We start from the raw sequence: 72,089 nt of genomic DNA, 5'->3' as shown, positions 1-72,089 counted from the left end.
AAGGAAGCATGACCCCCAAAATACTAAAAATCCCATATGAATGAGAAATCATATTATGCCTCTATTGTTCAGCTTCCTATACTGACACCTCCAAATAGAGTCAACGTAAACCCAATGTTTGCATTAAGAAGCTTTCCTATTCCCTTGATGGCTTCGGGATTCTAAGAAACACAACACTAAGTCTCTCACCACAGAAAGTTCTGGGTAAAATACTTCCATTTGTTCTCATTTGGATAGCATTCATTGTCCTGGAGGATATAGTGTGACAAAGTCTGTACTGTGACAAAGACTGTCTCCATGGAGGCCTGTCTGCGAATGCACACTGTACTCATTAAGTCTTTTATGTCTGGCTGGTAATGGTTTGTTGAATCTGTTCTGGCACAAGAACATCATATCTAAAACCTGATTTTTGTGTGTAGAATTTCTTGGCTGTGTGTCGGTACCCAGATGGCAATATTGCATTCTGTTTGTGTAATATCCATAGTGGAAATAATCTGTTTCTTTTATTATTCTCTGCTTCCTTTTGTTTGTATATTTCATATTCGGTTTAGTATATTTAGTATATTTCATATTTTGTTTAGTAAAAATAACAGCCACTTTATAAAATATTGAAATAATTCCTATAATTTTGGCTTTTAAGTATCCTCAATGACCAAACAAGTTTGTAGATTTCTACCAAGCTTGTATCCACTTAAACTTTGTGGTGATATATGTCAACTATAAAAATGAGTATTTTTTCCCATTGAATTTTGATTTTTGTCCCAAGAGCTTGGCTTGTAACCATGAAAGTATCATGTCTAGTTTTACATTCTCCAATGGGTGTAAATTGGTAGATGAGTATACTAAGTTGATAATCCCATGGGAGATATGATACACAAGCAAAAACATATCTCTTGGAGGCAACTATGATTATCATTCTTAAAATTGTGCAACTCTGAGCATTACCCTGTAAAGCTATGTTTTTAGTATGAATTTTCATTACAATGAGGATTTCTGTTCCGTTTCATTTCTTTAAATAATATATTTCTCAATGATAATTTTTCCATTAAATAATATCTAAGATTTCTGTTTCTCTTCATAAATCCCAAAAGAAAGTCCTCTGTTCTGACACACATGATCTTTTAAATTTGCTCATTTGTTGAAGAAGAACAGAGAGATAGAGACAGAGGTGGAAGGTGTAGAGAGAGATGAATACATATAGAGTACTAAGAAGCCTCTTAGTTTGTCATTAAACATAAAGAATATTTTAAGTTCTTTCCTTTATACAATTATTCAGTCTCAATTTACTTTTCTACAATAAATGATGACAAAATAACAGAAGTAATTTTTTTCCTGAAGCATAAATAATATGACAATATAATAAAATATAGGAGAGAAGAGGGTGTTTGAAAACAAAACATATAACTATTTTTGCTCTGTGCTATTGTGGAAGACTATCATATGCTAGATAATATGGAAACTCAAGTTAGACATGTTGCTTTGGATTATGGAAATTCCAAGATTGAGAGAGCACATCTAGAGAGGATAATCTGATTATAATACAGCATACAAGAAAGAATAGCATGGTAGGAGAAAGAATATGAGGAATGGAATATGGTTTAGCTTTACTTTGCCTATTAATGATATCCACATTAACTCACTCCCAAAGTAATGATATTCACAAGAGTAAAGTGTTAGTATTCAGGCATCTGTACTGTCCTATCTTTGGGGTTCTGACAGGATATGTCCTCAGCTGCAGCCACTAAGAGCACCATCTGTGTTATTATTTGCAGCATCTTTGGGCAATGAAACATGAACCACACAACTCAACAAACTCTCATGGAGTTTACTTGAAAAGGGAATGTTTTAGAATGAGGCTCAGCAGTTGGGGTGGTTGAAATTGGAGTCATGGAGCTTCTGCTGGGCCAGCTTTGTGTGGTCCCAGATCTGAGTGGTTTCTGCATACAGAGTCCTTATGCAGCCATTCACTGCACACACTACATAGCCATGCAACATAGGGCCCTTTGAGCTGTCAGAATATTGCCAGGATATCAACAACCTGTGCCTATTCACTATGTTCCCTTTTTAAAGGGCTGTCCCACCTCCCATCCTTCTCTCTTTCTTTCTTTCCCTCTCTCTGTCTATTCCCCCTCTCTCTCACTCTTTCCTCTTTCCTGCTGCTCCACTCAACAGATGCCAGTTTCCCCCTTCTCTTTCCCCTTTTTATTATCCCTTTCCATAATCAATAACCCCTCTGCTTGAACTCTGTTGCATGGCCTCTTTCTCTCCTGTGCTGCTTTTCTAAAATCTCAAAATAAGGGTCTGATAAATACACCTTCCTATTAAATACATAGTTTCTAGAATTTTTATTCTTGATGATTAACATTTAACACATTGACTCTGTGGATACTTTGTACAATATTAAGTAATGAAAATGCTAGACTTGTGGGTGAGTGAATTTATAGTACTATAGTAGTAGTCTTGAAAAAGTGAACTTTTCCTTGGTTCTCTTAAATTGAAAATTCTTTTTTTTCTTTTTTTATTAGTTAAAATTAGGAACAGGCTAGCTTCGCATGTCAATTCCTTCTCCCTCTCCCTCCCCTCCCCCAAGCCCCCACCAGTCCTCCACCCACTCCCCCCTCTGCTCCCCAGGAGGGTAAAGCCCTCCATAGGGGGTCCCCAGTGTCCACCACATCATCCTGGGAAGGGCCTGGGCACTCCCCCATGTGTCTGGGCCAAGAGAGCATCCCTTTATGTGGGATGGCCTCTCAAAGTCATCAGGGAAAAATACTGATCCACTACTAGGGGGCCCATAGAGTGCCTAGGCCTTCTCATTGACATCCATGTTCAGTGGTCTGGATCAGTCTCATGCTGGCATCCCAGACATCAGTTTGGGTCCATGTGGTCCCCCTTGTTCAGGTCAGCTGTTTCTGTGGGTTTCACCAACCTGTTCCTGACCCATTTGATCTTCATTCTTCCCTCTCTGCAACTGGATTCCAGAGTTCAATTCAGTGAATAGCTGTGGGTGTCTGCCTCTGCTTCCACCAGCCACTGGATGAGGGTTTCTCATATTGCCACTTAGCTCAGGAGATCCTTCCCCTTATAATCTATGAGCAAGAGTGTGCCTCTTTAAGGGAAGTATGCATCTTATTCACTATTTGTATGGCTTACATCACAGTGTTCACTGCTAATGTTAGAGGAAGGACTGTGAAGACAAAAACTGACCCAAAAGTGAACCATCTACTACTTTGCAGAATTCCAGAGAATTGTTAAAAGGCTATATCCTATTTAAAAAATATGGATAGTAAAGTCTTCAAAGAGCTTTGGGAGTCTCACAATGTGTAGATGAATTCTTGGAAATAGATGCTATCATTCAGATATCACTAAGAAAGTGGTAGGGGTGGTGTGAAAGATTTCATGAGGATCAATATGTAAGAGATGTGTGGTAGGAAAAGAAATCATTTCCTAAATTGTGACACAGACTTCAGAGAAATGCTAAACCACTATAATGGAGTCTCAAACAGACATGTTTGGGAAAATTAAAATGATGAACCATGCCAAATTCTAAGGAAAGAGTTAAATAAAAAGAGAAGCTATCAAAGAGAAGTCCAGTGGAAATGTTGAGAGTGTTTGTTCAGTGATGAAAAGGGCATCAATGCCAAAGTACATTCTGTGTTGGATTAGTTGGTTTAAGACCCAAGACACATGGGGGTGGGCCTAGGCCCTATCCCAAAGGATATGATAGACTCTGATGACACCCTATGGAAGGACTCACCATCCAGGGGGAGCAGAAAGGATATGTGATAGGTGGGGTTTTAGTTGGGGGAGTTTGTAGGGGAGGATGGGAGGTAGAAGGGAACTGGGATTGTCATGTAAAACAATCCTGTTTCTAATTCAAATAAAAAAAATCTGAAAAAAAGAGAGAAAGCGGAGAAATCAGACAACTACTTGACACGTGCAAACTCAGCAAACAATAAACAGTTGATTAACTCAACAGTATGGTATTTTGAATTTCTAATCAACCTTTAAAGTGAAATTAAACAACATAATAGTTCATATTATATAATGATGATTAATTTAAAATGCATTTAGGACAGAGATGTACATAAATACATCATAATTATTTCATAAGTTAATGTACTTATCTTACCAAAATGTTGGTAAACAATAATCTACGGCATGATGTTTTTATTTGCATTCAGTTAAATAAATTTGCATGTTTTTGAAACAATGCATGCTGGACTTACTTGTCTACTTAGGACAAAAATGGAATCATTTTTTTCTAGGTGAATATGGGAGTGTATTAGTATTGAGGCAAAAAATTACCTGTTAATTTTCATTTTAGTATATTATAAAATTGTCGTAAAACACAATTTAAATTCACTATTAAAGTATTTAATTTCAGTTCTTTCTTAAGGTAACAATATAACACTGCATCATAATAGAACAAGTTACAACAGCTGTCCTTATTTTTTGATTTATGTAATACAAGATCATAGATTCTTTGTTGTTGTATATCTTATTTGTTGATAAAATGCATTTTTCTTTTTTGTAGTTTTTAATTTTTATTTTTGAGATTGCAGTATAATTACATTATCATATCCCCTTTCTTCTTGTCCTCACTCCAAATCCTCTCATATAACCTTCCTTGCTCTCTTTTTATTTATGGCCTCTTAATTCATTAACTATTGTTACATCATATATGTGTATGTGTATAAATATGTCTTCTTAACTACCACATAGTCATTCTGTAGAATGTAACTTGTATACATGTTTTTCCAGGCCAGTGTTTGATACTGGGTAATTGATTAGTGTGCTTGTATCCTTCACCCTTCATCAAAAAGACTTCTCTTTGGGTTTATTTATTTATTTATTTATTTATTTATTTATTTATTTAATATATTTATTGTGTTGTTGGTTTTGTTTTCTTTTCAATACAGGGTTTCCCTGTGTAACAGCTCTGGCTGTCCCAGGTAGGAGAGATTATATGAACAATGGGGGGTGCAGTCAAGATCATTAAGGGAAAACCCACTGAGACAGCTAACCAGAGTTATCAGGAACTCAAGGACTCTAGACCAACTGCTAGGGTGTCTGCATGGAACCTGACTAGGCCCCTTTGCATGTTTGTGACAGTTGTATGGCTTGGTCTGTTTGAGGGGTCCCTGGGAGTGGAACCAGGACCTATCCCTGGTGCATGAGCTGGCTTTTGGAGACCATTCCCTAAGGTGGGTTGCCTTGCTTAACCTTGATGTAGTGGTGAAGTGCTTGGTTCTTCCTTAACTTAATATGTCAGGGTTTCTTGTCTCCCAAGGATAAGCCTTACACTTTCTGAGGAGTGTATGGGGTGGGTTGGGGAAGTGAGTAGCAGGAAGAAGGGAGGGTGGGGGAACAGTGATTGGTTTATAAAATAAATTAAGTAATTAAAATGTAAAAAAGAAATACAATCAAAGCATACACACAAAAAAATCTTTTCTTGGCCACAGATCTTCAACTGTTGACTCTGCTGATTTGAAAAACTGCAAACAATCAAAATTCAGAACAGTGAGTCCCAGTCCTAATGGACACATCTACAAAATAAATTCCACACTAGAGACTCAATGTGATGCTTTAAGAATTACTTAAAGTGAGAGTGAGGCCTCCCTGGGGAACAGAAATGGTATGGAATAGGTAGGGTGTTAGTGGAAGGCATGGGCGGAGGGTAGGGTGAGGGAACTGGGATTGACATGTAAAACAGTCTTGTTTCTAATTTAAATAAAAAATTAAAAAAGAGTTACTTAAAATATACTCAGGAAAAATTTTTTAGACTTTGGGAAGTTGTAGTTGTCTGAATTTGAAATATCAAACACAGGTTAATTCTTTGAAATTCTCTTTTTTGCCCATTTAGAAGGAGAAGAGTAGATGTGCAGGAGAGAGCTGTGGAAGAGTAAGTAGGAAGAATGGAAGGTGCCGAAACTGCAGTCAGGATGAAATATATGAGAGAAGAATAAATACAATAAAGAAAATAAAATTCAACACTAAGACACAAAAAGAAAGAGGGGATGAGTTTGTGCCAGTATGTCATTAGAGCTTGAGTTTTGAAGGTTTTAGAAGGCCTCGAGTTCCTTGTGCTTTGTTTGTTCTTGTTGCCTTGTACACACTGTTCACCATGGGATTCTGCTGCATCAAATTCACATATTCTACAATGCCCTCCACAAGGGTGGACTGAAATTATCTGAAACTGTCACAACAATTACTTCCTCTTTTTAAGTTGTTTCTGTTGTAATTTAAGAAAAGTGGCACTTGAAAGAAAGTCACACCATGCTCCCACGAGAGAGCTAGAAGAAAGAGAAGGGAGAGGAGGACATGAGAGAGCAGGAAGATTTAGTTAGGGGAAGAATAGAGGAGAGCAAGAAAAGAGATACAATAATAGAGGGAGCCATTATAGGTTTAAAGAGAATTCTGGCACTAGGGAAAGGTCCAGAGATCTACAAGTTTGACCCCAACTAAAAATCTAAGCAATAGGCGAGAGCTACCTTAAATGTCCTTCTCCAATAATGAGATTGATAACTAACTTATATGCCACCCTAGAGCCTTCATCCAGTAGCTGATAGAAGCAGAAGCAGACACCCACAGCTAAACACTGAGCTGAACTCTGGAATCCAGTTGCAGAGAGGGAGGAGTGATAAGCAAAGGGGTTAAGACCAGGCTGGAGAAACCCACAGAAACAGCTGACCTGAACAAGGGGTAGCTCATGGACCCCAGACTGATAGCTGGGAAACCAGCATAGGACTGTTCCAGACACCCTGAATAAGGATGTCAGTTTGAGGGTCTGGACAATATATGGGTCATCTAGTAGTGGATCAGTATTTATCCCTAGTACATGAATGGACTTTGGGAGTCCACTCCACATGGAGGGATACACTCTCTGCCTAGACACATGGGAGAGGGTCTAGGCCCTGCTCCAAATGATATGACAGACTTTGAAGATTCCACATGGAAGGCCTCACCCTTACTAGGGAGCAGAAATAAGTTAGGATGGGGTTTGGGGCTAGGGGTGGGGAGGGAGGGGGAACTGGGATTGGCATGTAAAAGAAGCTTGTTTCTAATAAAAAAAGAAAAAAATGAATTTTATTGGAGTTCATTGAACCATCAAAAACCTAGGAATCTAGATCTTAATAAATTAATTAAACTATAGCATCATTTATCTCTCTCCTAATTGCCATGATGTATAATATATTCATTTCTATTGTGTTATTTCCAGTAGTATTTTGTAGTTTATCATACACACATTTTTGTGGATTTAAATTAATTAGTTTTTGTGTTTTGGTTCTTTCTATAACATTGTAAATGATTCTCTGTGTATGTGTACACACATATGGCTAACATATAAACTATATCTATATCAAACCTAAATATGGGAATCATATGTGCAATAACATGAGTCTTTTCCTAATTGCACATGTGAGCATTTGAAATATGACGTATTTGTATTATTTTAAATTTAATGTTTTCTCCTGGCAATACCTGTAATGATAAGCAAAACTAGAACTGGAACTCAGGTGTAGTGTTTGCTTAGTATATGTGATTCCCTGGGTTCAAAGACCAGTAATATGGTAAAAAATAGAAGAGCAAATGAAAGATAATTCCATAGGAGGATATTATGGAAGGCAATTACAGCAGCTGCCTAAAAGAAACAAGCCAATACTTGAAACAAGGAGAGGTCTGAGAGCAGACCAAAAGCTCACATTCTGCTGTCAAAAAGAATTGCAAAGTTCATAGACAAAGCTGGGTATTCATTTTTAAGTTCCCACTGTGCGTAGATATTGAACTGAATTTTTGTATTAACCTACAGCATGGGCTTTGGTCTGTAACCATGTCTGATAAACACAACTTGACAACAGGGCCTGATCCTGACAGGTTCTGATTTATGGCAATTGTCTTTTCTATCTGATGAGCATCCATTTGCTCAGACCAGAACAGCACTTCAGAAAGCTGGGTCAGCAAAACCTTGAGCTATATCTTCTCACTCTTACATTCTTTCCACTGACTCATCATGAAAAAGAATGAATACAGTTGATATGTAGGTATTTGCAAGGAAGATGTCCACCTATTCTCACTTTATTTTCATTGATTATTCAGTGTTATATCCTTTAATAGAAACTATATAGTACATAGCTAGATTCGTGTTTCTCAAAATTCGATTATATGAAAATATCATTTGTCTAGTTTACCATAAAATTATAGTGTTATCATTTTGAATATATGCTTCATAAAATCGATGATAGTAAGGAATCCTGTTATTTACTAAGGAAAGGGTATAAAGTGGGTTAATAATTATAGTATAGATGCTGAATTCATTTAGTTTGTGTTAGTCACAAGAGCACAAGGAAATAAAAATTTGTGATTATTTAAATATAAGAAAATTAAATGTTTATAATTGAGGTGTTCCTTGTTATAAGAATGTTGCTTGGTGAAAATCAAATATGCATTGAGAGCATGGTCTAATCAATTATTTAGCATCTCTATAGGTCAAAATGCATTTTTCACAATTAAATTTGAGGATTAGAGGTGTCAGTCTATTTATGTGCTCTCACAATTTTCAGTTTGAAATTTAAAACCCAATGTGATGGTTATTTGAAATCCCTTGAAGGTGATTATGTCATCATAGAAAAATTCCCCTACAGAGAAGGCATATCTTTCTAAAAGAGACCCCAGAGATATTTTTCTGTATTTCCCTAAGTGAAAATACATCAGATGGCTGTGCATGAAGTGTCCACTTTTAGTGCCATTGACTGTATCAGTATTTGTTCTTAGACATCCCAGCATCTGAGACTCAGGGGAATACATTTGTGAAGTTTTATAGCCACCTAATTTATGATGGCTTATTGAAGAGCACATTGATGAGTTTGGAAGATTTTTCCTCCCTTAGATTTCATTCATTCTAAGGGAGAGATAGATAGATAGATAGATAGATAGATAGATAGATAGATAGATAGAGAAAGAGAGAGAGACAGAGAGACAGAGAGACAGAGAGAGAGTTGAGTGCCTCAGGGTATAACATTGAAGCACTGAAGTGTTGAGAGCAGAGTCCAGAGGGATTAATGGGCATGTCATAAACAAAATGTTTTACTGCAATGGATATAGAGTTATAAGAAGTAAAACAAAGTTATACATTTATGAAGCATGCAAATGACCATCAGACAGAGGAAAGTTTTTTATGGAACCATCAATTTTCTTCCTCTGGGCCCTGTTTAAAGCTTGTGATGGCAGGCACCTTTGATTTACATATAATACAGCATCTGCCATTTAAGGAATCCAGACTGCTTGTTGAGGAGCATCTCTTTCTGTGGGTCTGTACCCAGCCTTCAGTCAGTCATGAGTCATAAATACACTTCCTCTAAAATTATGTTGTAGAGTCTCAAGGCAATTGGTATTTACTACTGAAATGTTTCCCTTTTATGGATAGGCAACATACTTTACACGATCACTGCAATGTTTTAAAGATTTTGAACAACTTTGAACAAAATTATTAAAATGTTTATAAGGAGAATTCAAGGTCATTTTTTCCTTGGGTATTTTCATCATGGAGTTATCACCTGGTTTATTTCTCAGTTTTCCTCTCCAGTTTGCCATTTGTGCTATTTCTCATGTGATGCTTCAGAAATTTGCTTCTATTAATTTTCCAGAAAACAAAATACCAGGTAAAAGTTCACCAAAAAATATAGAAATCAAAATATTCCAATGTCAGTTTTCTTGATTCAATTTAATTGTCTCTATCATTGAACAAGTTAATTAGCAATTTGGTATGCAATGATGCAAGATCTTTTTGACTATACAATTTTGGGAGTTTTCTCTGTTTTATATTTGTTTTTATAATTTTAAAAACAATCTTGCTTTACACATCAATTCCAGTTCCCTCTCCCTTTCTCCCACTACCCTCAACATCTCCCCACCCCACCGAATCTACTTCTCAGAGTGGGCAAGGCCTTCTGTGGGGAATCATCAAAGTCTGTCTAAATGTTGGGATTTTAATTCCATATATACAAAATGCAATTTCTGTTGTTACCACACTATCTGGAGAATTTCCAAAGGAATATGATGATACCTTTTCTCATCTTCTTATATTTATGTTTATAAATCTAAATTTCTTTTGGTATATTATTGATGGCATTTAGGAATTTCATGCAATGGACAAAACTTATAATTAATTTCTTCCAAGTCTTCTAGTAGCCAAAAGAAATTCTTGCTGTAGATATCAAATTCATGGTACTTGCACTTGCTGTTCTATGCTTATTCATAAGAAAACTAGTTGAATCCATTTCCTCCAAATTTCCCTGGTATGAGTTTTTCTTTGGCCTGCAGGCAAGACATCAAATTCCTCATAGTGAAGATTCACTAAAAGTTTGACTACCAGTAAACTCTTGCTTTTACCTAAATTGTTTAAGATTTTAGAAAAAGTATATCTATCAATTTATGATACTTATTTAAGATAAAAACCAAAAAATTAAATAATCTTAACTATTGAAGGTCAACTTCCATACTCTCCTAGTTATGAATCATTTATTGTAAGAAAAATCACTTATATTTTGACTGTGTTTTTTATTAGGCATTTTCTTAGACACTTCATAGAAAATTACCCTGGGAAGCAGAAAGGATACATGATAGGTAGGGTTTCAGTTGGGGGGATTGGTAAGGGAGGAGGGGAGGGAGTGGGAACTGGGGGTGACATGTAAAAAAATCTTGTTTCTAATTAAAATAAAAAAGATGGAAAAAAAGAAAATTACAAGTATAATACTATCAATATCATTGTTAGTTGTAGACTGATTTTTTAAAATATATCATATGAAATATAATGTACATATTATATGAATATTATATAGATCTTAAGAAAAATTACTTAACATAAAATAGAGGATGATGCAAATAATCAATAAAATGTTATTTTGTTAAACAGACATGATAAATAATTTGAGAAAGCGCTGCCATTGTTTTTTACACCAGAACATATCTTGGCTTCAAAATAACAGAAATTCATTTGATGACATGCTAGTTTTCATCCCTGTAATACTTATATTTTAAAATATTAATTCACACAATCTGTAAGATTGTCCCTCTAACTTTCTCTCTCTATATATATACATATATGATATATATATATATATATATATATATATATCATAAATTAATAAGTCATGGCTAATTAAAATGGGAAGATACCAGCTATATCTTGAAAGAGATATTTTAGTGAGAATCAATTGACACTACTAAAGAAAGTTGGTATTAACATATTCATTAATGTGTCCATTCATCTGCTCATTTGAAGGCTTGCCTGTGTTTCTCAGGGCTGCTATTAATTCTATGCTTCATCAGCAGTGAGGGAACAGATGCAAACATGTTTTGTCCTTTATCCAAAGGGTTTTCTTAATGAGACAGAAGCTTGGAAAAATATAACAGTTAAAAGTTGTTCTACTTTTAAACTGTCTACAATTTATCAGTTGCTATAATGACTCCTAATAGGCTATTTTCTATACTCCTGAATATTGTGGGAAATTACCAATATGGAGTCAGGTAGAAATACAAGGGTATTTAATAGGGAAAAGCCTTACTTACAGAGCAACCTAGCCAACCGCTTTGGCAGCTGTCTCTGTAGCAAGCCCAAAAGTAAAACCGAAAGAGAAACGCAGTCCCCTGAAAGTCTGACTCTACCTCACCCTGACCATGCCCTTGCAAGCATGGTCAGGCATATCTGTAGCTATCCCCTAAGTAGGCGTGGCTACAGCTTCCCCTACAATTCCCCTTTTAGTCTAAAAGAGGATTAAAACTTAACAGTGTAAAGTATCCAAAATTAACAATCATAAAGGTAAAATATAAGAAGATACAGCAATCTGCTTATGTCATTCTAACTATCTATTTTAACTAAACACTAAAGTCATCTGAAAGAGGTGTCCAAGCCTGAACACCTCCTTCCAATCCCAACCATAAACAATAGGAAGCTATCCCTAACTAGGTATATACATTATCCTAAGTGACAACAATGGGGGAAGGGGGCATAGCATCCTCCAAATTACTTCCTGGGGAAATGGGATGACAATAGACTTGTGGGGTCCTGTAGGAAGAAAATGTTAGTATAGTGAAAGCCTTGAATGGATTGTATCCAGTCCCTGTTAGATGGAATTTGCTTGATTGAAGATCTCGCTTGAAATCCTCAATTTGATTGAAGTCAATACCCGAACCTCTGGCCGGAGTGTCAGTTGAAATAGAGCAAGTTGGATCCAGTGCAGTTGAGGAGGTGTGGCCCATTTTCTTTCCAGGGTGTCCAGGGATTGTTGTCAGGCAGGTCTTCATTGGCTGTGTGTGGGACTCAAACATAAACAGCAGAGAAATGTTTGCTTGTGATGTACACATACTGGGAAAGGCAACCATGGGAGAATAATGATTATGAGAGGGTGTATACCTTGAAAGAAAGATCCAAGAAAAGACAAAGACAGTCCCCAAATTCTTCTTTTATTCTTGATTACATCAATTGGCTTCTTAATACAATACAGAAATGCTAAAGTTTAGTTAAATCACTTGCTTGGATTTTAGAGGAGGAAAGCCAAATCCACCTCTAAATCTAGCATTTGGTTTAATTGAATAGGGAGAGAAATAGAGTTCTCTGAGAGACAGCTGTTCCTCAGAACGTTCCACATGGCACATTCCTTTTGATTGATGGTTATAGCTACCTTTTCTTCTTAAGTATCTACCCATGTAGTGTCCTTTGCCTTCTGGAGATGAGTTTTCCTGTGAAGATTTTCCTGTGAAGAAAAGCAAAACATTTTCTTTTCCTTTGGGAGGTTTCTATTTAGTTTTTTAAGACATACCTTAGTAGAATACCTGTCATTTCTCCTTGTCGAGAGAATTTTCCTTTTCCTCTGGAATCTTGATCAACTTTGATGGTATCCAAAGTTTTTCTTCTCCTGTAGAAAACAATGCAAAACCCCTACCCCAACGTAACACATGTCCTGTGCCACGGATCGCCTCTCGTGGAGACCACCGACCGAGGGAGAACAAGGGAGAAGGCTCAAGGAGAAATCAGGAATCGTCGAGGAAATGACAGACAGACACACTCAATATAGTTGAATATGATGCTGCAACTTTACTTCATCTCAAGCAGTGCTTATATACTGTTACAATCAGGGAACTTGGCAAGGGGGCTACATCACCAGATCATACAACAGAAAGAAAAAGAACAGCAAAATTGTTTATAGATGATCTATTCTCAGCTTCAGATTGTGGTCATTGCCCAAGGACATGATCTAAGAGTTCTCCAAAATCTGTCTCATAACACCAACCACGTCTCTACCCATTTCCTGATTTTCTGGCCCTAGATATCTTTAGATCCCAGGGTCTAAGTCTCCTGTAAAACAAGCCTCATAAAGTTCTTCTACAGCATGAAATCTATCAAATCCTTTCTATAAAGTCATCCAGTATTTTAATGCTGGCTTCATGTTTTCTAATACTTCTTTTCTCTCTTCTTTATCCCATATACACCAGGGCTTTCTAGATCTAGCTAATCTTTTTAAGAAAGGCAAGTCTTTCTAAAATTGTCTAAAATTTTTCCTCATGATTCACCCATCTATTCCCTAAACTGGCCACTTCAGCAAAGGCTTTAATAAACGGTGGGGCAGAGTTCAGCATGTCCTTAGATGTTCCTTTAACATCAGTGCAGTTTGCTGGCAAGATACAAGAAATACACAGAACAGAAAGACAAGGAAGAAGAGGCTGCAGTGGCACCAATGACAGCGGCTTCGAGTTGACTCATCGGGCATCATGATCACAGCTGATTGCTAGGGAACCGCCTGGGGCTCATCTCCAGGGAACGCAGACCCCAACCCAGCGGCCTTAACCCACCTTAGTGGCATCTTCTGCTACACAGGGGTGACTGCTGTGGGCGTAGCAGTCCTGGTTCCCATACAGAGGTTAGTACATCTTTGAAGTATAACAGCTGATTCAGTTCAGCAGTTTTCTCCTTAGTCCAGTGTCTTTCTGTAGCTGTTTGTCCTTTCTCTTTGGCATTAAGAAAGTTTAGTGTTAATAAAGCATTATGCAAACTTTGTTTGGGGGAGTTTAGTCTTCCAAGCTTGTTTGTTGAGCATGTCCTTAAGTGTTCTATTAGATCTCTCAACCACTGCTTGTCCGGTAGGATTGTGTGGTATACCGGTAACATGCTTTATGTTATAATATTTGAAAAATTGTTCCAATTTTGTAGAGATATATGCTGGAGCATTGTCAGTTTTTATTTGTACAGGTATACCCATAACTGCCATCACCTCTAGCAGGTGTGTAATAACAGAATCAGCTTTTTCAGAGTTAAGAGCAGTAGCCCATTGGAACCCTGAGAATGTGTCTATAGTATGATGCACATATTTAAAATTTCCAAACTCTGCAAAGTGAAAGACATCCATCTGCCAAATCTTGTTTCTCTGAATGCCCTTAGGATTACAACCTGGTGGCAATGGAGTTTGATTATAAAAGGAACAAGTAGGACAGTTTCTTACTATCTACTTGGCTTGTTGCCAAGTGATGGAAAAGTCCTTTTTCAAACCTTTGCTATTTATATGATGTTTCTTTTGAAATTCTGAGGCTTCTAGCAAACTTCCAATTAATAAATGATCAATCTCATAATTGCCTTGTGTTAGTGGGCCTGGCAGACCCGTATGGGATCTGATATGTGTAATATATATAGGATTACTTCTGTTTATGATAGTTTCCTGTAATTGTAAAAACAGAGAAGTTAATTCCATATTATCAGGAATGAATTCTGTAGTCTCAATGTGTAACATAACTCTCTCTGCTTATTGGGAATCAGTAACTATATAAAGAGGTTTTGTAAAATCCATAAGTACCATGAGAATTGCATATAATTCTGCCTTCTGTTCAGATGTATATGGACTTTGAACTACTTTAATTACCTCACCTGCTTTACAACCTGCCTTACCTGATTTGTTGGCATCAGTGTAAAAGGTAAGAACTCCAGAAATGGGAATTTGTCTTATAATACGTGGAAAAATCTAGACTGTCTTTTTTTATGAATTTAATTCTGTCAGTATAGTAAGAAATTACCAGTACGGAGTCAGGTAGAAATATAAGGGTATTTAATAGGGAGAAGCCTTACTTACAGAGCGGACCAGCCAGCCGGTGGTAGTCTGTACAGCAAGAAGCAAAGAGAAACCGAAACCGAAAACGCAGTCCCCCTACTCACTCTGACCACGCCCTCACAAGCCCTCAGGTACTCTTGTAGCCAGCCCCTAAGAAGGCGTGGCTACAGCTTCCCCTACATGTCAGTTTTGGGATAGTTGTTGCTAATTGTTCCCCAAAAGTCAGTAAGAGCTTTTTGCCAATATTCATTATCCTTCCAGAAGGAGGAAATTTTCTCATTAGTTAAAGGTACTATAATTTCTGTTGGATGTTTTCCAGTCAGTTGATGAAGTCTTAATTTGCCCTTTAAAACCAAATTAGAAATCTTTTCTATATATATGTCTTTAACTTTTTATTCTGTTTATCTGTTATTACAATATAATGTTTTCCCTTTGCATCAGAATTCCAGAAGGGTATTCTCTGGATGGCAAGATGACCAGAATACAGTCTAAATTAAGGTTTATCCGATCTATGTGTGTATCCAATATTCTGTTTTCTACTCATTGTAACTCTTTTTCTGCCTCAGCAGATAATATTATTGGACTGTTTAGGTCCTTATCACCTTTAAATGCCATTTTTAAATGCTTTAAGTCATGTCCTTCTACAGCAATAATCATCTGTAATTGAGAAATTTCCCCTAATAATTTCTGAAGAGAATTAAGCGTTTGATAATGATCTCTCCTAATTTGTAACTTTTGAGGTCTGATTCTTTGTAAGTCTATCTTGTAACCTAAATAGTTATTAGAATCTCCTCTTTGTATCTTTTCTGGGGCAATCTGTAACACCAACGAGGCAGAACTTTCTTCACCAATTTAAACATATGTTCCAAAGTTTCCTTATTAGAATCTGATAAAAGAATGTCATCCATGTAATGATAAACAAGAGATTGTGAAAATTTCTTACGAATTATTTCTAAAGATTGCTGTACAAAGTGCTGACACAAAGTAGGACTATTTAGCATTCCTTGAGGCAAAACTATCCATTGATATCTCCTAACTGGCTGTGAATTATTAAGAGTTGGTGCAGTAAATGCAAATTTTTCTCTATCATTTTCCTGTAATGGTATTGTGAAAAAACAGTCTTTCAGATCAATGAATATGATAGGCCATCCTTTAGGTATTAAGGAAGGTAATGGCATTCTAGATTGTAGAAAGCACATTGGTTGAATTACTTATTTATGACTCTCAGGTCTGTCAGCATTCTTCACTTACCTGACTTCTTTTTGATAACAAATACAGGAGAATTCCAACGACTGGTAGATTCCTCTATATGTCCAGCATCTAGCTGTTCCTGTACTAACTTTTTTAAAGCCTCTAGCTTCTCAGAGGTCATAGGCCATTGTCCTACCCAAACTGGTTCATCTGTAAGCCATTTCAATGCCAGAGCCTTTGGCTTCTCTGAAGGTCCATCATTTATACGTAGTTTTTGTACAGCATGTATGGTTGTTAACCTTTTTCCATAGTGTCTTAACAGATCTTTTCTACTATCTAACGATTGTAAATAATTTGTATCTGACATTGGAGGAATAGTAACCTGAGTATTCCATTGCTGTAAGAGATCAGGACCCCAGAGATTTATAGCTATATCTGCCACATATGGTTTTAGTATCCCTTTCTGTCCTTGCCATCCAATGCAGACCACTGAGTTAACACTCTGTCGAACTCTAGATAGAGTTCCAATTCCTAAAAATTGTACATTTGCCTCTCTAAGAGGTCACTTTTGAGGCCAAGATTTTTGGGTAATAATAGTTACATCAGCCTCAGTGTCTACTAAGCCAGAAATAAGTTTATTATTAATTTTCACTTTCAACTGAGGCCCTTTATCATTAATAGAAGCTTGTCAAAATATGTGTTTCTCATTTTGTCCATTCACACTTGGGTTTCCTTGTATGTCCCTGGTCGATCTACATTCATTGGTCCAGTGTCTGCCCTTACCACATCTTCTACACAATCCAGAAGTCAGTGGCCGTCCATATAAGGCATTGCTAGAATTCCTTTGTCTACAATTTCTCTTAGTACGTCCCATTTTACCATAGTTGAAACATCTAGGTTCCTGGTGCCTTCGTGTTTTCGAGGGGAAGGCTCTTCCTACCCAAGGTTCTGGTTCATAGTAGTAGTAACCTCTAGCCTCTTGGTACCTATGTTGACCTCTGTAAGGTGCTTCTCCTTCCCAAGCTCTTACATCCTCACCTCTAGAACTTTTAATTTCCTGTTGCCTTTTTAAACCTTTTGAAATGGCTTTGCCTACCCAAGCTCCAGTATCTTGCACATTATAATCAATGTTGGCTGCATACAAACCCATTTTTCTAGCAGAGCTGATCTGATCTTTAAAGGCAAAAGTATTCTTTTGCATATTGGGTTTGCATTTTCATAAGCTATTATATATATAATTGATTGTCTTGTTTGTGGATCTGTTACCTGTAATTTTACTGCCCTAGTTAACCTTTGTAAGAAGTCCTGGAACTGTTCTGTAGGTCCCTGTTCTATTCTGGCATAGGCTTCTAGGCCTATCCGATCTATGTGTGTATCCTGGCTCACAAACCTTATCCCAGGCATTTAATGCTGCTTTCCTGCATAAAGATAGTATATCATCATCATATTCAATCTGAACCTGTGGGTCATCATAAATACCCTGACCAAGAATCTTATATAGGGGGCCTTCAAATCCTTCCTTTATGCCCTGACACTCAAGGAGCTTTGCCTCTTCTCTTACTAATGCCTTCCATTGGGTTTGGCATGAATTCTCAAGTACAGCTGCTGCCAATCTTTCCCAATCTGTGGGTGTCACCCTATTAAAGGTTGCCCATGAATGTAATAGCTGTTTTACGTATGGGCTATGGAGACCATATGAGACAACTGATTCTTTAATATTCTTAAGATCCTTCAGCTGTATAGGTTGCCATTCATAAGCCATCCATCCATGAGGGTGTTTCTTAGAAGCTGCCTTTTCTACCATGGTAGCTGGGTACATTAATGGTGTATGAGTAACAACCTTAGAAGAATAGTCACAATACCTGGGTGGAGTAGGTGCCTGAGATTGGAGTGCTGCTTCTGAGGCATCCCAATGATCTTTAAGCCTAGTAATGATATCCTTTTGAAAAGTTTCAATCTCCTTAATCATAAAAGATTCCAAGCATGTTAGTGAATCTGTAAATTGCTCTAACTGCTCATCTACATGTTTTTCAAGGTCTTTAATACGATCATCCTTAGGCAGCATCTGGATGGCATGGAAACTGCCTTCTAGGTATTGGAGTCTAGATTCGAGGTCATGGTTTGCTGATTTTGAGTCCTCAGCAATCGACCTATGGACCTATGTAATCTGTCAGCCCGGTACTATAAATTATCTTCCAAACATTCAATTCTAGAATCAAATTTGTGATCTGCTACCTTGGATGCTTCAATAATTGATTGAATGGCATTGTCCAATTCTTCAACCCTATGCTGGGTATTTTGCACCATTGCAAATAGTTGCTGGGTAATATTGCCTATCTGAGTTTCTAGCTGGCTACAGATACTATTTAGCTTGTCATGGTCTTCTGACAGCCTAGCCTCTAAAGCCTCAGACATGGAGGATCTCTCTGTGTTTATCTTATCATAAATATGCTGTATCTCATCAGACAGCTCTGTCTTTAGGGTATTGGACACAGAGCCAAGCTTATCTCCAATTTCTGTTCCACTTGCTGCACAATTGTGGTCTGACGTAATCTGTTCTCCAAAACCTCACTGTGTAAAGCTGTTATTTTCTGTCAGTAGGTGGTGAGGTTATCCTTATCCCTATTCCTGAGTCCTCTGGCTAGTAATGTTATTTGTGCAAGCAGGATAACTGCCATTATGGTATATAGGCTGGTAATTGGCAGATTAGCATCCTCCTCAAACAGTGAATTTACATAATAAGCAAAAATATTACCAATTTTAGCAAATGATAAATATTTTGCCATAATTTTATCTGATTTCTACTCCAGATGCAGTAAATATCTTTGACCAGTGGGTGGCACAGGTGTTTAGTTAGTCCGCGGTGTTTGGCAGTGGTGGGTGGCAGCTGTGGAGAGAGGTCACAAAAGTCGCTATGCTTATCTTAGAGAGTATACAGCCTTGCTGCTGCAACCACTGAATGAGTGAGGTGCAACCACTGAATGAGTGAGGTGCGGCTTTAAGGCCACTGCACGGGCCCTGCTGAAAGCAGAGACCTACTCCAACTCAGTTCAAGGGCTGGAGGCCTCTGGGTGCAGGTAGGCAGCAGTCTGAGCTAGTACCTAGTGCACAGTAGTAAAATTGTAGGAGGTCTGTGTGAGTCTCCAAGGTGGGAGCAGCTCAGCAGCAGTGGGTTGGCTGGGAGCCGGGAGCACCTGTGAAGAGAGGGACCTTTCCTCTCCTAGGCAGCAGGCCCGGTGAGACCCAGCAGGCCGGGTGTCCCAAATGGGGTGTAGGTTTTCAAAATCCCACTTCTGTCACCAGATATTGTGGAAAATTACCAATACGGAGTCAGGTAGAAATACAAGGTATTTAATAGGGAAAACCCTTACTTACAGAGCGACCTAGCCAGCCAGCATGGCAACTGTCTCTGTAACAAGCCCAAAATTGAAACTGAAAGAGAAACACAGTCCCCTAAAAGTCTCACTCTACATCTCCCTGACCATGCCCTCACAAGCGTGGTCAGGCACACCTGTAGCCAGCCCTTAAGTAGGCATGGCTACAGCTTCCCCGACACCTGAATGTACAGAACTCTGGATATGTTTTGAACTTAGATGCTGTTTCTGATACCAACTAAGAATAGGTACTTGAGTTACTTCCTTCACTTCTTCTTTAATTCTAGAACCCATCTTTTGGAGATATTAACGACCTATTTGACAAGGTCAATGAGTATTAAATTAAGTAATTTAACTAAAAGTTCTTAGATGTGTCACTGATTACAACTACTTAATCAATTTTAAGTCTAAGCAATTAGACCTAGGCCACCTTGTGGAGCTATATAAGTAATTTCATACCTTCTTTTCTTGTATCCGGTTTCAAGTCCTTCCCCTACCACACCCTTGTCCCTTGGCTACTTGTATAATATGTCTCTGTCTATTGCTTTCTTTTACTTTAGAAACTATAAATTTGTTCCTAGATTTTATGCATACGTATATAATTCAAAACTCTAGGCTAAAGTTAAACATTAAGTTTAATTTAATTATTTTATGCCAGTTTTTGAATCATTTAATAATAGATTTATATTCCCTCTTATATTTCTGAGGGTAAGGAGCAAGCAATTCGGTTTCACATTTAGAAACAAGACTGCTCACAACTAATATATTCATTGTGGAAGACTGCCAATCTATATTGCAGATAGTCACTAAATTAATTCATTTGGGTCCAGATTCAGCTGTGTTTGCTCAGACAAAATTTCTGCCTGAAGTTCCATTGACTCTGAGGTCAATAAGATCTTTGCATATATAAATCCTGATGAGTCAGGGCTTGAATAAATATCTTTCAGTTTCTCTCTGTGTGATGCTTGTCAGTGAGTAACCAAATGGTCTATTATGAAAGATTTGAATTGACTCTTTGAAGACAGAGTTTTCTGTGGAGTACAGGGCTTGAAATTAAATAAAAGATAAAGATCATACATTTTCAATTCATTTCTTCATTTACTCAGTTGTCAAACAACAGTGAATAAATTTATTAAAGAATGATTTTATATGCCCCCACCCCCTGCCATTCTTAATAGTTTAAATGCTCACCTTCCGCATGTAATGTGAAGAATCACAGGTTTTGGTCTTTATGCTGATTAAATACAGTTAAATAGAATCATGTATTTGGTTCCCTATAAATAACACAAAATATGATTCCTTACATGTGTTATAAAATATTCAGTTGGTGCTCCCACTTCCATTACAGGGAATAGTCTAATGATGGGCATGCTTGAAGTCTTCAAGTATCGTACAAGCAAGAAACCCTGCCATATCTAGGCTTTCAATAGGTTTAAAATGAAGAACTTCACAGGAATTCTTCAAAATTCTTTGATTTACAAACATGGGACCACAAAAAGAGAAACTGAAATAGATCAAAATATCTCAGTTTGCTATCCATAAAAATAAGCAGAGGGAAATTGAAATGTAAAAGTTAATGCTTGGAATGAGAACGTTTCCCAGGAACCAATTAATACAGGGAACACTATATAAAGGACACATGACAAACTTTTCACCTTCTCAGAAGCATGCCGAAGATTCAGCAATTACTAATATGTCAGTCAAGAAATGAGCAAGAACTGAGGTGGCTCTAACACAAGATGTAGCTTGGACTTAGAGATGTCTGCTTACAGATGTAGGTTTATTGTATGTCTTATGGGTATTTACTACTGTGGTGAAATTTCATTACCAAATGCAACTTTGAAAGGGTTTATTTCAGCTAACACTTCCATATGACACTTTGTCACTGAAGGAAGGCAGGATAAGGACTTAAGCAGAGCAGGAATCTGAAAGGAGAAACTGAAGCAGAGACCATGGAAGAGTGATGATTACTGTCCTGTTCAGTTTGTTCATGACTTCTCTGTCTCTCTGTCTCTGTCTCTGTCTCTGTCTCTGTCTCTCTCTCTCTCTCTCTCTCTCTCTCTCTCTCTCTCTCTCTCCTTTCTGTGTTTCTTTTATTTCTTCTCCCGTGCTACTTTTTTGCTGAAAATAGATTTTTTTTACAATATGTTCTGATTATGATATTCCCTCCCCCACATGCTCTGAGATTCTCCTTCCTCCGCTCCCAAATGAATTCACACACTTTCTGTTCCTCATAGAATACAAATAGTCATATACAATAGTAAATTAGTTAATGTAAAACAAAAACTATAATAGGATAAAACAAGCAAACAGGAAAAAGAACTAAAAAAATAACTCACAAATCTCCACATATATATTAAAACACACATATAGAACTGCTCTAAAATTAAAGTTAAAAAAGACAATAAAATGTTGGATATAATAACACATTTTGTAGCATTAAATTGGACTTAGGAAGAGCAGGAATAATGTAATATATTATGTATAATGTATTACATGTGCATATAATGGATATATGTGAATGTGAGATATATATGGTGCCAGTAATGTCACCACATTTACATCTATATACATTATATATATATATATGTATATATATATGTGTGTGTGTGTGTGTGTGTGTGTGTGAGAGAGAGAGAGAGAGAGAGAGAGAGAGAGAGAGAGAGAGAGAGAGAGAGAGAGAGTATCCACACAAAAATTTCAAACTGTAAAGATATCTTTCTCTTTCGCACAAATACAGGTAATGCTCTTCAGAGTCAGGGTCTACTTTTTACTATTTATTTTTAATTTTTTAATTTTTTTTCGAGACAGGGTTTCTCTGTGGCTTTGCATTCTGTCCTGGATCTTGGTCTTGTAGACCAGGCTGGTCTCGAACTCACAGAGATCCACCTGCCTCTGATGCTGTGATTAAAGGTGTGTGCCACAACTGCCTGTTGAGAATCAGGGTCTTACCATGTCGCTTTAACTGGCCTGGAATTTGCCATCCTCCTACCTGAAGATGTGCACATGTACAATGGAAGACGAAGGTTAGTTTTGATATGCTTCCTCTGTCATTATGTTAACATTCATTAACACAACGTCTGCCCAAATTTATTTACTTTATAGTTAGCCATAATAGCCAGCTTGCCCAGGTAACCCCATGTTTCCACATTTCAAGGCTAGAATTATAGTTGGGCTGTCCAAACCCACTCAAAATTTATGCAGTTTATGGACATACCATGTCTGCTGTGTTTGTCTGTGCATCAAGTGCTTTATTCCTAGGGCTATTTCCCATTCATCTTTTCAGCACTTTGGCCATGAGTTTGCTTACCTTCTAAGCCATCTTTCCAGCCCATACTTGGAGTATTTATGCATCTTTCAGGACTTTGTTGTTTACCTGAATGATATTTAACCTAAAGAATTTTAGGGATTTTAATTTATATACAAATATCCATCGACATATGTTCCCGCAAACATAGCTTCCTCCCAACTTAAAATACTCTTTAAAATGTTATTTTAATCTTAAGCCACTGCATCTAACCAGTTGTGTCCTTGTGTATTATGGGTATGGACCCATAAGCCCTTTTAACATCACCATCCATAAGGAAGAATGAGTGTTTACTCATAGCAGCAGTCAGCTGCAAATAGTTTCTCCGTTAGATGTAGGTCCTTTGTGTTACTCTCTTGTCTATGCTGGGATTTTAAATGGCTTGACCTTATGTAGGTCTTGAGCAGGTAGTCATTGTTACTTGTATATCCTCAGTCCACCAGCTATGCCATATGCAGAGAAGAGCATTTGACCGCATTGTTCCTTATCCCTCACTCTTGAAATCTCTCTGCTTTCTCACTGGGATTTTGCCCTGACCAGTGGGCACTAGGATCAGGAGCAGTGTTTAAGCTACTATTATTCCTTTAAAACTGTGGTTTCATTTGCAACAATGTAAATTCCTATAAAGAAGACATTTTTTGTGATGATAAAATGGACAAGTTGTCTAGTGATCTAGTCATGACTCTTCAGTGTTCTTGAGTATTTAACCTATCCCATATTAAGGAAAAATAGCATTTTGATTTATATATGAATTATTTATGTGTAATTTTCATATCCACACATGAAAATGTATAAACAATAAAGCATATACTCTTAGAATATTTATATTAACATTTAAAACATCTACTAGGAGTGTTCTTGAACATATAAATTATATATAATACAATCTGATTAATTTATGATTCAAATTAGAAAATGAATTCAGGTATGAAATCAGCTATTATTAGAAAAGTGAATATTTTCACTGCTCACAAACTCTTTCTGGACAGGTTGATTTATCATTTATTTTTTTATTTTAAAAATTCTTTTCTCATTTTACATATGAAGCCCAGTTCCTACTCCATCCCCTCCTTCTGCTCCCCTCACCTACCCCACACCTCCCTCCCCATCCATTCTTCAAAGATGGTAAGGCTTTCCATGGGAGTCAAGGAACTCTGGCACTTTACTTTGAGGCAGGACCAAGGTCCAACCCCCTGTATCTACGCTGAGCAAGGCATACCTCCAAAGAGAATGGGTGCCAAAAAAGTCAGTTCAAGCAATAAGAATAAATCCTTTTCCCACTGCCAGGGGCTGCACAGACTGCCAAAGCCATACAACTATCACCCACATTCAAATGGCCTAGTTTGGTTTCATGCAGGCCTTCCCTCTGTCAGTCCAGAGTCAGTGAGTTCCCATTAGATCAGGTGTGTTGTTTCTGTTGGTATGCCCAAAATGGTCATGACCCCTTTGCTCATATTATTGCTCCTCCTTCTCTTTGACTAGACTCTGGGAGCTCAGCCCAGTGCTTATTTTTAGATCTCTACATTTGCTTCCATCAATTGCTTGATGAAGGCATCTGTACTGGTCTATCCTTGGGATTCTGACAAAATATACCTCATTTGCAGTCACTAAGAGCACCACCTGTACATTTTCACTATGTATCATTTTAACAGGGCCCTGCCCACCTCCCATTATTCTCTCTTTCTCTCCCTCTCTCTGTTCTTCTGTCTTCTTCTTCCCCTCTCTCTCTCCCCTCTTTCTTCTCTCCTCTCTCCTGTTGCTCCCATCTGTGGAGGCTGGACTTCTCTCCTTTCCCCCTTTTTATGATCCCTTTCCCTAATGAAAATCTCCTGTGCTTGAGCCATATCTCATGGCATCTTTCTTTCTCATGCTGCTTTTTTTAAATCACAATAGGTTCTATGATGATAACTCATGTAGTTACCTGTCTGATTACAGGGTAAGTCCAGTTCAGGCACCCTCTTCACTGTTGCTTACATAAACCCAGCCATACTGAACCTCATGGAAGGAAAAGCGGGAAACAACAATGCATGAGTACAGGAGACCATTTCCTAAATATAACACCAGTAGCACAGACACTGAAAGAAATAATGAATAAATTGGACCCCCTGAAACTCAGAAGCCTGTATAAGACAAAGGACAAAGTCAATAAGACAAAACAGCTCCCTACAGAGTGGGAAAAGATCTTCACCAACTCCACATCAGACAGAGGACTTATCTCTAGAGTATAATAAGAACTCAAGAAACTAGACATCAAACTACCAAATAATCCAATTAAAAAATGAGGTACACATCTACACAGAGAATTCTCAACACAGCAATCTCAAAAGGCAGAAAGACACTGAAGGAAATGCTGAGTATCCTTAGTCATAGGGAAATGCAAATCAAAACAACTCTGAGATACCATATTACAGCAGTCAGAGCAGCTAAGACCAAAAATATTTATGATAGCTTGATGGGAGATGTAATTCTGTAAATATGTTTATCTTATTGGTTGTTGAATAAAGTACCTTTGGCTAATAGGGAAATCAGATAGGTGGGTCTGGGATATGAGTAGGATTCTTGGAATTGTAGGCACATTGAGATGCAATGTAGTCCACAATGGAGCAATAGGCCCAGACCTTTTCTCAGGTAAGATAAGACCATGTGGAAAAACTTAGATTTATAGAAATTGGTTATTAATTAAGACAAAGCTAGCCAATAAGAAGTCCTAGTCAATGCTCAACATATATATAATTAATACAGCATCTCTTATGTTATTTGGGGGCTGAAGTGACAGCAGAACCCTGGTGGCTAGCCAGAAAGAGTACACATAACAATAGCTTATGGTGGAGAGAATGCAGAGTAAGGGAATACTATTCCATTGCTGTTGGGAGTGCAAACTTGTATAACTACTTTGGAAATCAGTATGGTGTTTTCTCGGAAAATTGGGATTCAATCTACCTCAAGACCCAGCAATATCACTCATGGGCATATACCCAAAAGTTACATACTCACACCACAAGAACATTTGCTCAATTGTGTTCATAGAAGAATTATTTGTAATAAGCTGAACCTGGAAACAACCGAGATGCCCCTCAACCAAAAAATGGATAAAGAAAATGTGGTATATTTACACAATGGAATACTATTCAGTGGTAAAAAATAATGACATCATGAAGTTTGCAGGCAAATGGATTTAATTGGAAAAAAATCCTGAGTGAGGTAACCCAGACCCATAAAGACAAACGCAGTATGTACTCACTTGTAAATGCATATCATATTAGACATAAAGCAAAGGATAACCTTCCTAGAGTCCATGACCACAGAGAATCTAGGTACCAAGGAGACCTGTAAGAGAGAAATACATGGATCCCCTTCTGAAGGGGAAATAGGCAAGATCTCCTAAGAAAATGGGGAGCTTAGGAGGCAGGAAAAGGGAGGATGAGAAGGGGAGGGGACAAAGGGAGTGGAGAGGAGAACACACACACACTTAGTTTTTTTTTTTTTTTTTTAAATGTACAGGTAACTGAATATGGCATGACCTGTGTAGAAACCTAAATGTTTCTTGTCAGTTAGGAAGTTTTCTTAAAGTATTTGGAACCTCAGTCCAGAGCTGAGTTCAGGAAGGTCCTGCACAGTGTTTAGAAAATCAGGGATTACATTTTCTTCATATCTTAACACATCGTGTTTGTCCATCAATCCCAGTGTTTATTGCCTAATGCCTCCATCTGCCAATATTGTAACAAGTTTCTAGTAGTAAACTACAACCAAAGCAAGTAAGACACCTGTGGGCATCAATTGTCCTAGATTTACAATTTGCTTCTAAATTGAATAAGCATCTACAGTTCTATAGTTAGACACTTGAGGTTGGTACTTTTAAGCTGCATTCATTATTTTTGATCAGTGTGTTTAATTTATTAAAACTATCTCTAAAATAAACTACAATTAGTGAATATTCCCTCAAGATATTTAATAATCAAATGGTTTTTGAAAATGAGCTTGTCATCTAGATGTGGAAATAATTGGAGACTAAATGCCCAACACATTACATTTCCTAAATGAGAGCACACTTGTACCTGCTATACTTCACATTGTTTGCCATCCTAATCTGTTAGTGAAGAGCATCTTTCTAATCCCTCTCACCTGGATAACAGCCCTGTCAATGCTGTCTCTTATCACTACAATATATAACACAAATGGTAAGCCAATACAGGTCTGTTGATTGCCTACCACAGGTTCTTCCTCCTAGCTTGCCAGGCCAGATATTCTTGCGGAGAAACCATGCCTCCTTTCAATATTGCACATGAAATATCCAGTAAGCAGCCTCTGATGAACTTTCAACCAAGCACCAGAAAGGTGAATGAGCTAATTTAGAAGTTGTTACTGCATTGGTATAAGAAAAATCGAAAGTATTTGACATTGAGGATGGGACCAAGCAATGAGAAATATAAAAAATAACTTAAGGGGTATTTTAATAGAGGTTAAAGGATATAGAACTCGAGGCTAGAAGGATGATATTGTGTGATTTACAACACCAGCATATTTAGCGAAGCAATTTCCTGCAGTAACAGGAAAAAAACAAGAGTGAATTTGTAAGCATACAAACCCATTGAAAGAGATTTTTCTAAGGAAGTACTTTATTTAACAATATCTAAGAGATGCAGGCACAGAGAATAACTTTGTTGTAGCTATACAATTGCTTAGCAAAATTTATAGGACATGAAGACTAAGTAGGAGAATCTTTCTTTCTGCTCAAGTGTGCTTATGGTAAAATATTAGTGCAGAAGAAAACTTTAAAACCAGAATCTACGAGGAAAGCAATGCCTCATGATATTTAAGAACAAATTAGCAAGTTAACACCTAAGAACAAATTAGCAAGTTAAGACCTAAATAACGATTAGACTTTGTAAGATACCACAAAGGTACATGAGTTTTCTAATCATCTTACATTTAAAACCTTTAAGAATTAAAATACAACTGGGAATGTCCTAGAGATCATATCCAAGGTATTTCAAGGTGATTTCTAATTTGTAATAGGAGACACCCAAAGTGTTTAGAAAGAATATCGATTTTTGCACCAGAACATCGTGGTCCAGAGCAGAGAGAATATTATAAAACCTTGGAGCTTAAGTTGTTCGATAGCTACAGCCTCAAAAACATTCAACAAAAATACAATAGCAGTCCCATTGGCTTAACCTGGAAAAGAACATCAGTGACTAATATTGAAAGCAATTTTGAGATCAATAGCCTTTAGAAGAAGCAAGAACACACCTCAGTGACAACATAGGACATGTCTTAATGAAAGTGAGAGCACTTTGGAGCAGTCCAAATGGACAATGGCAAACCATTACAAAGCCATGACGAGAAATCTCACAGTGCATAGGTAAGCATGGAATCAGAAATACTAGCAGAAGGGGTTGAATTGGATTCTGTAATTCCTGTGAAATAATGTTTGGCATGTTCCTATTTTCCCACTTTTCAATAAGACTTCGGAACAGATACTATTTATTCCCCATACAACCCAGTGTTCCAGGGAAGTAGCTCTACTTCTTCCTTGATAATTAATTAGTTAATTAATTAATTTTGCAGATTTTCCTAAAGAAGTGAAGTTTTATCTGTATTAGATCTGGTATATATATCCAGTTTCTCAACTACACATTTTGCTATTATAGGATGACAATTTAGGAATCTTGAAGTTGGAGTCCATGGGTATCTCAAATGTGAGTAACAGATGCAGTAACATCAGTGTGAAAGTTTCTGTGCATTAACGATAGAATATCTTCCACTCAAAAGCACATTCTTTGGTGTAACTTCTTCTTGTCAATGGTATGGTTTGCTCTCTGCCACCATTTGAAATACTTAGGATATGTAAATGTTTAAGTCAACTTTTCCCTCCAAACTGGACCCAATATTTAACAGCAACTTTCATTTCTATTGTTATTTCACTGAGCAGCTGTCCTGTAGAAAATCATGCACCATGCAGATTCCTTGAGGTGTCTAGATTGATGCTTCTTGTGTGGTACACCATTGTCAGCTAGCAAAGAGTGCAAATCACTGAGCTGATTTAGAGTTTCTGAGATTATCAAATGTCTCAATGAATTTTTCTTATATTACCACAGCTATGTGAAAATGTGATAAATGAGGAAATAATACACTGAAAAGAATATAGTCCAGCTCTGGAATATGAAACACCTCTGGGAATATTTCTTTATTTGACTTTATTTAGTCCTTAGGAAAAAAAAAACCATGAGTAAGAAACTTGTTAGAAAATTTGTTTTGTGAAAATGACACCATTGATAAAAGACATGAAGAACATTAAAATATGAACAAAGGTGGATAGTTTCTCAGCGGATTTAAAAGGTTGTTTTCTGCAGAAAGGTTTAGACTGAATGCATAGGACAGTTTTGTCACCTATATCCCCAAAGTGATTACACTTAGTACCAGTGACAATGCCTCTAAGATTTAAAGTGGATATCGTATTAAAGTTCCCATGGACATCTATTACAAGGCAGTTTGGGAAGTTCTGTTGCAAACATATATATTCAGCACACCTACTGAAAAATATTATACAAGTTGAAAACTATTAGTTTAGCCAATATAGAGAAGAAATAAAAATAATTTTAACAATTACATTCATTTTCACAGTTTTCCTTAATTTAAGAAAAGCAGAAACATTAGAATTTAAAATGTCCTGATGAAAGCAAACAAATAAAGGACTATATTTTTGCAAAACCATCTTGGGAACAGAAAAACATTTAGAAGTTGTGGAATATAATTTCGGTGTCAATATTTTATATATGTCCTTGGGTCCCTGAAGTAGCTATATATTTCCCACAATTACTCTTTTCATTTGTTCTTCCAATATGGATAACCAATGGAGCAGGACATTTTACATTTTATTCAAGCAGTTTATTAAGAAAAGTCTGGGTTTTTTTTTTTTTTGGCCAAATTATAAACCTGAATACTTCTCTTTGTAACTATAGATCTCAAAAGTACCATGAATTGTTTGCAGTCTAAACGAAATTCAAAACTAGCAATTGAATATAAAAATACAACAGAATGTTTACACAAACTTAAATATAAAAGTAATTTCATTAGATGTCAAAGGAAAGTTATATTGATGTGCTATGGTTTGGTTGTGAAATAGTCTGTGATGTAATGGTTTGTACCTCAAGAAGTTACATTGTTCTAAGATGTTCTTAAAATAAGGAAGTTGGAAGCTCAGCAGAAGGAAGTCCACTGAACCCTCCTAAACCATTAACCAAACAAAATCCCTCCAAAACCATGATCTTCCTCAAGCTTCTCCTGTTAGACCTTTTGTCAGAGCATCAGAAGTTGGGTACAGAGAAATCAGGTCATGTCTTTTAGTAAACATGGCTATGCTTCATTGTTGTGTTTTCTTTTTCTTTAATAGTGGTTAGAAAAAGGAATTTGGAAGAGTCTAGAGTAGAAGGCAAAGGTGTACTATAATTATTAAACAGATCTTAATTGGAGACTCTGGCATGATTTAAAATCAAAAGTAAATATTAAAGACTGTGCAATCAATCTTCATATGGGATCAACAGCTCCACTGGAAATTTGACTACCAGAATTCTGGAAAATAAGTTTGTCTTCATTTATCCTAAGAATTTGAAGTTTGCTGATTTGTAAATCCATAAGCTTATTAATTTGACAGAGGAATAGTGTGACACCATAGCATTCAGGCTGTCTTGCTGTTATTGCTGGCTGCCTTCAGTGAGGGACCCAGGAAGAAATGGGAGCAAAGACAGAACATACAAATTTGCAGAATTTACACATTGGAAAAAACTGGATTGAATTAAAAGCCAAAGCGAAGAAGAGTGTGGTTGTTAATGACATTGGCACTATTATAAAGAAACCGTGCACTTAGCATCAAAAGAGGAAACTCCTCAAGGACATTTTGGTACCTGCTCAGACTTTATTTGATCTAGATTATAAATTAGAATGGAAAGTTCATTTTAGAGACTTTGTTTAGAAAATAAAACCTTTAACCATGTACCCTGTGATTAAATGGCAGCTCAAGGAAGTATCCACCTGGGTTTAGCTTCTAACCCTCTCAGAATTTGGTACAAGCATTTACAACTACTGCTTGAGCAGGCAGCCATGCTTCTCTTTGTCCATGCATTGCTAACTCTGCATGTCTACAGAACACAATAGCACAAGGTTTGCTCAGATCCATTCTTGATTTTTAAAAAGTCCGGAGAAGACAGCCAGTGTGTCACAGGGCTCAATACTCTGTGCTCTCATTGAGAGACTAATGCATTCACGAATCACAGAAGAAGATGAAAAAGGCACAGTGCAAATCCCAGGTTGCAGGATGTGCCAGTGAAACAGATCTGGCAAGGAAAGATGTAGAAAATGAGTTGTCCCTGCCTTACAAATAACCTCTATGGTCTTGTGACTAATCTTTGTTGTCAATTTGACTGGATCTTGAATCAACTGAAAAGCAAGCAACTGGGTACTGCTGTGATGGATTTACTTGATTTGATATTTGAAGTGAGACCCACACTAAATCTGAACAAAGTCTGGTGACAGATCACATTTAATGGGTATGAAGAAGTAAAAGTTTTCTGTTTTGTTCACTTGGGCTTCATTCTGCCTGTAGGTCTTTGTTTTTTGTTTTTTGTTTTCCTATGGCTGCCATGACTGATTCCATCCATGATGTTGGACTAGTTTCTCCAGGCTTCCAGTGACTCTCCAGAGATACTCCAGACCTTCAGCTATATATCAGTACTTCATGGAGTAAAGAACTACTAATTAGGTTCTTGCCTTCTCTGTTCTGGTATGAGACAACCACTGTAGGAGTACTACAACTACTTTGACTTCACACACACACACACACACACACACACACACACACACACACACACACACACACACACACAGCAGTCTTTGGATCCAGTAGGTAGCACTCTTTTTAGTTTATGTGGAATTTTACATAGAGTCCTTAGGATTTATGTACAATTTATTGATGTACAGTACCAGAAAACTAAAGGTAATGTTAATTTAAGGAAACTAGATATCTGACAAATGTTTCTCCTTGTCCATAGACCTTTCCTCAATAGAAAATATACAGAAAGGGAAGCAGAATTTCTATTAGATTTTGTCCCAGCATTAAATTAATTGCCCTCTTTGGTTTAGTTTTCACTCACAGAGAACAAGGAAAACCAGGATGCAGGCTGCAAAGAAAACAAGCTTTAAGCACAAATTAAACTAACTGTGAGTGATTTAGTTATTATAAATTTCTGAATAAAATTATCTCTCTTTAGTAAGTATTTTATGTGTATAAAGGCTTTCTAGCAACCTTTTCTCAAGTGCTTTTTGATACATACCTTTTGATTTTATAGGCCATCCGCAGCGTGGTTCCTAAGTTACAATGGTTCCAACTGTCTGTAGTGATTTATTGTCATCATAGCAGAATGAAATATCACTTTTTCAAATGGAAGGCTTAGAAAATAATCAAGAAGTCTTCACTTTTTCTTGAGAAGGCATCTGTTTCCAAAACTCTTTCTTCACTGCCCAATAACTTTAGCAACAATGTACTCTTCCAGAATAGCAATTTTCTCATCTGAGCTTGTAATATTCACACTCACTATGCTCCAGAAAGTTAGTATTTTCTACAATTTCCAAAACACCATGCAAAGTGCCTATGATCCACCCTATTTCCCCTGCATAGTTAACTAATGTTGGATTTATAAAAATAACCACATAGATACTATGTCTCAAAAGAAAAAAATGGATGACAATTTACATCTTCACTGATCTTTAGCAATTCTGAATGAACCTTGTTTTATGACTTAGGCCCCTCCTTCTTGAAGAGTTCTAATGAAGTTCCATGTCTATCTCATCCTGTTTGCGATTCATATATCCCCAACTCCTGATAGAATATTTTTTCAATTTTTTTCATTTTGAAAGTACTTGATAATAACTAAGCCTGTAGAGTACACAACTTCTCATTGTACACTTTTGTTTGAGTATTGGTAACTGGAAAGATTTTACTCTATTTGTATGTTTAAAATGTTGAACCATTTCATTGATTTTCATTCAGGTAGTTGGGCGTTTTTCATAGAAAGTTTCTCTAAATGCTACAATTTCCCCCATAGGTAGCACAGTATAATGCTTTATATTATGTAAGTGTATGTCTTTGCATTTTGTGAAGGAAATGATAGTTCAATTCACTTTGAACCATGAAGCGGGTACGAATTCAGCAAAATCAGAAAGGTGAACATGACTGATGGTATCTAATGTTCTGTAGACACCTTCCTCCTTCATCACTATAAGGTGTCATGTAGGACACAGAGCAGAGAAGTAAAATTTGGTTGGGACAAGTGTTATGCTACTGCTACCTATGGAACTCTATCTAGGCGGTCTTTTTAATAATTTATAATCAGTTTTGGATATTTATGTTAAGAGTTACAGTATTCCATAAAACATAACCCTAGAATTCATATTACTGACAATTCTAGAGTTAAGATAAGAAGTTTAAGGTGTGTGCCATACTAACCATACCTTGAGTAAGCTTGCTTTTGCAAGTTTAGGATTTACTGATTGTGCTAGGTGATTACACTTTTGTAATCACAAACAATAAAACATTTTCTATCTAAATATAATTGAGTTTGTTTAAAGCAGAGCATGTTGTTAGGAAATAAGAATTAACTGTGAAGCTATGATAAAATGTTGAAGCTAATTAAGTTTAAAATACTTAGCAATGGTATTAAGAACATTCATATGCAATAATAGTTGATGAAAAAGGAGACTGAGTTTGAAGGAGAGCAGGGAGAGGTATATGAGAGGATTACAGTAGGGACAGGTATGTGAGAGGATTTTGAAGGAAGAAGAAGAAGAAGGAAGGTGGAACATTGTAATAAAATGATAGTTTTAAAAATGAGCAAACAAAAAAGAATATTCTTTTATCCACTACTTTTCAAATAAATACATATTTAATGTTCTGAGAACGCATATTTCAATAGAAGTCATGGAATATTGAAATAAGCTAATAACTATTACTAGAAGTTGTTAAAGCCTTTTTTGAATTAATGATGAATAATTTAAACATAAACATATTGACTAGTATGCTGATAAATAAAGTCTAGAAGCAATAATGGGACAAGGGCAATGGACAGTCTTGATCTTTATTAGTAGCTTTCCCACTGAAATAACTGTTAAACAAGCTTATTAGTTCCCTTTGTCCAAGACCACACAGGCCTAGTTTTATATTACAAGACCAAAATCAAAGCAGTAATAAAATATTAATAGGAACTCTATCTTAGACAAACTGATAGTTAATAAAGACCAGTAGATCATTTTATTAGTTATCACTGCCATTAGCAAAGAATACATGACACAAATAGGATAGGATCAAATCTTTTAAATTTTTCATATTGAAGTGAAACAAATATCTAGAAAACTAATGTTGACATCTGGTGAAATAATTTGCCAAATGATTATGACAATTTTTTATTCTGAGTAACTTGAGGCAAATGAATGCTTAACTCAGGAATGAAGTTTATTTAACCTTGTGCAAGCAGATCAGCAGTTTCTCGCTGACTGCATTTTTAAAAGGAGAAAAACAGTAAGATGACATTGAATATTGCAGAAGCAGAAGTCATTTGACAAGATATACACAATATAAGATCTTAAGGAAATAAACCCAAAAGAGTCTTCTTAAGTTAATATTGACCAGTCAAATATTTCTGAGTGAAAATGTTCACCAAGAATTATATTTTTCTTCACTATTTCAAACCATAATTTTATTGGAAAACACATCAACTGTTGAGAATTTGAGAAAATGAAAAATAGCCTGTTTGAAAAATATTGTGCTTTTATTCACTGAAGTTTCTACCTCAAATTACAGATATCATTATTTCTGACTGGGTTCCAATAAGAGTCACCATTTTCTTTATGCTATGGGGGTGCCTGGTTTTCAAATAATTACTATCTTATAGATAATCACATGGTCAGTGATACTTGACTGTATATTCTCTTTAATATTCATGTTATGGTGATAAGAACTTCTGGACAATATAAGTGTCATAGTAAAAAGAAAATCGCCTCAGCTTGCAAACATAGGTAATGCACTACATGTGAAAGCTCACTATATTCTTGTTATTGTTATAACTTACATGTTATAAAAATTTTAAAAAACCATTAAATATGTAAAATGATTTTCAAATCTATCTCTTCTGATTTGGTGCTGAGAGATCCACAATATTTTGTTGTGTGCATGTTGACCAGTATTAACGACCATCTAATGTAACCTGAAGTTTCTCTGAAGAAGCCAGTTTTGAATTTCACAGCATCTATGCACATAGAACTCCAACCTGGGAACAGTAAATGTACTGCACTCTTCCTGCACATAGCACATGCAATTCTTTCCATTTAGCAAGAGTGTTAATATCTATCAGTGTAACAAATTCAGCTTTAAATGCATTTCTGAAATATAATAACATTTTGGTTTAAGACTCCATTTTATTAATCTGGCTATGTCCTAATATTTCCTAATTCAAAGCATTGTTAATATATCTTTAGTTGTAAACTCTACAGCATTAGAGAACACATTTCAGAGTGAAAATGTGGAGACAAAAAAGGTGCGTGTGTGTGTGTGTGTGTGTGTGTGTGTGTGTGTGTGTTGTATATATGCATAATGTATGTTTGCAAGCAATGTTCAAGTGTGTGCTGGTGTACATGCCTGTAGGCCAGAGGATGATGTTATGTTTCCTGACCCATCCCTGTTATTATCTACTTTATCTTTTTGAGTCAAATTTTCTCAATGTAAATGAAACTAAACTGAAGGCCAGCAACCTCAGTAATTCTCCTGTGTCCCTCCCCATCCATGAGCTCTTCCACATTAGCTGTTTCCTCAGCCAATGGAACTCTTTCATAAGAAAAGAGAAAGGTATGAATAACTTTGTTTTTTTCTATGTACATTTTTCAGTCTATGAAGTGATGTGTTGTACATATGTAAACATATATATAAAACATATATGATTTTTATAAAATAGTCTATAGAATATGAATGTATTGTGTAAAGAAAGTAAATTCATGTATTGTACATATGCACATTTCCTCACATATATTTATGCATATTTGTTGTATACATACCTAATTGCTCTGCCACAAAATTCAATATTAAAACACTAGAGATACTACATACTTCTATTTATTTTTCAGTGCATGTACATTTTTCATATATTACCTTAATAATGATACCAGAAGGCTGTTTTAATTCTGAGCATCTGGACTTTAAGTTATTGATTCAATATGTTGACATTGGAATGCTATTCTTCATGTTTGCCACAATCACCTTATACCTACCTAATTAAACTGTCATAAAATTCACTACATATATCAAATAAGCTTAAAACTGAGAAGGAATATACTTTGCTTGTTACAACAATTCAAAATACAAGTCAATATATTGGGGCCAAGATCCCTCAGTGAATAAAATGTTTCATAATTATACCCATTAATTTACATTGCAATACAGAATACAATGATTTGACTGATTCTGAACTAAGAAAGCATTTTTCTCCCACCCAGTGGCTACATTATAGCTCACACAAGATAATTGCCTAAAATCATAGTCCTTTCCTGCAGCATGACAATTTGATGATTAATGGATCAAAAACTGGTGACCACATATCTTTTGTATGTGCATTGCCAACATGCCAAGGGCTGATTTGTACACTGTACATAATTGGCTTCATCTAAGTGTAACTCAAAAATTCACCAGTCAGAAAAATATGATAGTAATTGGGTGATGCCCAACATGTTGTCTGATAAAGGGCTTGCCAACAGCTCATCTTGCTTTTTCTCAGTGCTTGATATTCATCATAACATTTGCAGCTATTTTTTACAAGCTTTAGAGTAAGTATAACACAACAATTTTTTCCTAATCTGGGAATGTAACATTGTATGTCTCAGTATTTATGAACTCTTCTCTGCATTTAGTAACAGAATTCATCAACTTTAAGCTCGCAAGTGTCGTTCTGTTCTTATTCTATATAAAACTACAAATTGCTTTCATAGAGAACGGCAAACGGCTGCTTTGAGAATGAAAAGAAACTTTAGTGGTTTCATGCCACTATTTTAAAAGTTGCCAAGAAATGTTACTAGAATCCACAGCAAGTGGTCTCCTGTGGATATACAGATTATGATACATGGGAGTAGGATAGATATAGGTTAATTTTATTCGGGGAGAAGTCACTTACATGAGAAAACAATAACCCACAAGTTCAAGCAATGAGGATCAAGACACTGCTGTTTTCCATGACCCACCTGGAATCAAGAGAGCAATCCTATCCTGGACCCCAGACCAAATCCCACATGCTCATGTATGCACCAGTGACCACGCCCAAACAGGTGTGGTCAGCGCAAGAGATGCTTCTGGTAGATCTCTCTCTACAGTCTCCAGCTCAATTAAACTCTTGTTTGCCACAGTGTTGCAATCAGGCCTCTATTGCAACTTTAGTTTAAGGGAACCAAGTAACATACTGTAGACACTGATGTTATTATCTCTGCAGAATATGATGTTATATTCACTACTTTAAATTTATGGTGATACTTTCTGTTTTCATTTGAAGATTTTATGTTATTCCTTCCAGTGGTGATTTTGTGCTGTCCTGAATCACCACTAAAACTTTTACAGCATTAATGAATTAATTTATAATGTAGCATAATAATAATGATGATAGGGAAAATGAAGCACCTATCAGCACTAATGTAAATTATATTAAACTAAAGGTGTCATAATCAGTGATAGCTACTATCAAAAAAAACATACATTTGGTACTCTAAAACAAAAGATGTATTCTTCACTGCTATGGAGGTTGCAAAGTCTGAGTTACAGGTCTGTAGATTTGTTAAGGATGCTCTTTCTGATCTTTAAATATTCTTATTCTTTATTGTCTCATTTGATTGGGTATAAACAAGAAACAAAACATCTACTTGTCTTTATCTATCTATCTATCATCTATCTATTTTATATAATTTATCTCATATCTTTCTATACATTTATCATCAATCTACATATCATCTGTCTTCTCTCTATCATGTATTGATCATCTATCTTCTATCTATCCATCTGTCTGTCATGTCTGTCTGCCTGTCTATCATTTATCTGATATCCTTTATCTACCATCTACCTATCATCTGCTTATCTACTTATCTATCATCTGTCTTCTATCTACTATCTGTCTGTCCATCTGTCTATCATCTATCTATCATCTGTCTATCCACTAATTTGTCACGTATCTTTTATCTTCTATCATATCATTTATCACCTATCATCTAACTATATATTGTTTTATCTTTCTATCTCTCTCTCTCTGTCTCTGTCTCTGTCTCTGTCTCTCTCTCTCTATATATATATATATGTATATATATATATATATATCAATGTATGTATCTAATTGTCTGTCTATCATATATAATTTATCTATTATCTATCAATCTCATCTATTTATCTGTCTGTCAATCCATCATTATAATATCTCCCTTATCTTTGTGTATTTGTGTCAGCAAATGGAACTTAATATTGTATATTGAAAATTGGTACTAAGATTTTTTTACCCTAATGAGCAAATATAGAGATTACCTGAAATCTTGCTTCATTGTATTGTCAGTGGGTAAAATTTCAGATAGTATTTGGGTGTTGGATTTCAGAATATGTCTGGAAGAAAAAAAGAGTTTCTTTTCTATAATAGTTGCAAAGAATGATTAGTCACAAAAATGGTGGTAATTAGGGTGGTGAATTGCAAATATCACTGAAACATCAGTACCACTTATAGGCAGGTAGAGAATCTGATTTTTATAACTTGACTTTGAAACAGGCTATTTACTTTGCAGAACAATGCTAACTCTTACAAGGCATTGTTGTAACTAGGTAAATAAGCTCTCTACATGTGTGAGGTTCACACCTTCAGAATCAGTCAGCCACAGATGGAACGTATTTTTAAATATTTATACCTATACTTAAACTACTGACACTTAACATAGAGATATTTTTCTTTCTCATTATGCCCTCAACAAAACAGTTAATAACTACTTACATTGTAATTGGTGTTAAAAGCAATTTAGAGATTATTGATAATATAAATGGCAATATTCTTAGGTTTTATGCAAATGCTACTTCATTTTTTATAAGGGGCTCCAGCATGGGTCAGGGTTGTTTTTATGAGAGCATCCTGGAAGTGGTCCCCTTTGGATAATTAAGATTTAACGTACTAATACGTGAATTCAAACCACATGGTATACATCTTATCTGAAATGGATGCACTTGTATATCTACATTGTAAAGTTGTACTTTAATTGTTTCTATGTTTCACTACTGCACATAAATATGAAGTAATTGGAAGATATTATATTAAGAGGAAAACAAAATACATTTAAATCTATAACCATTGAGAAATAAAATGTTAACAAGTATTTTTCAGCATTCTTAATATCAATCCCCAAAAACAAGAGCATGGACAAAAATACATACATAGAAATAGAATTTAGAAAATAGTTTAACACATTAATATAAATATAAAAACTCAAAGAATATCCTCTCCATCATAAACTGTCATTGGTGTTTTAGATTTTAACCATTCTGACAGGAATAAGATGGTATCTCAGAATTGTATTGATTTGCATTTCCTTGATGGCTTAGGATGTTGAGCACTTATTTAAGTGTGTTTCAGCCATTTTAGATTCCTCTTTGGAGAATTTTCTACTTGGTTCTGTACCCAATTTTAATTGGATTATTTGGTATTTTGGTGATGAGCTTCTTGAGTTCTTTGTATATTTTGGAAATCAGTCCTCTGTCAGATGTGGGTTGATTAAGATTTTTCCCATTCTATGCGCTGCCATTTTATCTTGTTGACCGTGTCCTTTGCCTTATACTGGTGGAAATGCAAACTTGTACAGCTACTTAGGAAATCAGTATGGCAGTTTCTCAGAAAAATGGGAATCCGTCTACTTTAAGATCCAGCAATACCACTCTTAGGCATATACACAAAGGATGCACATTCATACCACAGAGACATATTCACAGCAGCTTTATTAGTAATAACCAGAATCTGGAAGCAATATAGATGCCCCTCAACCAAAGAATGCATAAAGAAAATGTGTTATATTTATACAATGACTCAGCAGAACAACAATAACAAAAAATGATAAATAAAATCTTGAAATTTGCAGGAAATAGATGGAACTGGAAGAAACCATCCTGAGTGAGGTAATTCAGACACAGAAATAAAACATGATATGTATTTACTTATAATTGGATATTAGACACAGAGCAAATGATAAACAGCTTATAATCCACAACCCCAGGGAAATCAGGAAACAAGGAGGACCCTAAGAGTGACTTACATGGAACCCTGGAGAAGGAGAAATGGCCAAGATCTATTGAGCAAATTGGGAGCATGGGGTTGAGCAGGAGGAGGTAGGTAGGAGGAGAAAATGAGGGATCTGGAAGTTCAAGTCAGGGGAAGAATAGAGGAGAGCAGGAAAAGAAATACCATAATAGAGGGTGCTATTATTAGTTTAAAAAGAAATCTGGCACAAGGCAAATGTCTAGGGATCCAAAGGATGACACAAACTAATAGTCTAAAGAATAGTGGAGAGGCTACTTTAATGCCCTTACCATATGATGAGATTGATGACTATCTTAAATGCCATCATAGACCCTTCATTCAGTACCTGATGGAAGCAGAAGCAGAGATTCACAACTAAACACTAAGTTCAACTCTGAAGTCCAGGAATCCAGTTGTAGAGAGGGGGAAGTTATGAGCAAAGGGGTCAAGATCATGCTGGGGAAACCCACAGATACAGATGACCTGAGCAAGTGGGATCTCACAGACCCCAGTCTGACAGTTGGGGAACCAGCATAGGACTGAACTAGGCCCCCTGAATGTGGGTGTCAGATGGGAGGACTGGGCAGTTTATGGGGCCTATGGCAGTGGAACCAGTAATTATCCCTAGTGAAAGAATGGGCTTTGGGAGCCCATTTCCTATGGAGGGATACTCACTCAGCCTGGATACAAGGAGAGGGCCTAAGTCCTTTCCCAAATGATGTGACAGACTTTGATGATCCCCCATGGAAGCATTTACTCTCCCTGGGGAGAGGATGGGGTGATATAGGGGTTGATATGGGAATGGAATTGACATGCAAAATAATGTTTTTAATTTAAATAAAAATTAATAAAAACTGATTGCATAAAGATTAAGATGATGGGGTGTGGTGGTGATTAGATCCCAGCACTCAGGAGGCAGAGGCAAGTCGATCTCTTTGAGTTCTGAGTCAGCTTGATCTACAAGGTGAGTTCTAGGAAATCCAGGATTACACAGAGAAACACAATCTCAAATTCAAAGCAAAAAGAATAAGATATGGAAAGATCCCAAAGTAGATGAAAATAATGACTGTCAACAGAAACATTCAACCTGTAATTAAATCTGCACAATTGTTATCTTTGCTGTATTTAAAGCCTAATATTAGGATTGATTGGATTAGTGTCTCTCACGTGAAATTATTATGTTATGTTAGGAAGTACTGCTCAAATTTCCTTCCAGAGGCATTTTCTCTTTTGATCAGTAATACTATTTTAAGTATGGAGGTATAGTTTTTACATACTTGAATATGAATTTAAAATGTAATGAAAATATTTTGCATATTTGACTTTGAATAAACATTTATATTACTTACCAAGAGAGAAAATAAATATTTCAGAGTATTTAACAATTGTACCATGAAAATCCATACCATATGTCAGCGGGGCTCGGGCAGCTGGCAGAAAGAGTTACATTACAGTATTATACCAACCTAATTAATAAATGACTCAAATAAAACGCAGGTATAAATCCCAATAGCAATAACAGAAATGAGTATTGAGTCGAGGTAAAATATATTAACTTGATAAAACATTTGCAAGATATATTATTATAAAAGTAATTTTTTGAGTGTTTATGCTGTTAGAAATTCAGAATATTATTCTGAATTTGGATTTGGGTTATGGAAGAAATAAGGTAAAACATCATTTAAGAACTTAATAAAGCTCAAAGACCACTGATAGCAGTCAAGAAATGTTGACAAGGAAAATCTGGAATATTATACAATAAGAAATAATTAATAAAATAAATAAAGTATATTAAATAACGATTATACACATCATTCAAATGAAATAAACCTAAATACACTGGAATTTAAAAGGTTAACTGTTTTTCTCAAAAAATCTTTAAATGAACAAAATAAAATTGAAAAACTGTTTTTCAAAGTGATTAGGTTGTTAATGAAGAACTTTTACAGATTTGTTTCTCATAAGGGTTGAATGTTCTAACTGAAATATCATTTAAAAGGCTTATGTAATATTTAAAATCTAAAAATAGAATTGTGTCTCCCTCTCAACATTAATATTTCAATGTCCTATACATGTTCTATGTCAATTGTTTCTTATGACTGAGGAGTTAGCTTATTTCTCTTATGAACACAGCGCCACATACTGATTTCTATAGTGAATAATATTGTCTCTTAAGTATAAAATTCTTCAATTTTTGAATCATATAAAATTTTTATTTCCCAGACTAGACTCAGTAATTCAAGGGTAAAATAGAAATAGAAAGAGTGGACATACTGCCTTGTTTGTGATCACAGGGAGCATGGCTATTCTTTCCTCATGAGGAATAACATTAACCAGATTTTGTAAAACAGATATCCATTCCAGATCTGAGAAATTTACTTCCTTGCCCCTAATTATAAAGTTCATGTTAATCATGAAAGTGTTGGCTTTTTATATATTTTTTACATATTATTAAGATATTTTTATTTCTTACTAATAAAATTTATTTTTTCATTTAAGGTATAAATTATTAAATTAATTTTATCCCACTCTAATAGAGTACTACTATTTGGCTGATTATATTTACATTCATATATAGAATGAATATTTGGGTATTTCTACTTATGGGAGATTTTGTGAAGATCTATTAATTCTTCTGGGAAGTTTTCTTAGAATTTATCGTGAAAATATATGTTCCTCTTTTGTGACATTTTTTATTTTATTTTATTTTATTAGTTCTAGTTAGGGAACAAGCTTATTTCAAGTCCCTTCTCCCTCTCCCTCCCCTCACCCCCAACCCTCCTCCCCCACCCCCATCCACCCACCACTCCCCAGGCAGGGTAGGGCCCTCAACGGGGGCTCTGCAAAGTCCACCAAGTCTTCCTATGCTGGTCCTGGGCCCTTCCCCATGTGTCCAGGGCCAGAGTGTAACCCTTCATATGGAATGGGCTCTCAATGTCCCTTCTTGCACCAGGGAAAAATACTAATCCACCACCAGAGGCTCCCTGGAGTGCAGAGGCCTCCTTATTGACATCCATGTTCAGGGGTCTGGATCAGTCTTGTACTGGCCTCCCTGACAGCATCTGGGGTCGATGTGCTCTCCCTTGTTCAGGTCAACTGTTCCTGTGGGTTTCTCCAACCTGGTACAGACCCCTTCGTTTTTCATTCCTCCCTCTCTTCAACTAAATTCCCGATTTCGGCTCAGTGTATATCTGTGGATGTCTGTCTCTGCTTCCTTCAGTCACTGGGTGAGGGCTCTAGGATGGCATAAAGAGAAGTCATCAATCTTATTTATTTATTTATTATTTATTTATTTATTTATTTATTTATTTATTTATTTATTTATTTGTCTTTTCGAAACAGGGTTTCTCTGTGGCTTTAGAGGCTGTCCGGGAACTAGCTCTTGTAGACCGGGAAGGTCTCGAACTCACAGAGATCCACCTGCCTCTGCCTCCCAAGTGCTGGGATTAAAGGCCTTTGCCACCAACGTCCAGCTTTTTGTGGCATTTTTATTGCTAAACTAGTATTCATGTGTTTAATTAGTAAACAAAAGTTATGACTTATTTATTACATAGTATACAACTGTTGAAGTTTCTGTTTTTTGAGTTCATTTTGACATTTTCTCTTCCTGGGGGCTTTGCCAATTCATTGGTAATCTACTTTGTTTACATACAAATAGCCATTCCTTCACATTCCTCTACATAGAAAATAAATACTGTCATGTCTTTCAACAGTGATGTCAGTGATTTCTGTCTTGCCTCACTGTTTCTACCACTCCCTATTTAAGTTATGTCTGTGAATTTCACTGGTCTTTTTACTAAACCAGCTGTGCTTTTCTTTAATTTTTATGCAATATAAAAACTTTTTGTTTATCAATATTTGCTATGTTTTGATTTTTAACAGCTCTATTGTAATGGAATTATTAAATGTTTATTATATGTTTGTATCTGACAGATGCAGTAATTCTTAGACTCATTATTGGACATTCAAATGCATTTTTTATATTTTACCATGTATGAAAGTAATATGCAAATTGCCTGTAATAACATTCTATTTATCTTCAAATATTCTTTTTAAAAAATGTCACCATGGCATTATGACAGAAACTTACTGTGCATTTACGTATTCTATCACCTAGTGGCTTTTGTATTTATGGACTAGTATGCCTGAAAGTGCACTGGGAAGGTAGACTTGCTACTAAGATTTTTCTTGGCTTTTTGATAATTTTATTTGTCATTAACACACTGTTTTAATCTTAAAGCATCATTCAGGCAGTTAAACAGATAAACACTTGTCAATTCTACTGGAAAAGTATTGGTGTTCAAATATTTAAAGCAATTACAATTTGTCAATTCTTAGCAATTTCAATTCTATCACATTAGAAATAACATAAACATCAGTAGAATTGGAACTTTGAAAATTTTAACTGAGTTTTTAGTTTATTAGTGTCTAGTATTATTTCATTTAGATTGATTTCTTATTTCATAATATATACATATATGCACATTATTATACAAATAATATACATAAAATTTAATTTGATCATATCCATGCACTGGCTTCTTCTCCAGTTCCCTCTAGATCCTTTCCAATACAATCTCTTCCCAAATTCATTTGTTTTTTTTTTTTTCCTTTTTAGCTATTCCACTGAGTCCACTTAGTGTTGTTAAGTCTGAGGCTATCTGTGAGAGCATAGGCAACCTAAAAGTGGTTTTATCCACAAATGAAAAATAAAAAGCAAAACCACTCTATCCTTCAGCAGTTAGAATTTTTTAAATTATTTAATTTATTTAATTATTTAAAAGCTATTGCTTTTTAAATATGGGGCTTCAACATCCCCCCCTCCATCCATGCTGGAATTTTGACAGACTTGATCTTACATAGTCTTTCTGCAGATAATTTGAGATGAGAGTTCATGAATACAACACCCACTTCTTATATAGAAGACCTCATTCCACAGCACCCCTCCTTAAAATTTTTGTTCCTTACACACCCTCTGTCATGATATTCCCTGAGCTTTGGTCAAAGATTAAGTTGCTATCGATGTCTTGTTTAGGGCTGAGCACTTTGATCAGTTATGAGACTCTGCATTAACCACTGCCCAGTGAAAAAAGCTTACATAAACAAAGTGGAAAGTAGCAGAGATTGATAAGCATGAACACAAATATTGAGAAAACAGATTTTACAGCATTTCCATTTAACAAAGTGATAGTATCTTCTCTCTTAGGATGTTTCTGTTGCAAGATTCTTGGATTTTGATGAGTTTTATAATACAAGTCATGGTTCCTTCCTGCAAAAATGTCCCTATTTCAGTGAGAAAGCAATGGGTTATCAACTTAACATATTTACAGTTATTATTTCAATAGGCACATTTTCCATGGCAGGTTGGTATTGCAACATTTACATCAGAACTGATAAGGATCACTGATGTCAGTGGTATTTTTTTGATGAGAATGTAACATATAGGCTCATGTGTTTGCATACTTTGTCCCCAATTTGTGGAATTGTTTGTGAAAGATTAGGGGCTGTGGCCTTGTTGGAGAAGATGTGTCTAAGCCATAGGCTTTGAGATTTAAAAAAGACTCAATCCAACAGTTCCTGTCTCTGCTTCCTAACTCATAATTTATGTACCAAGATGTGAGCTTTCTGTTATTTTTGCTATCATACCTATGTTCCTTCTTCATGGACTCTAACACTCTGAACCTGTATGCCTGATTAAATTTTTTCTTTAATAATTTCTTTGACCATGATGTCTTAATAAAATAATAGGAAAGAAAGTCATACAATGTCTCTGCTCTTCTAGTCAACTGAACAGCACATGTCAGTACCATGAAAACTACCAAGAAAGGGCAGAGATTTCAGGTCAGTTTTAGACTGTCTTCTCTGCCCTGAAGTGCTTTGATTTACATATTTTTATTTAATATGTCTGTGTGTTTATGTACGCATGTGTGTGCATGTACACAACACAGCACATATGTAAAGGTCAGAGGATAAGTGCTGCAGGTAATTTATCTTCTGTATCATGTGAAACCCAGGACATCACACTTGACAGCAAATATTGTTACTCAGTCGTTTCATAGGCTCCTTGGAATAATTTTAAAGAAGACACAAGTATACTTAAATGAAAAAAAAATGACTCACAAGAGTCAGAATAATCAAGGCAAACAACACTACAACATATGTTGTTTTCATTCTTGAAACATCCAAATGGGATTTTCTGATGGTTGAGACTGAAATTAATTTATACTCATTAGCATTTGTTGGTGTTTTATTCATGCTCATACAGAAGAGTTTCCTTGATGCTAAAATAGCGGTGAATATCAAGAGGGACATTAGCTGAAATGCCTGCCATCTTATAAACATTGTCATTCACATTAGTCAGAGTATGAATTTCCTCACATAGTTGACAAGTTTTTCTCTTACTGAAATAACTATTTTGATTCATAACTTGAAACTTGATGACTTTAAAGAAATTATTAATTAATATTGAAACTTTGGAAATATAAGCATCATCATCTATGGGTTTTATCACCTAGTACTAGTAGGCAACCAGCAGGAATGGCATGTGACTTTGTCACTTGGTAGGCCTTCCTGACCACAATTCATGAAGTATTCCACACAGGAAATGAGGTATCTGTTGAATAATCCATAGATTAAAATGTAAAATACAGAAACAAAAAAGTAAAATAAAATTTAAAGAAACGAAAAAATAATCATCAGTAACAGAGGCATGAATATGGGGACCTTCTGGTGAAGATACAGTAAATGAAAGTGAATCCTGTCACCTCTGGATGTTGAAAATGGCACAGTTATTATGGATCTTGGATGTATAGTTAAGTAAAATTTTACAAACCCCAATTCACACAGAGCATTTCCTATAACCTATGCTCTAAAATACACAAAATTGAAATCCTCATTAAATTTACATCTCAGAAGATGAGACTTTCAAAGATAAAATATGTGTTTATTAGCTTCCTAATCCTTCATTTTCAATCCTTATTCTTATATGTTTAAGTTGTTTAATGAAATTACACTGTAGTTCTGAAGCACTCACTCACTTCCATACTCTTGCTGTGACACACAGGAATTGAGACATATTCCATGGGAAATCAGACACTCTGAAGTGAGATCAGCAGTCTTATGTCTTCATAGAATTCATAAGTCAGCATTTCTATATGCTGTATCTTAAAACGTGAACACGAGTGTACACAATGCATATAAAGTTACTTAAGGGCAAATGAATATGCCTGGTGTCCTTATATAAGTAGTTGCATAGACACACAGAAGCCATGTGACTCTGGAAAGTCTCTGAAGACACACAGTAAACTTTGCCTGCTGTAAGCCAAAGAATGTCCTCAGCTAAGCAAAAGTTTGCAACAACTTATCCATGGCATTCCCTGCCTCCAAAGTGACAGAGCATGACTGTTGTTTATTCTTACTGGTCAGTGATAATATCCTTAGCAAACATTTTGTTGTTGTTGTTATAAATAAAAGGAAATTTGTCTAGCTAGGGTAATCTATTTTAGAATTTATGTCAGAGCCTAGAATGTACAGAGTAGAGCCTAGAATGTTCACAGGGATTTCTCTATTTAGGAATTATGGGAAGCTACATAGAATGACGGACAAGAGAAGAAAAGGCATCAATCATCAACCACACATGGAAATGTGTGCAGTTGTGGGTGGGTGTAGTAATCTAATGAGAAATACCTCCCCAATCTGTTACATCACTACTGGGTCACATTTGCCACAATAGCGAGTAGACTGTGGTAGCAGGATCTATGGATTGAGCATTCCTTCTCACCTTAAGCATGCAAAGTCTACTTATACTGTCATGTATATCATGGGATACTGGTATTTTAACTCATAATGGAAGGCTAGAGAAAAAATAAGCATCACATCTACTTTTAGAAGTCCTCCTTTAGGATGTTTGTCTCCATGTGTTACATCAGATAATACAGATCAAATCTGTGGCTGTTACAGACTGAAATGATAGAAACATGCATCTTTGATTCCTTTTCACTCAAGATGATATGAATGGAGCATTAAAAACAAGCCCATAATAAAAACCACAAACAAGCTTTCAAAATGAGGCAAACAAAAAGATACAAGAACAGCTGCTATTGCCTGTCAATCAACTGGCAGACACAGAAAAATAAAACCAAATTGAATATTTGTTTCAGATATATTGCTATGAGACTTGTAAGAGTGATTGACAAGTGGCACCCATTTTTGGTTCAGGCAATTCCACTGAAAAATTGCATCACATTTTATTTATTCAATTCTCAAATACTGTACATTGTTTTCAAATTTCATCATTTTCTAAATGGGGAGAGTCGTGAAAATGCTTATTTCCAAGAGGAAATCTTTTAACCAATGCAACACAAGCTCTAGGAGGTAATAAATAGTATTCTTTGTTTGCAGAAAATGATACTTTTTTAAAACAACAAAATAGAACATTCTACTCTGTTCCAAATTTACTGGCTCAAGATAAAGCTGTATCAACTGTAATTTTGTAACAATTCAGTTCATACAAAATAAAACACATAAATAATTTTGCACATGTTTAGATGTATTACAAAATAAGAAATTCTTTGAAAATGTCTGATAAGAAATAAATGTTTCCAGTGCATGGAAAAATAGCATATCTTTACATGTATAAATTCATAGTCATTCATGACTATTTTCATGACAGTACTAGGGAAGTAAGATGATTTTATGACTAATATATTATTACTTTTACATTGAATCTTTTATATGCATATTTTATAGATAATAATATTTGACAGGTCATTGTAAAATGGCCATATTCTGTTGACCAATTATGCTTCCATGATAACTATTCTTTATATATAAACATCTCAACTCTAGAAGATAACTACAAACTTGACCATTGATGGATTTTCTCCTCATTTGTATATCTCCCTTGTTACCAAGCTATAATCAAATAAATTTTCTGACTCATCTTGACTAATAATTTAACACCTTGTAATTTAACTCAAATAATAGTAACCATTCTAAGTGGTAATTGGGATGTTAATATAGAAAAATAACAAAGCTGTTCAAATACACAATCATAATTATAATCTCTAGTAATCAATAGCAGTAATTACATAGCTTTTAATTCAGTGTTTCCTGTTATGTTTAATATTTTTGATTCTAACCTGAAATGCAAACAAAGTATTAATCTAGCTTCTTATCATTTGATTGAAAACCAACATCTAAGATGCTATCATTTTGTGGTAGTGGATGATTAGTTAGCTATTTAGGGATAAGATTTTATACTTTAGTGATTTGATTCAAAAATTTGATTATTGCCCAATGTCTTGTAGGTTTCTTTCGGTTTTCAATAGTGGAGGGTGCTGGTAAATTGCATACTTACTCAAAGACAGAAGTCTTGTCATCTTCAGCTCTGGATATATAAGTGGTCTCATACAAGGATACTTGTGGGGAGCAGAAAAATATGGAGTGAATATGTGTATTGTTGAAGTGAGAATGGCCATTACAATGACCTCAGTTCCTCAAACCTTGTGAATGGCAAGGCCTCCTTTTGGTTGGCCTGAGAGGAATAGCAATGCCTTCCCCTATTCCAAGCATGGATGTTGAAGATGTGTGCAAATATTATCAGCTGTAAGTTTCTCATTTGGGATGACTGCATCCTCACGCAGCTTCTCTACAGAGGATACCTACTAAGATTAGTTAACATGCTTTCTAATTCATGCTACATACAATACATACACTGATCTGGACTGATGCTATTGCATGTTCTTTGGAATAAGTGCTCTACTTCATCCCAGGTTTTCTGCATCCATGTCTTTTATTTCTTCCATCTCTGTTGCTCAAGTCAAGTCAATAGGAAAACCATCAAGATCACAACTTATACTCAGTTTGAGTCAGTGAGTGGAGAAAATAGAGACACATACACTTCCAAACAGCTTTTACTTTAACTGAACCCCATCGGTTCTGTATTGATTCTGTAACAGAGAATCAGTAAACATATATAAATTTAGTTTGTGAAGAAAGCATAAGTTTCCGAGATGGGAGTTCTTGATGCGGTACCCAATTTCAAGACTTTATTGGATTTATATTAAAATGCTGGTTGACATTTTATGTAGACTGAGCAACTTATATTTAGTAATATGCATATATATGCAGTAACACATATATGAAATATATATGCAATAAAAATTAATTAAGAAACAGGTCATGAATTATTAGAAGGATATGGAAAGGCACATTAAAGAGTCTGAGAGAGAAATGATGCAATGTGTTATAATCTCAAAAATAAAAGAAAAATATTTTTAAATGTAAACCTTAAAGCAAAACCTCTGTTACATTGGTCAGTAATAACGAGATTTTAAGGAAGCAACAATTCTATTTCTGCAGTGTATTCTATACAATAAATAAAACAAGAAATCTTCGAAGATCATTATATAGTATTAGATCATCACAGATGATCTTTGTTTTATTTTGTTTGTTAATTTTAGTTTAGTTTTTGAAACAAACTACAACACAGCTCTGACTAACATGAAACTCTCTCAGTAGTTCAGGTCTGCCTGAACTCAACAGGCACCTGTCTGTCTATGTCTCCTTAGTTCTGTGATTAAAGTCATGTGCTACCATGCTCAGCCAGTTACATCCTCCTTTTTAGCACAAGATTGGACTGTAATATTAAGCTTCCTAGTGTTCATTTCTTCTCCTAATATTGTTTTTGTCTCACTACCTTTCAGGGTAAACTTGTATAAGGGTAATCAGAGATAGCCATTCCATTGATTGAATGTTAGGCTGTCGTAAATTTTTCCTCTGTCAAAAAATCAATCCAGTGCTTTTAAAATGTGTATCATGCTAACCTTAATTCTCAAGACACAAACACAATATAGCCATATTTTTTGCCAAACTAATACATGAATGATCTGTAGTCATGAGCTGGGCCTCCACTGGGTGGGCGTCTCTCAGAATCACTGTTTTCCATACTTCCACCATAATGGCCCTCAAATCTTGGCTCATGGCACTCAACTGATTTTCTACATCAAAATACCAAGATCTTCCACATATTTGTCAGGTGACACTGACTCTGTTTCAGGATAATCCCGAAGAAGTGAGGCTCAGAGACTAAAGTAAGACAGCAAGTACAATATTATGCAAGCAGAACAAACTCAGCAGTCATTTGTCCTAGCCCAGGTAGAGTCAAGCATTGCTTGTATATCTTTTTTTTTTCTTTGTTTAATGCATATTGAAGTATAGCAATACAGAACAACTTGCATTTTTACTGGTTGGCTAATGGAATCTGTGCAAATTATGCTAGAATCTTCTACCATATATAGAACTTATTACAAATTCAAAATGAGAGAGTGAGAGACAGACACACACACACACAGAGAGAGAGAGAGAGAGAGAGAGAGAGAGAGAGAGAGAGAGAGAGAGAGAGAGAGCAAAACAAACCCAGATAGTGGAGAGGGAAAGAGGATGCAGATTGTAGCTGAGTTGAGAATCCTGGGAAGTCCTTGGGGTGAGCAAAGCCATGTCTGAGGCTTGTGGATGTTCTGAAGCTAAGAGCGGTGAACAACCAGTTGCTGAGAGGTTTTAACCACATTTGCATCCCACCATTCCAATTCTTTTTGAGTCCCCTATTGCATTGCTATAACCCTCCTCACAATACCAATTTTTGTAATAGTTACTTGATGCTGATCTGGCAGAATGCACTGAGAAAAAGCAACTTGGGTAGAGAGAACTTATTTTGAATGATAGCAGTAATAAAGCTATAGCACCAGGAGAGTAAGGCTGGCCCAGAAGTCAGGTATCAGAGAAGGAGCAGAGGGTGAAACTAGAGTTGAAATCTCAAAACTCTTCCCCAGAGACAGATATCCTCCAGGAAGCCTCAATACTTTCAAGGGTCTGTGAATTTACAATATGACCACCAGAAGCTGAGAAACTGAGTATGCAAACACATGAGACTACTGGGGCATTTTATATTTTTAGTTCCATTTTTGTTGTTCCTGGAATATAATAAATACCATCACCAAAAGCAACTTATAGAAGAGGAAGCTTATTTTGACTTAGTGTTCTACAGACAGGGTCTCTAATGATGGGTGAGGCCAGGCAGCAGGCTGCCAAAGCAAGAAACCAGCTGATCACATTACCATCCACACATCAGAAGCCGATAATGTGATCTCAAAGTGGGACAATTCTATTAACTCTTGAAGCAGCCCTCCCCCACTGACTTACTTTCTTCAGCAAGAATCCAGACCATACAAGTTTCATAACTACCCACAAAGTGCCCCTAGAGATATTTCTCACCAAATCGCCACACATATTCAAACCACAACAAATGTATATCTCCAGAAGTCATCGCTGTTACCTGTTCTCAACTTTATAACAATGGTTATCCTCTTTCTTTTCTACAGGGGTAAGCTTCAATTATGAAAATGTAGAGGTACCTAGAAACAAGCACTGAAGACATGATGTTGCGAGACAATATTTAAGCCTGCTCTGTTAACCTGGAAATTGATGTTACAGAAACTATTGGAGGGAAGTAGAAAGGAAATTATATGAGTTAAATTTGTTATTATTATGAAATATTAAAATATGTACAAACTAGCCATAATGGCAAATGCTTATAATTCCAGGTATTCAGGAAGCTGAGATAAGAAAATGAGAAGTTTAGTGAAAACATGACCTAGAATATGAGTAAGATCAGTTCAAAAGCTTAGGGAGACATAAATCAATATTTGAAGTTTGATTGCTTAATTTTTACCTTGTAAATTTTGTTTGTGTTTTATTGTAAATTGTAATACTCTAAAAACTGTCAAAACAACCAGCTGCTAAAAGAAGGGATTATCATGTTCTTTCTACACATTAGCTACAGAGATTTTCTTTCTATTCCTGTTAAAGACTTCTGAATCAGCTGGGCAGGGTGGAGCATGCCTTTAATCCCAGCACTCTGGAGGCAGAGGCAAGTGGATCTCCTTGAGTTTGAGGCCAGCCTGGTCTACAGAGTCAGTTCTATGGCAGCTAGGGCTGTTACAGAGAAATCCCATTTCAAAAAAATCCCTCTGAATCCTTTCCCTACTCACTGCCAAGTCCAAAGTTATTTCCACAGCAGCCCCCTACTCATGATATGAACATACATATGAAATTTCCAAAGATGCTCAAACAAATTGTCAGACTGGACTAAAGGAAAAATTAATTCTCACATGTTTGTAGTAGCATAATTTTTAAAAATCAAGATGTTCAAAGCTTCATGCCTTCTGGATGTTACTAAGGGGAATCAATCCTTTACTTCTAGCTTCTGGAAACTGCCGGCTGCTTTTTCTAATCTCTTCCCATCTTCCGTCTCTTTCTTTTCTGGGTCAGATTGCTTCAAAACATGTGTTATTTGTTTGTTTCATTGGACTATCTGCATTGTTAAATCAGACCTATTTGGTAATCTATGAAAAAGTTCCATATTCACTTATATCATTCTTGTCTTCAAAAGACAGATTTATCCTCATCATTTTCTCTAAAATATATTAGTCAATGAGGGTAAGTTTATCATCCTAGCTTTGTGCCTATTTCTATCCAAAAATGTGTGTATGTGGGGAGGGTTGTAGGTGTATGGGTGTGTGTATGTGTATTCCATACAATGAAATTTGCATTTTGACATAAATTTCTCATCATATATTTTTATTTAACATTTTATTAAAATTGAACTTATAAAGTAGAATTTTGTTAAACTCTTTAAAAGTTCTGCCAATATTGATATTTTAATATCTGTTCAGGGAACAAATGGTTAATAAATTTGTTTTATTATGAGATCCAATTATTCTTCTCTACATTATTTTAGAGCTGCAAATATTAAGTATTAACATTTTTGCCATGTGTAGAAGCAATTTCTGTTCCTTACCAAAGTATTGGCTTTGCTTAAATGGAATATTTCTTCTCCTAATGATAGTCTCTCTATGTAACGTTTTGTTACTTACAAGAGGCACTGGGAAAGCAATTTATTTTGCTCTGAAATATTCACTGGATGGGATAGGGAGTCGGTAGAGGGCAGGGAGAAGGGGGACAGGGGAAGAGGAGAGGGAGAGGGAACTGGGATTGACATGTAAAACAAGTTTGTGTTCACTGGAAAAGAAGACAACACTTGTCCTAGGCTGAAGGCATAGGGCAGAAGGATGCTTTGAAAATGTGAAGTGAGCCAGGGGCAACAATGTAGGGGAAAAGAGCCCACCCAAAGTCAGATGCGCAGTTAGCTGGAGACCCTGGGGAGGCAGAAAGATCATTCATGAGCATCAGTCCCCATAGGTATAGCTTTGGTGTAATTGTAGGCTTGGGTTATGGTTGTTACACAGAGGTTCTCATTCCACACAAATGTGTTAATATCAGTTATTTAACTGATATGAAACTATCCAGCTTAGTGACACAAGGGAATGCCACAGCTTCTGTCCCTGGAAATACTTATTAAATCAAATCTATGTTTTCATTCCAAGACACAAGATCCATTATTGTTTCAGAGAATGCTGTAACAAAAATCTCCCAATCTTAGGGACGAAACAAAAGTGTAAAATTCTTTGTGGTCTGTCCATGTTCTCTCCCAAAGAGTTTATCTCCTGTCCTGGGGGATCCTGGATTTCATCAAGTTGACAATGAAATTATCCATCTAGCACAAACTAATGTTTTTAAAACATTGCACTTCAGGCAATTGATAATCTTTTTTAAACTTTAAAAATGTATTCATTTTTATTTAAATTAGAAACAAGCTGCTTTTACATGTCATCCTCAGTTCCCTCTCCCTTCCCCCTGCCCCCCACAGCTCCCCCATACCGACCTCGTTTTGTTCCCAATGGAGGGAGCAAAGTCTGTCCTATCATTTGAAGCAGGGACTAGACCCTCCTCAGTGTGTCTAGGCTGTGAGAGTATCCCTCTATGAGAAGACAGCTCCCAAATTTCATTTGTGTGCTAGGGGAAAATACTGATCCACTACCAGAAGCCCAGTAGATTGTCCAGACCTCCAAACTGACTTCCTCCTTCAGGAGGTCTGGAACAGCCCTATGCTAGTTTCCCAGCTATCAGTCTGGGGGACATGAGCAACTCCTTGTTCAAGAAAGCTGTTTCTGTGGGTTTTTCCAGCCTGGTATTGACCCCTTTGCTCATCACTCCTCCCTCTCTGCAACTGGATTCCAGAGTTCAGGTCAGTATTTAGCTGTGAATGTCTACATCTGATTTCATCAGGTACTGGATGAAAGTACTAGGATGGCATATAAGGTAGTCATCAATTTCATTACCAGAAAAAGGCTTTTAAAGTAGCCTCTTGACTATTGCTTAGATTGTTAGTTGGGGTCGACCTTGTAGAACACTGGATATTTCCCTAGTTCCAGAATTCTCTTTAAAACTATAATGGCTCCCTCTATGATGGTATCCCTTTTCTTGCTCTCCACCATTCCTCCTCTGACTAGATATTCCTGCTCCCTCTTGTCCTCCTCTCCCATCCACTTCTCCCCTTCTCTTTCTTCTAACTCCCTCCTCCCTCCTCACATGATTCCCATTACTTAGGAGATCTTGTCCTTTTCTTCTTCTCCAGGGGACCATGTGTGTACTTCTTAGGGTTGTCATTCTTTCCTAGCTTCTCTGGCAGTGTGGATTGTAGGCTATTAATCCTTTATGTCTAAAATCCATATATGAGTGGGTGCATACCATATTTGTCTTTTTATGACTGGGTTACCTCACTCAGGATGGTTAATTCTAGTTCCATTTATTTCCCTGTGAATTTCAAGATTCTATTTTTTTTTCCTCTGAGTAGTACTCCATTGTGTAAATGTACCACATTTTCTCCATCCATTCCTCAGTTGAGGGGCATCTATCTTGCTTCCAGGTTCTGGCTATTACAATGATGCTATGAACACGGTTGAGCAGATGTCCTTGTTGTATGAATGTGCATCTTTTGGGTATGTGCCTAAGAGTGGAATTGCTAGATCTTGTGGTAGACTGATTGCTATTTTCCTGAGGAACCTCCATACTGATTTCCAAAGTGGCTGTATCAGTTGGCACTCCCACCAGCAGTGGAGGAGTGTTTACCTTTCTCCAATCCTCTCGAGCATAAACTGTCATTATTGTTTTTGATTTTAGCCATTCTGACAGGTGTAAGATGGTATCTTAGAGTTGTATTGATTTGTATTTCTCTGATGGCTAAGGATGATGAACACTTTCTTATGTGTCTTTCAGCAATTTTAGATTCTTCTTTTGAGAATTATCTATTTAGTTCTGTACCCACTTTTTAATTGGATTGTTTGGTGTTTGGGGGACTAGCTTCTTGGTTTCTTTGTATTTTTGGAATTCAGCCCTGTGTCAGATGTGGGGTTGGTGAATATCATTTCCCAGTCTGTGGGCTGCCATTTTGTCTTGCTGTTTCCTTTGCCTTACAGAAGCTTCTCAGTTTCAGGAGGTCCCATTGATTCATTGTCGATCTCATTGACCAAAGAAAATCTTAAGTCCAACAAATCCCTAACATAAAATAACTTTAATTTATTTTTAATTATATTTATTAATATGTGAGTGTAGGTGTTCATGGGGGACAGAAGCTTAGATCCCCTGGAATAGGAGTAATGTGAGCCACTCAATTTGGGTGCTGGGAACCACAAATGGGGCCTCTGGATTGGAAGAAAGTCTTTTTGACTGATGAATAATCTTTTTAGTTATTCATTGATGACATAAAAGCTTGCCAGAGATTCTTTGGCCCTGAGAATGATTGCCAGTTACCACATCATCAGTAGTTATGTTTATGCTATATTTAACACTTTGACTCTCAGAATATGTTACAAGTATCAGTTTATTCACTTACATGTTTTCCTTGTTGAACCTAAATGCCCTGAAAGTAGGGTCTTCATTTTCTTTGTTTTGCATACTTACAGAAGAGTTCAGAAATATTAGCACAAATGCATCACACCCAAGCTGGTCATCAATCAGATTTCTTTCCAACAGGAAATTTTGTTTGTCCTCTAGACACTTTCTAAACACTTGTTTGCAAAAAGCACCAAGTTTCTAGGAGAATTTATAATTTTTCTTATCCAGAGAGAGAATCTTGTTCTTTCTTTATGATCTCACAGAATGTGACACAAATTTACAAGTGGATTAATACATTTCTACTAATAAATGAGTAAGTGAACATTCCTGGCATGGAGAAATTTTCTCATAAATGCTCAGTCTAGTAAAGTTTTCTTTTCTGGTAATTTCTACCAATGTGTCAGGCTATTTGTCTCTCAAGAATTTTGTATTTTCCATCTTCTGAAATGATGGATGACAACCAGTGCCAATTACATTTTCATAAATAGATGAAGCTGATATGCAGGTAATTTACTTTTATTTGAATTCATGAAAATATCTTATCCATCTGAGGTTAACTTGGTTCCCTGCCAAAGTAGTATATAAAATGAAGGAACATAATTTTTATTAAAATTGGGTTGCTGAATCATGTAAGTCATATATAGTAAAATTATGCTGTTTTAAATATGCATTTCGACAAATAAAATTGTAAAATCAGAAGTCACATTGATATCAAAACTTGATGAAGTTTCTGTTTAAATGAAAGGATAATTTATTAAATTAAGTAGTATAATATTAATGAATATAGACAACATGAAAAGAAGTCAAATTAGGAAGTGTTTTGCCGATATAGATCTTCATTTTTCTGTGGCAGCTTTCCTTCTGTGGTATCTTTGGATACCCAAACCAAAGCTTACTATAATTACCCTTTAGAGGCCAAGTTCCTGTCATCATATCCAACCCTTGTAGCTAAGCTAGGGTGCTCAACATATTCAGAATTATCTTTTTGGTTTTTTTAATTGTGTATGTATATTTGTGTGTGTATGCATACATATATGTGAATGTGTACACATATGTGTTCATGTATGCATGCGTGTGTGTGTGTGTGTGTGTGTGTGTGTGTGTGTGTGTGTGTGTGTGTTAATTGCTGGAAGTGAAGAGCACACAAGGTATATGTGAGGTGCCAGAAATACTGATATATAATGTAACAGGAATGAATAAATGACCCAGAGGCTGATCTTTGGGTTCAAACTTCAAGCTGAATATCAAAACAAACAAACAAACAAACAAACAAACAAACAAACAAAAGCTGGCCACTAGCTCTCACCTCTAGCTCAGGCTGAAAGGGCTGATCCACACATGAGCTCTTCACCAAGTTTCGAACTGCTGCCTCTCCTCAGTGTGGCTAGAGAACGAATGCTCATATCTTCAGTGTGGCTGGAGAATGAATGCTTCCCTGATACCTTGCTTCTGTCTTATATATTTCCTTAATGTTGGGATTAAATGTGTGAACTATAATTCTCTTTTAGACTGATTCACTCTTGTACAGATCTTGGTGGCCTTGAACTCATAATCCTGAGTCCTGGTATTAAAGGTGTGTACCACCACCTCTAGCTTCTGGCTGCTAGTATTAGAAGTGTATGACTGGCTTCTGTGGTTTGTGGTTGACTTTGCTTTCTCATTGTGCCATGAGATATTGTCCACATTGCCCATGGTTCCTTTGTAATTAATACTCCACAAATATGATTTAGCAATCAAGTAGTAAAACATTTGAATTAAAGGAATTTATCAGTTACGTTTCTCATTACTATTGCAAAATAAATTATGGAATGTATGATGAAATGATGCATACACATCATAAATAAATGCAATGACAGCATGAGACAGAAATGACCTCAGGGAGGAACTATATATTTTGTTTCACTGTTTCTAAGGTATGAGAGCATGTGGTAGGGGAGTGTAAAGGCAATATCCACCTGGTTTTCTTTTTTGTCCACTTTTTAAATTCATTTCATGTGAAACAACCCTGAGTAAATTGGGAGCATGGGGGATGAAGGACAGAGGTAGGAGAAAGAGAAGGAAAGAAGGGGAGTGGGGAGAAAAACAGGAGGGATCAGGAAAGTTGAGTTAGGGGAAGAACAGAGAAGGAAAGAAAGAGATATCTTGATAGAGGAAGTCTTTAAGGGATTAATGGGAAACCCAGCTCTATGGAAATTCCCAGAAATCCACAAGGATGACCCCAATTAAGTAAGCAATAGTGGAGAGGCAACCTTTAATGCCCTTACCCTATAATAAGATTGATGACTACTTTATATGCCATCCTAGAGCCACTTGTAGAGAGAGAGGAGTGATGAGCAAAAGGGTCAAGACCATGATAGGGAAACCCAAAGAAACAGCTGACCTGAGCAAGTGGAAGCTCCTGGACGCCAGACTGACAGTTAGGGAACCAGCAACTGACAAAACCAGGTCCCCTGAATGTGGGTATCAGTTTGGGGGGTGGATAGTCTATGGGGACTATGGGAGTGGAACCAGTGTTTTTCCCTAGTGCACAAATGGGCTTTAGGAGCCCATTACCTATGGATGGATACTCTTACATCCTAGATACATGGGAGAGGGCCTAGGTTCTGCCCCAACTGATGTGACAAACTTTGATGGTCCCCCATGGAAGGCCTCACTTTCCCTGGATTGGGGGTGAGATGGGGAGATAATGGGAGGAATGAGAGGACAGGAGGGAGACGGAACTGAGATTGGTAGGGTAAATAAGATTGTTTTTAATTTAAATAAAAATTAATGTAAAAAGAAAATGTCCTCCCTACTGAAAGCAGAGATGTGCATTTCCACCCATATTATTCGAGTTCTAATCAAGTTGACAGTGAAGATTGACCATTAGTTTTGTCTTCAGCAAGCAACGAAAAGCACATGGAAGGAAAAAATAAACTTAATAGTCAATACTACCTTTGTGTTCCTTACTATGGCTTGTCATTCCTGGGTATTTCCACAGGTCATGGAATGTAGGATTTATTTTATTTTAATTAAGAATTGCAGGTCTTTTACTGCCAACCTTTTACATGTATGAAATATTTTTCTTAACTATTTTTCTGGTGAGAAAATATTGTCATGATTTCAAATGAAAGTTTTCTACTTCTCAGTTCATTACACAAATAATTTGCCAAATGCTTAACACTAATGATTTAATAAAATATAATCTTGGAACTGAACTTCTATTATTAATTATGTTTCATTGAATTAAAATGATTCAATGAGAAAGAATCTGAATCAAGAGTAATGGAACCCTCTTCATGCATTATGTTCTGTTCATGATCTAATTAAAGTTTAGACACTAGTTTATTCTCTAATCTCTTGGTGTTGGTGTTGCAAAGGCATCCTTTCTCTGTCACTTGGTCTTACTGTAAAATTCATCTCTAGTCTTACTTATAATTTCCCAGTTAATTGTGTGTTTCAGAGAGAGAGAGAGAGAGAGAGAGAGAGAGAGAGAGAGAGAAAGAGAGAGAGAGACTTCTTACCAGACATCCAATCAATCCATTTATTTTATCATGGTACTTAAAAGAAATCATACAAAATAAGTTTAAAAGGGGATTATAATTTTTTGACTTTCTCAGGTTGTTTTTAATAAATAGACTTCTACGCTATTCTAATAAATTCTACTGTTTTTTGGAACCATTGCTTATCAATTATTCAAATTCAGGAACTTAAGAAATCAAAATTTTCAAAAGAGTCTTGACATGGCAGTCCAGGTAATGATATGATGTCTTCTGGTCAGGATCCTACCAGGAGAAAATAAATTGATTGGTGTGATCCGTGGTCCTAACTTATCTCAAGGTAATTTTATGGTCATACACTCAGTTAGTTCTTATAGCTCCAGGACTACAGACCTGTGTTCTTGTCATTCACTCAGTTCTTATAGCTCCTGGACTAAAGTCCTACTTTCTTGTGACCTGTTAGAGTATGATCCCTGTACCTGAAAAGGTTAGTAACAAACCACTGCCAAAATTAGGTAGCCTACTTTTTCAATGCTGGTGAGAAAATCATATTGGGTATCAGTTTTTCCATCTAATGTACTGAATTAAATGCAAGAATAATAAAAGCAAATTCATGAGGGAAAACCTCTCATATAGAGTCTTTCACACTTTTAAGAGAAGGAGATTAGACTGGGCTGAGCCTCAAGAACAGATATTTTTTAAAAAAAACTCTATTATTTGGGTATATGTGTGTGTGCCTGCATTCATGATTTTGTGTGCAATACACACATGGAGATAGGTACCCATTGATTTCAAAAGAGAACATCAAATCCCGTGGAACTGAAGGTACAGGTTGTTGTGAGTCACAATGTGACTTTGGGAGCAAACCTGTGTCCTCCACAAGAGCAGTAAGCATATTTTAGCTACTGAGCCAGCCATCTCTCTAGTCCTAAGTACATAAATCTAGCTAGCCACTTTAAATACTAAATATGTTTATTATTAAGTATAATTATTTTTCACCTGCCAGAAAAATACTTACACACAAATATGCATAATATTTCCATGGAAACTCTGCTAAGCCATACCCACTGATTCTCAAAGTTGCTGGTTTTTTAAAAATCAAATGTTAAAGTCTGCATGTCTTAGACTTTGTTTCAGCTAATCAAAAGTAAGCATTGGTGGAAATGCCAGACAACTCAAATTTATGAACAGTGTAAAAACTATTCTCTCAAGAAACAACTCCAAGTTTTCTGTAAATAGATTGTGCACCCCTTCACAAATCTCAGCTCTTCTGGCATGGTATTGAGCACCTGCCTATGTGAAACTGAAAAACGTCAGAGAAAAAAGTAAATTATATGTCTTTATTAAAATATGAGCATAACACCTGCATATTTAATGAATGAAATGTATACTTATTGAACAAGTAGCAAATGGACATTATTTTATATACAATGCTATGATGATATAGGATTCAAACCAATGGAAGATGTAATTAGAGATATAAGAGGTTAGTAACCAACAATGTTATTTAAATACATGTGCCATTGTAGTACTTCCAATATTGAGCAAATCCAATCTAAGAAAAAATTTAAAGAAAAAATATGAGTGATTATTTAGATTACTTAACAGCAAAGAACATTTCGATTTTGAGCAAAGCAATATATTGTTTTGATGTCCCAAATAATGAATGGAAGGGAGGTTCAAACCAAGGAGTTTCTTGCAATGCCATCAGTTCTTAGTACCCCAAATAAGCTCTTCTTATCCTAGCATTGTAGAAGGATTTCTTCTCTGTGATTGCATATCACAGAGACACCTTTTGCAATTGATATTTTCATGTTCTGTTACTGGATGCAATTTTATGAAGAAAGAAAATCTCATCTCACACGTCTACCCTTGACTTTAGAGTATTCATGGAATAATGCATGTGGAATATTGGTTTTAAAGATTATGTTCATAAAAGGAAAGCAGACCACATATATTTTGAATATTACAGGACATACAAACTGTTACAGTTTCAAAGTCACAACAGTCAGTATTAGCTGAAATATGTTTATTGCTCTGCCATTCAGCATTTTATATGTTGGCTGATACAGGAAGGCAATGAAAAGTACTTGTAAAGACATAGGCATATTTGTTTATATGTTTTAAGAATTGTTATTAAATAATTTTTATATTTAAATCCTTCATAAACAGTAGACAATTCTATCTCTGTATATATGATTTGGGGATTTTGTGGCTATTGCATACCTAGACACTTTTCATCTAGACTTTGATGGCACCTACTTCAAGTCTTCAGATCCTTAAATACTGCTGACTCATAATCAAAGATACATACCAAAATTTCAGGTGCATGTGCATCTATTTGTAATGAAATTCTGTACTGACTTCCCCAGGATATTCTACCTTGCAGCTTCCATTGTTTAAGAACGTAATACTTAAAAAATGCAGACTAGAGGGCTGCAATTTAAGAGGGGATGCTGTGGCTAATCAGTATGTCCCTTTGCATACATATTTTATTGTTAACTAGCAAGAACAAAAAGTGGGACAGTATTTGAAATACATGCGAAAATACACACTAGAAATTCCTTTTAACATGATTTTTCCCTCACTGACTATTTTTAAGTCTTAAAATATTTAAATCAATTATCTTGTAGATTAAATATTAGTTTATAATCTTAAGGGGGATAGAACAATATTTTTTGGCTTATTTTGTTACAAAACTTGAATATCTGTTAGAAACACAATGCCAGCAACAGTATGCTTTATCCCCATACAATAGCCTGTAGACCTTGCATTAATTCACAACTGAGTATTCCTAACTCACTGTTCCACATTATAAAGTACCTCAGATCCACACAGAGCACAGTCAATGCAGAAGGCGTCAGAACACAGAACTCATATATACACCTCTCTGCCTTTCTCTCACTGCCAAATTCAGTCTAGAGCTTTAACTCAAGAGGAATATGTGGATGGAGTACATAATGACATAATGTCTGTACACTGTGTCCTTTAGTTCCTCATAACTTGGCAATTTTAAGAAGGGCCCTTGTACTTTAAAGGAAAAAAGAGACTAGATTATGAAGCTGGTTTACTAGAAATTAACCTGGGCTGCAAAATATGAAAGTACTAATTCATCAGGAATATTTTGTTTCATCTGTGCTGTGTTTACATATTTGCATTTTCTATAGTTGTCAGTCTCTAACCAATATCATCCAGTAAGCATTCCCCTTAAATAGAGAATAATAACATATACATTGTATCCCAGCAGGAACACGTGGTTACTTTCATCTTCTATACTTAATGAAGATATATCCTTTGAAGAACATAATATGACACTGTAATGGAGAAAATGAAAAATATTCTCAAACATATATCAGTGACCAGTTTTCAGTTTAACAATTAATACCTACAGTACTGATAGAGTTTAATTAAATTAATATTTAATATAATCTCTTTAATATTTGGCAAAAGTTGATTTTAAATGCTAAGATTATTTTTAAAAGTAAAGTAGACTTAATGCCTATTCTTGAATGATCTATATTCTAACTATGTAGACTGATAAAGAGATAGGAAATTGCAGTAAAATATAATACAGGTTTTTAGGGATAAGCTACAAGACACTGATGCTGTGGTTACTGAATTCAAATAAAAAATATGTGATATAGCTCTGGGATCACTGAGTCCTAAATCTGAAGTTCATGGTGTCTTCAGCAATACCAATTTAATGCTACATCTAGAGGGCAATTAACGACAATATCAAGAATGCATAATGCTTTAAGAGTCCTTTCCATAATCATGCCCAACAAGTCAAAAGAGGGCTTCTTGTCCCTGGTGTTAAAGTTTCTGTTAGAAACTCTATCAGTACTGTAGGTAGTATTGTCAGAAAAGATGAAAATCTTTCATTTAAACTCTATATGTATATTTAGACACCAATTTATATAAACTTTGGATAAATATATATTGATAGTTTTATAATTGTAATTAGAACAATTTTAAGTTATAAAGAAGCTTCTGTCAATCCCAGTTCCTTCTCCCTCCCCTTTTCCCTCCTTCCCACCCCCTCTCCCAACCCCTTTCTGCTCCCCAGGGTGGGTTATGCCTTCCATGGGGGACGTTCAGATTCTGTCATATCATTTGGAGCAGGGCCTAGACCCTCCGCCGTGTGTCTAGGCTGAGAGAGTATCCCTCTGTGTGGAATGGGCTCCCAAAGTCCATTCGTATACTAGGGATAAATACCGATCCACTACCAGAGGCCTCATAGATTGCCCAGACCTCTAAACCGACACCCACATTCAGGTTGTCTGGAACAGTCGTATGCTAGTTTCCCAGCTATCAGTCTAGGGTCCATGAGCAACCCCTTGTTCAAGTCAGCTGTTTCTGTGTGTTTCATCCGGCCTGGTCTTGCCGCCTTTGTTCATCATTCCTCCCTCTCTGCAACTGGATTTCAGAGTTCAGATGAGTGTTTAGCTATGGATGTCTGCTACTGCTTCCATCAGCTACTGGATGAAGGCTCTAGGATGGCAGATAAGGTAGATAAATATTTATAGTTATTTAAGATACCCCTGATATTTAATTTAGTTTAAACTTGAAATTATTATATCATTACCTCATTTCCCTTGCCCATCCATTTTATTCTTCCAAATCCTGTCATATATCCTTTCTTTTTCTCTTTCAAATTAATGGTGTGCTATTCCTCGGGAAAGACAATTTCTCCTGTTTTCAGAATTCCTTTCTTGTCTGTAGTTCTCTATGTAGTGTTAAGGTTTGACAGGCCTTCCCTGTCTTCCTCAGCATGCCTATTGTTATCTTCATGTTATGCAATCCTCCCTCCATTTTTCTATTTTAACTTACTCTCTACTCAACTAGAGTGTCAGTTTTCATATTTCCCTCCCTGTATTTCTATTACTCTGTTATTCTCTTGCTCCCCCTCCCCCAACAACAATGACTTTACCATTTTACTTTCCTGGTGTTTGAAGTTACTTCATGATATGAACTCACATCTGAAGATTTTCAGGTACTAATCTCAAACTAGAAAAAAATTTCAACCGTTGTCTTTTCTGGGTTTGGGTTACTATATTTAATTTGATTATTTCAAGTTCCTGTAAATTTCCTGATTTCAATTATTTTGTTAACACCTGACCAACTGGATGTTATTCAATATTTAAACATCACATTTTCAATATCCATTCCTCAGGTGAGGAAACTTAAACTATTTGCAATACTTAGTTACCAGTTAATTGAGCAGTAATGAACATATGTAGAATAGTGTATAAGGGATTTTTTTGGCATAAGCCAAGGAATGATCTAGATTTGTCATATAGTAGATTTATTTTTACCTTTGTGAGGATTCTTCACATGGATTTCCAGAGTGGCTGGACTAGTTCATAATTTCCCAATGCTAAATAGATACTCCTTTTTCTACAAATCACCTCTAACGTTTATTTTAGGTTGTTTTGCCATTTTTACAGGGGTAAGATGACATCTCAGTTGATTTGCATTTGCATTTTCCTTATTAGTAGGGATAATAAAAGATTTTTTAGATCATTTGCAACCATTTTATTATATTCTATTGAAAAAGCTCTGTGAAAGGCCATTTATTAATGTCATTTGTATATTTTAACTCTGCTTTTTAGATATTCTGATTCAATAATTTGACAGATATACATCTGGCTAGTACTAGTGTAACCAAAATCTGGTATTCAAGCTTCCAAAGGAGGGATGCAACCAAGTCCTATCCAGCTATGGTGCATATGAACTACAGCATAGAGCAGCTGGGCATGATGAATCCTAAGAATTACCTTGGTGATAACCAACAGTTCTCTAATGGATATAAGAGCCAGTCAATAGGATGGAAATCATTCTTGAAAATATAGCTAACTATTCAGTTCTAGAGAAGTCATGGATCTTGTTGCAGAACCAACAACTACCAGTTTAATAAACCATTATAATTCATAACTACTACCTAAATATTTTCTCTTTTACCCACAGATAAATGTAGTCCTCCCTCATTACCAGGGAAACAGCTCTTTGCAAAAGACAGAGAATACTACAGAAAACCATAAGAATAAAAATACTGACTAATTAGCCTAGTACCAATAGAAGCACCTATAACAAAACTGCACCTTGGGCACAAGATAGGCTTGAATTGTTTGTTCTCTTAGACCAAGTGAGGTTCTATGAGTTATTAAGTGTTTTCACATTAGACAGGAACTAATAACCTATTGTCCATGTTAAGAATACCTAGCAGTAATCATGCAAATCCAGATATCATTCCCATTTTTCATTTGAAGGTTTATTGAAGTAATTGAAAATAATAAACATTCCAACTGAAACCAGAGACGTGTTTCAAATGCAGCATATTTCACTACAAAGAACAAAAAGAGGTGGGTTTCAAATATGTTGCCTGACCTTTTAATCTTTAAAATCTTCCAGGTTTAAATGTTCTAATAATACCTTCTAAGTATAGTTAGAAATACAATTAAGTCTTGTTATTTTTGTAAGTGTTTAGATACATTCATTTCTGATCAAATAAGTTTGTCTTTCAACTTCACTTATAGGAAGTCAAAGTTGAGTAGACATTTAAGTTAATTAGCTGAGAAAACAATTAGAACATCTGTCTGTGTATTGAACCAGCAGACTGTGATCATAATCTTTGGTAAGTACACTTGTTTTGGCCAGATATCCATGATGCAGATCCTGAGATGGAGATTTGCAATAAGACTTATTGACTTCAGAAGAATAAAATGGAACAGGGAGAAGCTAGATATCAGTAGTTTACAGTAAAATTTTAAATGGTAGTATATATTCAACCTCCTTTAAAAAAATCATTTACTCTTATTTATTTTACATGTATGGGTATTGTGTTTGCATGTATGACTGTGTGATCATTCCATTTGGCTGACACATGAGGTGGCCTGAAGAGAGTACTCAATCCCCTGGGACTGGAATTAGAGGTGATTTTGAACCACCATGTGGGTACTGGGGAAAAAACCAAGATCATCTATAAGGTTAAGCAGTGCTTTTAATTGCTGAGACACCACTCAGGCCTGTATTCAACCTTCTAAACAGGTTTGATGTAATCTATCCCACATTTTTTTCATATTATACTTTCAGACTGTGCACTGAGGATAAGAAGAAAGAGATAGCCCAGGCCTGGGAGTTCTAACATAAACTTCATATTTGTCTAATGTATTCTCAGTCAGTGTCCACTAAAGGATCGAGGAGGAGACTCATATAAATGAGCCCAAGAATTTCAGGGTCAGATGTCTTTTTTCCCCAAAATTCTTCTGTCCAATTTGTTTTTAGTAACTTGGATCATATTAAAGGTCAATAGCAAAGGAACTATAAAAACACATTGTACTGTAGGTCTGTTTAACTACTCATTTTCCAAACTCTGCATTCATATAGCTTCATTTTTCAAAGCCTCTGTCCAAACTTTTTTATGTTTAAAAATGTCAAGGCTTCTGTAATTGCCCATATATGAGTGTGTATTTATAACTCTCTCTGCATTTTCTCCAGTGAACTTAATGTCCAGGTTGACATAACTAAGCAAACCAATATGACTTTAACTTTTAATTTTAAGTAGAATTTGTCCTGTCTGCTCAACAGCATAATAATGTAGCAAATATGAATGCAAATAGCTCCTGATTTGTGCTCCAAACAACACTCAATTAGTTAAAAGCAGTTGCAGCACAGATCTCTAAGAATGTAGTCATGTATAATGAGAGTCCACCATTCAAATGCAGCACTGAGCATATAATGAGGACATTGGTAAAGAAGAAGCAGCCAGGCTGCATGTTGTATCTCTATTTTAATGCTTAAAGGTTACATGACTATATCATTTTTGTCAATGTATTCCAATATGCTAAAAAATATTGAAATTCTGAAATACCTGCCAAAGTAATGACATTTTGAAGCTTTAGCAGCATTACCTCCAACTTTATGGGATAAATATCTCTCATAATGATCTCTGGAGCCCAGAGCTCTGACTAACACATTGAAATCAATACAGCAGATCAATGGAGATAGTTTGCACAATATCCTAATTTAAGGTCTCCTTGAATGAAATTCTGATCAAGGGTTTGAGAAATGCTGCAACCATAGAACAAGCACTGAATACACACTGAATATACCATATAACATGCATGGTAAAAAGATAAAAAGAATGCATGGATGTCCTAGTACCTAATAGCCTAGAGGGCAAGCTCATCCACACCTGTAATCCCAGCATTTGGGAAACCATGCCAGAAGCATTACAAATCTAAAGTCAAACTGAACAACATAGTTACTTCAAGACAAGCCTCACCTATGTAGTGAGGCCTTGTTTAAATATTGGGAATAAAACCTCTCTCAAATTCCAGATTTTCTGAAACTAAATTTGAGTCACACTCTTCAAAGTAACAATTGAAAGTATGATAATACCCAAATACTGAAATACCCAATTCTCGATGTCTGATGCCTGGTGGCATTGGTGGTAGAAGCAGAAGCAGGAGCAGGAAAGGAGACATTTTCATCTTAAAGGATACAGCTTTCCTGTATCCTTTGTGACAAGAAATATGTGAGTCCTCTCTAAAAGTGTGTAATGTAGTATTCTCATTTAGGATTTCAGGATATTGTGGTTGGTTTTATGTCAACTTGCCACAAGTTAGAATCACTTGAGTAGGGAGCATCACCTAAAGATCCCCTTAAGTGATGTGGGAAGTCCCACTCCCACCCCCACTTGTTGTGGGTAGCACTATTTGGTGGCAGTCCAGATTGAAAAGCCATGACAGAACAAAGATAACTTGCCTTTGCTCCATTGGCTGGATTGCATCTTAATACCAAAGCTGGTTCACCAGTTGCTGCTGCTGCTGATTCCTTTGCTAACTACAAAACCAGCATTTCCAAGCTTCATGTAGACTAGGGACCAACAGCCCTCTCTGACAATTTCTCAAATGCCAGAAATATTTTGTATGTCTTCATGAGCTTTTACTCCCGGGTCACCTTCTTAGTCAACACAGTTCTACTAGTAGTGCATCACTAAAGACAAAACATGACCCCTTTAACATTCTTCATTATGTCCTTATTGTCAGCCAACTCCAAGATGATTAGGTTCTCAACTCCCTTGTGAAGTTTCTTTTCTTTCACTTTCCTTTATAGTTCACAAAATAATATTAAGAACTGTGAATCATCTTAGATTTCTTATTCCCTGCAATTGTAGTTTGGGGGCTTTGTGGTAGCCAATAGAAAATGTTAGATTCCTGGCACAGATGTTTGCTAGTGTAAATTCACAGCAATGGAAATAGAGAGGTTTTTAGATTCAGTTCCTTAGAAAGGATGTAGGTTGAAATTTATGTATCCTTTATTGTCTAAGTAATAGACAGTGCTTAAATGGATCTTCCACAAAATCAATCAATCAAAACGATTAAGGGAAGAAAAATGGAAATGTGGAAATTTAGGTGTGTGGGCTATAAGAAAAATATCAACTTGTTTTGTTTGAACTAGAAATAAGGGTTTAGAATTATTCCACCAATTTCACAGTTAGTCTTCTACCCCTGAGAACAGGGAGTAGTTGTAGCTTTAGGAGACTCTGTACTGCTGTGGCAACCACAATAAGGCCAACATATATTGCATGCATTTACACAATTTACAGTATCCAAAAAGCAGAGATGTATACTGATGACAGACATAAGAATAGGTTGTCTTCAGCCACAAATGCAGCAAATACTTAATCTGCTCAAAAATTATGTTTTTCTTGAAGATTACATTATTTAATTTATGAATTTCAGACATGAAACTCATTATACTATTGTGTTGATTGGTAGGAGATATTAGATGGATACATGCTTGGCAGACAGAGAAACAGAAAAATAAAAACAGAAATAAGTAGGAAACAGTTTGAAGTATTTTCTTCTGGAATAGCTGCAATTGAGTGGGGGAGAGCTTATTTTTCCACGTGTTCCAGACTGAACTATGTCTGGGATTATCTCATTACAAATCTAGAGAAAATGATTTCTCAGGGAGAACCAATGTCATTTTAGCTTGTTCCTTGGATGTTAGCTGTCTCCTGTGAGCTGGCTTCAGCATTCTGAAGCAAAGCAGAAGTGGCTACATCAAACACTTAAACTGATAAACATGAGAAGTGCTTCAAATGGCAAAATACGATCAGTATGGCTTCTGGGTTTTAATTTAATTAATCTTTTCTTATGACCCAGTTATACAATTCAAGTCTCAATTTTATTGATGAATGAGCTACTATTCATGTTGCAATCTAAGACACTGAGTTAAACTGATCTAATTTGGTAGCACCCAAGAGAATCTCCTTAGTGGGATTTCTCACTGAGCAAAAGCTCCATGCAGAAGAGACACAATCATTTAGAAGAGGGATAATCCTTTTGGTCCTATTTTGATCTAAGTATGGCAGGCTTGTTTTTGTCTTTGATGATACAAATAAAAAGATTCAGCTACACATCCCCAGTGTTTGTGCCAACAATTTCTTGATTATATTCTGTGTCAGATGATTTCTAGTCCTTAAGAGTTTGCTTTTGCTTTCTATGTCCTCCAAAATCATTTATGTAATAAATTTTCCTATTCCTCAAGACAAGAATTCATGATTTTCATTACATCATACTCTAAGAGCTCTAATAATTTATCTCCAAATTGTCTTATGTCTTAGTTAATGTTTCTAATGCTTTGATAAAACACAATGACCAAAAAGCAAGTTGTAGCAGTACTTTTTTGGGTGACACAAGCTCACAAATAATGACATAGAAACTTATTATTAATTATGAAAGTTTGTCTTTTAGCTTCAGCTTGTATGGACTAGCTCTTATATCTTAAATTAACCCATTTATATTAATCTACAATCTGTCAGGTGGATTACATCTTTTCCATCTTCCATCTCCTGTTTCCCTCTGTTTCTGGTTGGCAAATCTACCCTTCTTCCTCCCAAGGTTCTCTCTTTCCAGAACTCCTAACTGTGCCTTCCGCCTAGCTATTGGCATTCAGCTTTTTATAATATCAATCACAGCAATACATCTTCATGCAGTGTGTAAATATCCTGTAACAGCAAGCTTCGGAGGAAAGGGTTTATTTGTCTTATCCTTTAGCATTGCTGTTCATGACTGAGGGAATCAAGGACAGGAATTCAAATAGGTCAGAATCCTAGAGACAGGAGCTGATGTAGAGGCAATGGGGAGGAGCTGCTCACTGGGTTGTTTCCCATGTCTTCTTCAGCCCACCTTCTTGTAAAACCCAGAACCAGCAGCCTAGGGATGACACTACACGTCATGGGCTGGGCCCTCCCCCACTGATCACTAATTGAGAAAGTTCCTTATAGCTGGATCTCATGGAGACATTTCCTCAGCTGAGGCTCCTTCTTCTCAAGACTCTAGCTGTTTCAAGTTGACACACAAAACCACCCACTACACCTTCAGTCCTTTTTCCCCTAAAACATTCTTTTGTTTTTAATGATTTATTTTGAGTTATGTGTACGTGTGTCTCTGTAGGGAGCTGCAGAATACCGCACCCAAAAGATGGCGCTGGTTTCCGCCATC

The sequence above is a fragment of the Cricetulus griseus genome, chromosome 2 (assembly GCF_003668045.3).
Source record: "Cricetulus griseus strain 17A/GY chromosome 2, alternate assembly CriGri-PICRH-1.0, whole genome shotgun sequence".
Taxonomy (NCBI): domain Eukaryota; kingdom Metazoa; phylum Chordata; class Mammalia; order Rodentia; family Cricetidae; genus Cricetulus; species Cricetulus griseus.
The sequence above is the reverse complement of the archived record's forward strand: the minus strand, read 5'-3'. Positions refer to the sequence as shown.